At 37.0% G+C, this 72089-nt stretch overlaps 3 protein-coding genes and 1 long non-coding RNA gene across 4 annotated transcripts in view; 3 read left to right on the top strand and 1 right to left on the bottom strand.

Annotated features, from left to right (window-relative positions):
- The first annotated feature begins 16690 nt into the window (after positions 1-16690).
- On the top strand, positions 16691-23037 carry LOC127640937 (N-terminal Xaa-Pro-Lys N-methyltransferase 1). The gene is made up of 4 exons (XM_052123669.1): positions 16691-16821; positions 18763-18937; positions 20635-20887; positions 21662-23037. Exons 1-4 carry the CDS (start codon positions 16775-16777, stop codon positions 21916-21918), a joined length of 732 nt encoding a protein of 243 aa, XP_051979629.1. The 5' UTR covers positions 16691-16774; the 3' UTR covers positions 21919-23037.
- Positions 23038-23163: 126 nt separating this feature from the next.
- Positions 23164-28084, bottom strand: LOC127640943 (uncharacterized). Its single transcript, XR_007970140.1, has 6 exons — positions 27861-28084; positions 26518-26559; positions 26295-26409; positions 26052-26169; positions 25467-25761; positions 23164-24793 (listed from the first exon to the last, which is right to left on the bottom strand). It is a non-coding gene; the product is annotated as an uncharacterized LOC127640943 (long non-coding RNA).
- A 1135-nt stretch (positions 28085-29219) lies between these two features.
- LOC127643221 (protein GPR107-like) lies at positions 29220-51809 on the top strand. Its single transcript, XM_052125861.1, has 18 exons — positions 29220-29338; positions 29541-29663; positions 29823-29873; positions 30285-30373; positions 30509-30651; positions 31056-31084; positions 31196-31252; positions 34340-34462; positions 34967-35100; positions 35291-35366; positions 36847-36920; positions 37087-37204; positions 37419-37549; positions 37745-37788; positions 40441-40490; positions 41050-41133; positions 42018-42139; positions 49373-51809. Exons 1-18 carry the CDS (start codon positions 29240-29242, stop codon positions 49461-49463), a joined length of 1638 nt encoding a protein of 545 aa, XP_051981821.1. The 5' UTR covers positions 29220-29239; the 3' UTR covers positions 49464-51809.
- A 5198-nt stretch (positions 51810-57007) lies between these two features.
- LOC127643213 (neuronal calcium sensor 1-like) overlaps positions 57008-72089 on the top strand; it is a 26555-nt gene continuing 11473 nt past the window's right edge. Inside the window, exon 1 of the mRNA XM_052125847.1 lies at positions 57008-57596. Within this exon, the coding sequence (XP_051981807.1) occupies positions 57533-57596 (64 nt within the window). The 5' untranslated portion in view covers positions 57008-57532. The remainder of the gene's footprint in view (positions 57597-72089) is intronic.

Raw genomic sequence — 72089 nt, 5'->3', positions numbered from 1 at the left:
TATGTTGTTAAAATACTTAACTTATTTTAAGTCAGTGCACCATACACCTAAAACCAGTATTTACATCTTTTGGTGAATTTTCAGGACACTGGGATACATTTCTTATCCCGGGGATATCTCATCACTCTATACATATTTTGGCCTGTATTGATTGTACAGTTGAACAGTTATTTCATTGTTTCAGGTATTGTGAAACCTATGAAAATTTGTATTCATTTTCTAAAATATGTGAAAATTAGGGTGAAAACTAAGATTACACATTTCTTATGATTTGGAGTCTCTTCGATGTCGTTCGTTCTTTCTAAATACGTTTAGGCCCTACCACCACTAGATGGTGCTCCTCTACACCATGCTAACAAACAGTCATCCAATCCACTCCAAACTAGACCCAAATAAGTACAGATCAGAAGAGGGAAGAGAAGGCATGTGAATACATGAGTACATATTAATACATTCACTTCCCTTGCTCACAACACTCTCTTTTGCTATTTAACTCATTAAACGAACAACTACTATGACTACTATTGCTGCAATTCCTAGCTATTATGCAATACAATTAGACAAAGTCATTAGTCTGCTGTACTGTGGAACAAAACAGTTGTTGAAGCAAAAGCAACATAAATAAATAATGAAAAACAAACATGAAAAAAGAAAAAGAAAGAAAAAAGATCTTCATATCATATTATGATTACTTATTATACACACTTAATAATTGGGCATTTCACTTAATTCTAAATAGAACTGTGTAAATGGCAATTGTAATAAGGTTAAACTCGAAAACAGGATTCCATCCATTCATTCATTCATTCAGTGTTCATATCTTTTTATATATAATATTCAACTTACTGCTTTCCCTTTCTTTCTTACTCATATCTCTCCCTATCTCTCTCACTTTTTCTCTGTCACTCTCTCTCTCTGTAGAGCTTGTGTGGTTGCAGCAGCACTGGTGATAGGGAGCTTACTTGTGTGAAATATTAATAAGAAAATGGCTTATGCATTTTTAACTATGTGCCAGCCAGCTGTAGTCTCACAGTGTAATGAGAGTGTGGATTCTTCTCCAGACCAGGTGTGGGGCTGTTCACTGATAACCTTGTTGAATGACACATGAATTTAACCTGTATTTTTTACATTTCATTAATCATTCTGATTACTACATTTCTTATAATGCCTTTTACGCTTATACTTACAACGCTGAATGTTATCTTTTGTCTTAAATTCAGAACATTACATTCATGCAAAAACTCCATCTCATTTGTGTGTGAGTCTCGTTGACTCAATCAAACAGAATAATGACCTTTATGCCTATAGCTTACTAGATTTCACCTAAAAACATGTAGTGCTATGGCTAAATATGCATGGCTTCAAAAGCAGCTTTTTAGGTATTGCACAGGTGCTACTTTTAGTCAGCTGAATATACTGTATATTCAGCTTCTCAGTCAACATATTTATAGCCAAATAGCTGACAGACAACAAAATGCTGTGTCTAACGACTCCCACAGTCTTAAATGAGTAGCTTAAAAATTTGCGCAACAGTAAATTCACACATATACACACACACACATATGAAACGGACACTTCTATTCTCTCTGTAATCTTTAAGTCTTTCCCTCTCTCTGTTTCTAGGACAGGGATTAGACAGAGAGGCAATAGTAAGCATGTGCTCTACATTGCTGTCCACTTCAGTCTACCCAGCCAAGGCTGATCTCAGAAAAAAAATTTAAAATAAATAATAATATATATATATATAGAGAGAGAGAGAGAGAGAGAGAGAGAGAGAGAGAGAGAGAGAGAGAGAGAGAGAGAGAGAGAGAGAGAGAGATTGTGTGGATGGTGATGGGGTGTCAGAGAGAGAAACACTGAGGGGGGAGAGGCTCACATGGGTAAAAACAAAGAGATAAAAAAACAGTGGTAGGAAGATAGGAGAGGGAAGTTAGGCAAGCATTCCATGGGCTAAAGGTGGGGTAGCTAGGATTATGTAACATTCTACCCTGTTTTGTTCCACAAAAAGCATGCAACATTCCAGCACACACACACTCATGCATACACAGCCTCTGTTCTCAATACACAAGGCACTGCTGCACAGTGAAACCAGAAACCACATCAGACCTCGGATCTTCAAAGACGGAACTAATCCCACTTTCACTCAAACCTGATTGTAATTCAGTCATTAAGCATTCTGCTCGACACCCTGCAGTGCTCTGGCTTCGATTAAGAGCCTGGTGTTGACTGAAGCATCATACTGCTGCTCAGGTGCTCTATGTTACTACAAGAACTATAATGATACTAATATATATATATATATATATATATATATATATATATATATATATATATATATATATTATAGCAATATCACACGAGCAAGAGTGCGATATGGCGCTACATCAGCACTGCTGTGATTCGGCTGCAGGCACGAGGCCGCAGGCCGAGTGTCGTAGTTAATTGAAGAGAGAAATGGAGCGTGTTCGAACACGTGTTGCCATACGCAATCAGAGATGCTTACAGCTTTCTGAAGGTCAGTTTAGCAAGTGCGCAAATGTCATTCACTATAGAAACAGCTATGTCCGCCGCCATTTTAAACAGTATGTATCCAATGTGGAAACTCAAGGAGCGCTGTTCTATGTAAACAATGATTAACAGATTCACTTTAGGTCACCAACTGGCTCATATTACACACAAAAATTATATTTTGCCACCACCTGCTGGCTAACATATGTAATTTCAAAAATAAAGACAGTAACTTCTAACACACGGACTACGCTTACACTTTAGTTTAGAACAGCACGAACACAAGTGGAGTGATTAACACAGTGAAGCGTAGCGAAGCGGAGTTCTGATGCTGTCACACCATCAGTGCTCATGGAACGTCTTTCGACCAATCAGATTCAAGGACCGGAACTAACTGTGGTTGTGGCAGGGCGGAGGGGGGGCCGGGTTGTGATTATACACACCCGGTCCCTTATCAGGCTAATTAAGCCTCCGAGAGGGATAAAGGCTGATGGCAGACGGTGGTGCGACGAGAGAGAGATCGTTTACAGACATGTCCGTCATGTGTGTGTTTGTCTTTTGCTTCAGTTTTATATTAAACTATTATTTACATTATCAAGTCGGTTCTCGCTTCCTCCTTCCCATTGAACTACATTACAGGTATCTATATATATATATATATATACACACAGGGTTTGGAAGGTTCGTTTTGATGTGTATTCCAATGTAGTATTCCACTACAGATTACAGATTACAGAATACATGCTGTAAAATGTAAAAAACATTTTTGTTTTTACTCAAGGTCTGTAACATAATAAATACTTTGAATTACTTCCTCAGCACTGGTAGATTTTTTCACTTGTTTTGATTATAAAAACTCTGCCAGTACAGTAAGACAAAATACACATGTTAAAATACATTCTCTGAAAAACCTAAATATCTTATGCAGTGTTATTTCTAAAATAAGATAAATCTCATTTATTTGTTTTAAGGTTTTTTCAATATTTTTACAGGAAAACAATATAAAAAATATTATCAAGAATATGATTTTTGCCCTAATATCAAATGTCTTACTAGAAAAAAGAAATTATGATCTAACGTGTATTTCTTTTTAAAAATATGACCGTGCCTGGTAACATGTGCATGTAAAATGGCTAGAAATATCATTTTAGCTTATTGTAAAGCTGACAATTTACACAAGGTTTATTTCTATTTCTTGTGCCATAAACTTACTTCAAACTTACTTCTCTGTCTACTCGTATGAATCTAACACATCATAAGAAAGTGTTTCACAGCTGTTCAAATACACTTTGGATCGCATCGTTTATATGTATAGATGTTTTCCATCTGAAAGGACTAAATATTAAATTAATCAAATGACAATAAAATGCAAAGTAATCTCTTCAGTAATCAAAATACTTTTTGAATGTAACTGTATTCAAATTACCAATTATTTAAATTGTGACTGTAGTGGAATACAGTTACTCATATGTGCCCCTCTGTCAAAATGTTGTATTTGAAACCATTTTTATTAAACTCTTTTAAATGTGTTTTACTTCTTTTTTTTTTTGACAGCCTAAATATTCAACTCAGTTGTAAAACAAATTAATTTAACTAAAGCAAATTAATCCTTAAACTATTTGTGGTGAGTAATTTAATGTTTCAGGTGAAAGGTGGGGGGACAGGAGTTATGCTGTCTGGCCAATTGACTGCTCTCTTTTTAATTAGAAAAATGTTGTCTGCCATATAATTCAGTCAGAGGTCAGAGACTCAAAGGCAAAGGAGTAACAAAAAAATTGCAAGCATGGAGAGATGCGGTCCTCAAGACAAGAAGTTTAACACCAGCACTCGGCGTGTTCAGTTGTTCTAGTTGTGAGTACAGTGGCTTACTACCTTTTGCTGTGTTTTGTTTATGACTATAAGTGAAGTTGTCTTAAACATTATTTAGTTTGATAAATAGATAGAATTTTATGACTCGTGCTGCCTTTCAGATGACAACAAAGATAGACTATTAATGGGGGGCAAAATAATTTTCAGCAGCGTCACATGGGTAAAGTGACCAATCTGTTTTTGAAAAACTTTCAGACTGTGGTTTTAGGGCAACAAAATAAACAGTCCCATACCTGAGAATGAGAGCTTTCATATGATATATGACTTGTTTATTTAAGTGACATGTGAAAAACTTTTAAATTGAAATGAATCATTCTACCCCATCACATCTAGGGGCACTAATTTGCGTCTAATTTGGTGTTGAGAGGTTTCAAGACCACAAAATTATGACTTTAACTCAGGCTGCAAATTGAAACTACAGTGAGTATCGTAACATCACAAATTCACAAAATGTTCCTAATGGTTACCTCTATACATCACAAAACATACATCCTACAGGGACATTCAGGACAATCATTTTTAAACATGTGCAAACATACACACACACCTATACTCACACGCAGTCTTGCACAACGTTACACACTTGAGGGGAAATGTTAAAACAAGTGTGTCTTATTATTTTCTTTTGCTTCCAGGAGAGGACTCAGTCCAGCTACTCTTTTCATCTGAGTATTTAAAAAAAAAAAATTATCTATCACAAGTCAGGTGCTCCCATCCACACTACCGTGATGAAATTCAACTGAAATCCCAAACATCAAAGAACACAGAGCTGTCATGTGTCACAAACACATACACACACACCCTTCAAAGAATTCTGCATTGTGATATGTCAAAACAGCATAGTTAAAAGTTGTCCCTGAGTAATTTTTGAGAAAAAAAATCTTTTAAGCACTAGAATTGATTTTAAAACATGTGCTTGTTTGTTTTTGCCTTTTGGTTCTGTGACACAAACATTCTGGCCATATGGTTCAGCTTCAACAATGCATGGCCTCATTGTGACCTTTCCAAGTATAGCTACATTTGCATACACAAAACACAATCATATGATTGCATACTTTAATAAATAATGGACACAAGAAACTCCTGTAATTAAACAAACAGACACGCATGCACTCACAAATGGCGTACGTTTCTTTTTCCATTAGATTAAGTGCAAATGGCAGACAAGCTGATCCGAAGTGTGATGACAATTCAAACACGTGGCCTGGTAAATTGGGAATTGGATTTTGTTTACAATATACTTGTATCTTTCACAATTAAGACGTATAATTATTGTATTTAAAAAAAGTGTTTTAATAAATGTTGTGGCAGAAATCACCCAGAAGACGTACCTTCCACAGATCATTTGATGTAAACTGAAAATTCGAATCATCTTCCCACTCTCATGTTGCTCGAAACAATGAAACACAAAATGACTTAATAACAAAATGTCAAAGCTGCTCTGCTAAGAGAATGCATGGCGATTACTGACTGTGAATGTTTGTTGCAATTTTACTATTGCAATTAAAGGTAGAGTATATAAAAATTATCTAATTTATTTATTTATTTTGGCCATGTCTTTCAGTGATAGCGTGACGAATCCTCACAGTTGTGTGATGTGTATTGGCCAATAATTTTTGGTAGCATGTTTTTGTTCAATTAACATGTTTTAGTTACATACTTTTTGTAGTCTTATATAAAACAATCTTCCAAGTATGAATGCAGAATACAGGTAATAGAGGAAGCTGGACTATTAGTATCCAAAACTCTCCATTGTTAGTCATTGCCATCCACTGTGCTTTGCAACTCTGACCACTGTGTGGCATTGTGTTTATAATTAGTGTTGGTTGGCAGCATGTGCTTGAGAGTACTGCAGAACATCTGTTGCCTTGAAAAGCTTTATTCTGCAGAAATAAATTACTGAATGAATGAATTAATGAATGAATGAATTAATATTAATTAATTAATTAATTAATGATCTTACTGTAACGCCTAGCTGTCCGACATAATGATCGCACAGTACAGCAGTGCCATCATGTGGCCACTTTAATTAATTCATCCTTGTACTCCGTTCGTGTTCCACTCCGTCTTTCACACGGGTCACAGTGGATTGTTATAAATATTGAAGCGATGGTGAACAACAGACACTGTTCATGTCAAAAGGAGATGGACATTCAAATACTTTTGAAAACATTTGGGCAACTTACAGAAGTCAATCTGTGCAAAACAAATTTAGCACAAGAAGGTTCAAATAAAATAAAATAATCAAATCACTTTATTGTCACTCAACCATATACACAAGTGCAACAGTGGGTGAAAGTCTTGGATGCAGTTCCAAGCAACATAGCAGTCATGACAGTGATGAGACATATGCCAATTTACAATAAACATCAGATTTACACAACACAATTTACATATCTAATATGCACACAATTACACATAACACAATATAAAAATAATAATATACAATGTACAGTATACAATACACACAATATAGAATACACATACACACAATGTACAGCCGTGGCCAAAAGTATTGGCAGTGACATATTTTGTTTTGCATAGTTTTCTGCTTCAGTTGTTGTGGTGGTGATTCACATTCTTTCTAGATTATTGTGCAAAGTGATAAGATGCATTTTAAATAATTGCAAAAAGCGTAATTGGCCAAAAAAATGAACTTTATCATAAAAACCCAAATTTCACTGTTTTTTTGGCCCTGTCACACAATAACCATCTAACATCATTTCACTAATCATATCAGCAGCACCTGGGAAAGTGTGAACAATTACTAGTCAGGTGAAATCACTCTATCATTCTGATTGGATTATAAGAGCAGACTGATTGCTATATAAGGAGGGAAAAAGTGCTTCCAATCATTGTGTTCTTGTTAGAAATGGTTACCTCTAAAGAAAGATGTGCTGCCATCATTGCTTTGCATCAAAATGCTTCACATGCAAGGAAATTGCTGCAAAGAATATTGTACCTGAAAGAACCATTTACCTGATCATCAAGAACTTCAAGGAGAGAGGTTCAACTGCAGTGAAATAGGCTTCAGGACATCCCAGATTGTCCAGCAAGCGCCAGGACCGTCTCCTCATAAGGAGTCGTGAGACGGAAACGTGTCACCACCAATGCAGAGCTTGCTCAATATTGGCAGCAGGTTGGTGTGAGTGTATCTGCATGCACAGTGAGGCGAAGAATTTTGGACAATGGCCTGGTGTCAAGAAGGGCAGCAAAGAAGCAACTTCTCTCCAAGAAAAAACATCAAGGACAGACTGAAATTCTGCTGGAAGTACAAGGATTGGACAGCAGAATACTGGTGCAAAGCTATTTTCTCTGATGAAGCCCCCTTCCGATTGTTTGGGACATCTGGAAAATCGATAGTCTGAAGAAGAAAAGGTGAACGCTACCATGAGTCCTGTGTCGTGCCAACAGTGAAGAATCCTGAGACCATCTATGTGTGGGGGTTGCTTTTCATCCAAGGGAGTGGTTCTCTCACAATTCTGCCCAAAAACACTACTATGAATAAAGAAGAATGGTATCAAAATGTCCTGCAAGAGCAACTTCTCCCAACGATCCAGGAGCAATTTGGTGATGATCCGTGCATTTTCCAGCATGATGGAGCAACATGTCACAAGACAAGAGTGATAATGAAGTGGCTCGGAGATCATTACATTGAAATTTTGGATCAGTGGCAAGGAAACTCCCCGGATCTTAATCCCATAGGGAACCTGTGGTCAATCCTCAAAAGGTGAGTGGACAAGCAGAAGCCCACAAATTGTGATCAACTCACTAATAAGGCAAGAATGGATCACCATCAGTCAGGATTTGGCCCAGTAGCTGATATCCAGCAGGTCAGAGTGAATTGCAGAGGTTATGAAGAACAAGGGACAACACTGTAAATATTGACTCTTTGCATATATTAAATGTTTTTGATAGTAAAACCCTTTAAAACTCATTAAATGCATATCATTGTTTTCCAGTATACCATAGAAACGTGAAAAATTAATCTACAAATACTGAAGCGGCAAACTTTGCGAAACACAAAATGTATGTCACTGCAAATACTTTTGTCCACAGCTGTAGAATACACAGTACACAATAAAAATAGTGTGTATGTGTATATATATACACATATATATAATTACACAGTAAGTAAGGGTATTATGCTGTATTGACATTCAGGCTGACAGATGATAGTCAGTTGCCAGTGTGTTGTTTGAGAGAAAATTATTTATGATAGTTCGGTGTGAGATAATAAGATTAATAAAGAGCAGTGCTGATGTATATTGATCGTGAGAGTTCAAGAGCTCAAAAGTCTGATTGCTTGCGTGAAGAAGCTGTCATGAAGTCGGCTGGTGCGGGTCCTGATGCTGCGATACCGCCTGCCTGATGTCTCTTTTTAAACTATATTTCAACTAGAAATAATGTTAACAATCACTTTTGAATAAATTGCATTTTATAGCTATTCCAACATCTCAAGAAATGAGTCTAGTGCAAATTATAATTTAGAATAAGGTGTGTGTGTGTGTGTGTGTGTGTGTGTGTGTGTGTGTGTGTGTGTGTGTGTGTGTGTGTGTGTGTGTGTGTGTGTGTGTGTGTGTGTGTGTGTGTGTGTGCGCGCGTGCATGTGTTTATACTGCATTGTAGGGACCAAATGCCCCCACAAGAATAGTAAAACCTGAGATCACCTACCTTGTGGGGCCCAGACAGCGGTCCCCACGAGGAAAATGGCTTATTAAACAAACTAAACAATGTTGTTGTTTTTTTTTTTTTTAAATGTAAAAATAGAAATAGGTTTCTGTTAGGTTTAGGGGATATAATCTTTACAGTATAAAAATCATTATGTCTATGGAGAGTCCTCATTAGTATAGCCACACCAAAACATAAATCTATAGCTTGAATACAAAATATGGATAAAAGTGTCTGCTAAATGCATACATGTAAATCTACAGGTTGTTAAATGATAATCAATATCAAAGAAGTTACATTCTCTGTCCTTAGTCATTTGCTTCAAAATCATCTATGCATTTAAAAAACATAACTCATGGAAGAGCAATGATCTAGGATGAGTCTAAGCTGAGAATATGCTGTTGAACATATTCAATAAAGGACAAGGGGGAAAAGGGGTTAATCCAAATGGAGGAAGGCAGAGAGGACACAGAGAAAGAGAGAGAGGACCACATAGGCGGAGACAGGTGCTGAGAAGAGTCGGCTAGTTCTGCTGACTCAGAACGATTCAAATGTGTTGATTTCCGCTCCATTTCTCCAGCCTCTTTGTAATTCTAATGAGAGTGTAAAAGGTGTCAGGAGGGAGAGAGGGAGTAAGACAGAAGAAGATATGGTGAAAGAGAGCAGATCAGATTAAATATCGACTGACTTCAGGCTGTCGGATGCAGACACGCAGTGTGCTGAGTCATCATCTGTGTACCCTGCAAGCTAGGCTGGGAAGAGAGCTAGAAATAGGGTGAGCAGACAGAGAAGAGATGAGCTACCTAGGGGATTGTGAAGAGAACAGTGAATACTGGGGTTGTGGGTGTAGAGAGACATGCATAAACGGGAGCAACAGAAAGCAATGAGAATATTTTATATTTTAGATAATAAAAGGCTGGCAAATTTAAAAGTTGAAAAAGCAGTCAATGAAAATATTGCATTACTCAGATACAGGGTTTGGAGGGTTCGTTTTGATGTGTATTCCACTACAGATTACAGAATACATGCTGTAAAATGAAATTTGTAACATATTTCGTTAGATTACTCAAGGTCAGTAAAATATTCTAAATACTTGGATTATTTCTTCAGTACTGGTAGATTTTTTTTCACTTGTTTTGATTATAAAAACTCATGTTAAAAATGCGTTCTCTGAAAAAACTAAATATCTTATGCAGTGTTGTTTCTAAAACAAGTTCAATCAAATGTATCTTGTTTTAAGGATTTTTAGATATTTTTACAGGAAAACAATACAAAAAAATTATCAAGAATATGATTTTTGCCCTAATATCAAAAGGTCTTATTAGAAAAAAAGAAATTATGATCCAGCGTGAATTTTCTTGATAAAATATATGATCATGCCTGGTAAAATGTGCATGTAAAATGGCTAGAAATAGCATTTTAGTTTAGCGTAAAGCTGACAAATTTCTATTTGTTTTGCTCCAAACTTACTTCAAACTTAATTCTCTGTCTGCACGTATGAATGTACGTGCGTGTACGTGTACACATCATAAGAAAGTGTTTCACCGCTGTTCAAATGCACTTTAGATCACATCATTTATATGTATAGATGTTTTCCATCTGAATGTAATAAATATTAAATTAAACAAATTACAATAAAATGCAACAATCTCTTCAGTACTCAAAATACTTTTTGAATGTAACTGTATTCTAAATAACAATTATTTAAATTGTAACTAAATGTGGAATACAGTTACTCATATTTTGTATTTAAATATATAATCCCATAACATGTATTCCGTTAATATATATATTAAATAAAAAGAAACATGTTTTTATTGAATATTTATTTAATTTTATTTAATTTCATGCATTTATTGTCTATTATAATTATCATTTCTATTACTGGCAACTTATTTTAATTTATTGTCACCTTTGCTTTTGTGTAGTTATTGATGCTTTGGCAATATTGTGTGTATACACTAATAAAGTACTTCCAATACATAAAAATTCTAACAGAAAACATACAGTATTTGGGTAATTTAAGAGCATTTCAGGAAAATCAAAACATGTGACAAAGTTACAGCAGTTTCTTCACTATTTTGGAATTCTTGATATGACCACATTAATTGAAAAGTTGTAAGGAATATCACCCTAAAGTATTGTATTACCAACAAAGAAAAGGAATTTTCCTTTTAAAATTATTCATTTTATTTATCCTATAAACCAGGTGATACAAAAAATATATATACAATATATCTTAAATATTGAGATATTGCTTATATACAACAGTTCAATGAACAAGTACATTTTAAAATATTAGGAAAAACTGTGTACGATCATAAAAAATGCATTTGTGCATGGAATTTTCTTGCGCCACAAATCAGAATCTGCTAGTTCAAAACAAGGCTTGGATGCATCCAAGTCTCTCAAAAACATCACTTTAGAGCTACTAGTATCATGGCTTGGGCTGTTTACATGTTATAGGAGAAACAAGTGTGTTTGTATGTGTGAGAGAGAGAGAGTACGTACTGAAAAGTACGTAATTTGGGTGAAATTCATCCTTCTCAGTGGAAAAATATCTGTCAGAGCAGGGGTATTCCTCATCCCTATTTCCCGGTAGCTGGTGCACAAGAGACTTTCTCTATAGAAACTGTGATCTCCTCCACCAAATTGTCCTCTCCAATGTGGAAATTCCGGTAAGAGGTAAGCACCTTGAGTTTGTGTAATTAATCGGTCTGTTGTGTCTCGCTGTGATGAGCCTTAATGCTGAAGTTGTTATTTAAAAGCCATTCAAAGCTATTTGCAAGTCTTAGAATGAAGTAGTAATACGAGCGATCACAGAGTGCTGATGAATGAAAACACTGACAAATGCTGACTCACTTCATAACACCAACTGGCTCATATTACACACAAAAATTTTATTTTGCCTCCACCTGCTGGCTAAAATATGTAATATTACTATATTAAATGTAAAGAGACATATAGTTTTAACACATCTGCACTGCTCTTACACTTTAGTTTAAAACTGCACAAACACAAGTGGAGTGATTCACACAGTGAAGCGTCCAAGTGCTGATGGTGTGATACCATCCGTACTCATGGAAGGTCTCTCTTCCAATCAGATTCGAGGACCAGAACTAACTGTTTTCACAATTCCTGACATTTAATCATAGAAAACATTCCCTGTCTTAGGTCAGTTAGGATCACTACTTAATTTTAAGAATGTGAAATGTCATAATAATAGTAGAGAGATGGTTTATTTCAGCTTTGATTTCTTTCATTACATTTCCAGAAGTTTACATAAACTTTGTTAGTATTTGGTAGCATTGCCTTTATATTGTTTAACTTGGGTCAAACATTTTGGGTAGCCTTCCACAACCTTTTCACAATAAGTTGCTGGAATTTTGGCCCATTCCTCCAGACAGAACTGGTGTAATGGAGTCAGGATTGTAATCTTCCTTGCTCACACATGCTTTTTCAGTTCTGCCTACAAATTTTCTATTGTATTGAGATCAGGGCTTTGTGATAGCCACACCAATACCTTGACTTTGTTGTACTTAAGCCATTTTGCCACACGTTTGAAGGTATACTTGGGGTCATTGTCCATTTAGAAGACCCATTTGCGACCAAGCTCTAACTTCCTGGCTGATGTCTTGAGATTATGCTTCAATATATCCACATAAATTTCCTTCCTCATGATGCCAACTATTTTGTGAAGTGCACCAGTCCCTCCACTCCATGATGCTGCCACCCCCACCGTTTCACAGTTTGGATTGTGTTCTTCAGCTTGCAAGCCTCACATTTTTCCTACAAACATAATGATGGTCATTATGGCCAAACAGTTAAATTTTTGTTCCGTTAGAACAGAGGACATCTTTGTCCCCGTGTACACTTGCACACTGTAGTCTGGCTTTTCATAGTGGTTTTGGAGATGAGGGATCTTCCTTGCTGAGCAGCCTTTCAGGTTATGTCGACATAGGGCTTGTTTTACTGTGGCTATAGATATTTGTCTTCCTGTTTTCTCCAACATTTTCACAAGGTCCTTTGCTGTTGTTCTGGGATTGATTTGCACTTTTTGCACCAAACTACATTCATCTCTAGGAGACAGAATGCATCTCCTTGCTGAGTGGTATGATCGTTGCGTGGTCCCATGGTGTTCATACTTGCGTACTATTGTTTGTACAGATGAACGTGGTACCTTCAGGCATTTGGAAATTGCTCCTAAGGATGAACCAGTGTTGTGGAGGTCCATAATTTTTTTTCTGAGGCCTTGGCAGATTTCTTTTAATTTTCCCATGATGTCACAAAGATGCACTGAGTTTGAAGGTAGGTCTTAAAATACATCCGCAGGTACACCTCCAATCAGAAGCTAATTGGCTAATTGCCTAAAGGCTTGACATAATTTTCTGGAATTTTCCAAGCTGCTTAAAGGCACAGTTAATGTAATGTATGTAAAATTTGACCCACTGGAATTGTGATATTGTCAATAAAATATTAACAAATCTGTCTGTAAACAACTGCTGGAAAAATTACTCATGTCATGCACAAAGTAGATGTCCTAAACGACTTGCTAAAAACTAAAGTTTGCTAATATTAAATCTGTGGAGTGGTTAAAAATTTGTTTTAATTATTTCAAACTAAGTGTATGTAAACTTCTGAAATCAACTGTAATGGGCACTGAGTATGAAGGTAGCATACATCCACAGGTGCACCTCCAATTCAGTACACCTCCTATCAGAAGCTAATTGGCTAATTCCCTTCAGGCTTGACAACTTCTGTGTAGAAAGTAGGCAGGAGTTGGGTGGAGAAAACCTATAATTCTTAAATAAGCATGATGAGGCAGAAGTACCTTTTTCTTTTCTGTAACAAAACTAACTCATAACACTACTCCTACTCTGTTCTTCTCTCTATCCATTTTCTCTCCTCCTTAGTACCCAGGAGTGCCCTGTACTGTTTAACACAGGACACAACATCACCCCCTTAGTCCATTCTTTCCGACAGGAATTCAGCAAAGCCAGATGAACAAAATTGAGGTTTATTGTCTGTAACAATAAACAAGGGGTTACATTCACAAGCAAAAATAGAATGCTGAAAGGAAATGACCACGTCTGTGGTGACTTGAGAGCAAGTGCCACTTCCGGCCACTTGCTATAGTAGTCCACTTAGAAGATAGCAAAGCAACATCAAGGTGCGGCATTCTGAATAAGTCTGACAATGTCAAGTCCAAGTTTCTGCCAAGGACCATCTGGTAAGTCTATAGGTTGCAAAGGGTCAGGTGCAGTTTTGTCATTTAACTGGCATGGCAAGCAATTAGCAATAACAGTATGCACTAAAGTGTCCATTTTTGGCCACCAGTACAATTCGCGAAGTCTTTGTTTAGTTCTGACTAGACCTTGATGAGTTTCATGCGGTAGGCTGACAAGAGGGGCATGCAGGGAAGCAGGTACAAGGAACCGATGCTCACCTCTCCTAATCAGTCCATCCTGTAAGGACAATTCATCCCTAACTAAGAAGTATGGGGTTAAGGCTGGGTTAATATCCTTCTTATCATGAGGTCATCCGGCCTGCATTTGTGTCTTAAGCAAGTTAAGTTCAGGACAGGCTTCTGAAGCCAATTTAAATTCTTCCATGGATAAGAATGCAGGCCAGAGAAGACTGCAGAAACCATTTCAGGTTCTTCTTCCTGTTCAGCAGTAACTGGTAAAGGCATTCTTGATAAACAATACACACCCTAATTTTGAAACACAGTAGCCGAGCTGACCACCGTACCACTCTCATTCCAGTACGACCAAGTCCTTTGGAGCAGAGTAGCCTTATGATCAGTGTGTATTGTAAAATGGTATTCCCATAAGTATGGTCTCCATTTTTCTACAGCAAACACACATGCTAAGGCCTCTTTCTCTACTGTAAAATATTTCAGTTTCACAGCCGTGAGGGTGTTTGTAGCAAAAGCAACAGTGCGTTCAATGCTGTCCTCCTGAAACTGTGACAGCACTCCACCAAGTCCGTAGTCTGACACAGCTGTCGACACGATAACTGGGAGAGAAGGATCAAAAAGAGACAGAATTGGGCTGTCCACAAGCACTGTTTTCAGGTTGCTAAAACATTTGTCTGCTTCAGTGGTCCATTCGAAGTGTGAGTCCGTCGAATTTCCCAGTAAAGCTCTCTTCGGCTCCACGACCGTGGCAAAGTTCTAAATGAATTTACTGTACCAGGAAACTATGAATTCAGTTTCAGCAGACTGGCCTGTATCTGTAGCGATGGTGCACTGAGCAAATAATTCTGTCAACGGCATGGTAAGAGTTCTTCGTATGGCATATTTGTACTTCAGGAAGAACTTCACTCACTAGTGTAGGTGAACGGCAAACTTTCGCAAAGTGACCTGTTTTTCCACATGTATTACATTTCGCCTTAGCTGCTGGGCAATCTGAAGCATTCACTAAGTGCTGAGTGGAACCGCATCTGAAGCAAGTACGTTGCACTTTCGCAGATGCGCTCAGCATGTGTTATCTACCACGTATTTAGGTTTACCCTGCTTATGATGACGTGTCTTTGAACTCACCACGTGAATTGGAGCTGAATCACAAAGTACAGTAGCATTGTGTAAAGCCTGTTCAATCTGGCAAGCAATAGTCACAGCTGCATCCAGAGAGGCAGGCTGTTCCAGTAACAGTTTTTCTCATACTGCTGTAGCATAGGGCTTTTCAATGAGCTGATCCCTGATCGTTTCATCCGCAACAGTCCCAAAAGCACAATTAACTGCTAATTCCCGCTATGCTGTAAGATATTGTGAGATAGTAATAATTTTGTGCTCTCTGTCTGAACTGATGACGGGCAACAACCACATTCACTTTTAGGGGTAAAATGGCATTCCAGAGCAGCAATGCCATTGTCGCATGTCGTACCTGTATCTCGGAGTGTATAGAAAATATGTTGTCCTTCTGACCCCAAGTAGTGAAGAAGGACTGCACGTCTGCGAGCATCTGTCCAGGAGCCCCCAATGTGTCAATAGCCAGCATAAGGTTCTCAAAACAATTTCTCCACGTGCAGAATGGAATCGGTAGAGTATCGCCGCATGGTAGAAATGGAGCCGGTGTGGGAAGGCTCGCCATAGTCGCCAATTGTTGTGTAGGCCTAGGACTAAAGGATTTATTTATATAAATAATTGCTGTTATAAAGAAAATATAACAGTGTGTGTGTGATTAAACAACTATAGATAAACCAGATCAAAAAAAGCAAACTCTGGGTCGGTTTTAAATCCTTTCAGATCTCGGAGTTGTCGCCACCTCTGAAAAGCCAAGCCGATGTTGAATCAGGTTTTATTACGGACTTTGTTGCTTTCTCTTTTTGTTTGTAGACTCTGTTCTGTTCGGGTTTCTTTGTTTTTATAAAGTGGTTTCCTGGAGGTTTGCCGTTTTGAAATTTTCTGACAGAATATAAACAAAACATTGTATGAACTAGATATCTGGATATACAACAAGGCAAAGAAAGAAAGAAAGAAAAGAAAACGTAAGAAAAGAAAAGAAAACGTAAGAAAAGAAAAGAAAAGAAAACGTATCACCCATCTAGTGAAGCAGCCACAAGATGGAGACAAATGAAAAACATCTCGCCAAAAGGAACCATGATGTTACTCAAATAAGGAAATGACGTGCGGTGGGCAGTATTTATGCCCTGGTCAAGCAGGAGGTGTAAGAAATGCTTTCATGCGGCAGTTGTGGTACAGTAACAGTTGTTCAGTCGTAACATGAGCGATATTAAGGCACGACATTCAGCGAGGGCAAGAAAGCAAAGGTAAGTCGATGTTAATTTTCCGAATAACTGCGAAACAAACTGTGGAGGCAACAGACTCAGTAAAAGCATGTGATTTACATCTGGCCGTGTGTGTGTCAACACGTGTAATTTTTCGTCACCACCAAATATAGGTAAACGACAAGACACCTTTAACGGCAGCACGAAGACTGGATGACCTTTTTAAGTGCAGTAAATCCAGTAATGAGTGCGAGTTAAGGTTAAAATAGACGCAGTTGTTACACAGATCCCGTTCATTAATTGTTGAAAATATACAGTTTGTTATATGGTGTGGATCTTGGTAGATTCTGAATGTCTTCCATCATGTTTAAATTGTTCGTTTGAACATTTGTAAACTATATCTTCGATTTGAAAACCGATTTTGGTTCTTTAACCTTTCACTAAATAAATTGTATTGTTGTAATAGCAGTGGAGTTTATAGTATTGGGGTTTTAAAACTGATTGATGCATGCATTTAGATATTAATTAATGAACAACATTTCCATGTAGTAACTGGGCAATTGACACGACACGTCAAGCATTGTGACATGCAATACCTAATCTAAAATATATTTTTCAAATTCTTGCATGATTAGCTTTATGACATTACTTTAGAGAATATTTTACATTTATACTTGAATGTAAAAAAACAAACAAAAAAACAACCAAATGTTATTAATGAGAATGCAGCAAAAATCCAACTTCCAAAGCATGTCTTTACCCAAATACACTTTGATAAACCTATACTAATGATTTCGATTTTAGACCTGTCATTAGGGATTTCACAGGAAATTGCATACATGCGTCATTCACCCGTGCGTGTTCACGTAATATTTGTACACAGAGAAAATAAGATTTGGCTACAGAAGCACGTCTGTGGCATGGGAGTACCAAACGTGAAAGTTTGTCACAACGAACGAGAAAAATTGACCATGGATCATTTCAAAACGGCAAACCTCCAGGAAACCACTTTATAAAAACAAAGAAACCTGAACAGAACAGAGTCTACAAACAAAGAGAAAGCGACAAAGTCCGTAATAAAACCTGATTCAACATCGGCTTGGCTTTTCAGAGGTGGCGACAACTCCGAGATCTGAAAGGATTTAAAACTGACCCAGAGTTTGCTTTTTTTGATCTGGTTTATCTATAGTTGTTTAATCACACACACACTGTTATATTTTCTTTATAACAGCAATTATTTATATAAATAAATCCTTTAGTCCTAGGCTTGCCAAGGACATGTGAGTCTTGAAATTATGTTGGCCACTGGTTGGTAACAATGACAATATATAAGTTAGTACTACCATGGTCTATTTGGCGAGAATATCCTGCAGTTATAAAAACTTTACACCTTTGACCTTATCAGACTAGCAATTGTTATGTCTATTTTTAACAAATGTTGCAACATCATTTATTTCAAAACCCAAATGTTTCCAATAAGTCATAACAACAGCATAAGATATGGCACTTACCTGCTCAGATGTTTTCGGATATCCATCTTTTCCTTTCTTTCATTATTTATTTGTCCATTAGTTCTGATAAGATGTCCTGTATCCACGTATATACCAGTGCCTCGAACCACATTCCTCCGTGCAGAGCTGAAGCACAACCAAAACAAGACGCATGCATTTTAGTTTTTTAACCACTGTAGGGCCAAAAGTTACATAGTGTAGCTTTAAGTGAAGTGCAACTAAGCTTGTTGAAAATAGTGACATTTTAGAAATGCAACCAGTCACAGTATCTAAATATACACTGTTAATGTCCTTGTAATGTAAACTACCCAACTGCTTCTAGGAATGACTCCTTTTTTTAGAATTGCATACAAGCCAAAAACCCAGAATGGGCTTTCCATTATTGGTAACGGTCAACTTATCTCAGATGTGTGGTATAATAATAATAATAAGAAGAAGAATAAAACAACCTCCTCTTTTTGTCTGTGGTCAGGGGTTGCACAAAGATGGAAGACCATTTAATAGAGGACGAGACAGTATTTTACTCGAAGGCAGAACACTACTGGAGGGAAGTCCCGCCCACTGTGGATGGAATGCTGGGAGGTTATGGCACCATTTCCAGCATTGACATTAATGGCTCCAAAAAGTTCCTCCAAGAATTCCTTGGGGTGAGATTATTCCTACAATAATCAGGGCTCAACATATTTCGATTTTTAATTGTCCTGCCAACATTTTCACAGGCCCCACCACAAAAATAAATGTATTTTCTTTTAAAAAAAAAAAAATTTGTTGATTTTTATAAACCAGTGATGTTGGCAAGTAAGATAATGTCACCTTGGTGATTTAGTTTAAATCAGCAGAGTTTACAACAAAAAAGTTCAATACATCACAGAAATTTTGAATCCTCATGCACGTACATTATATTTTGATTTCTCAACACATAATTTAATTTAGACTGACTGATCTTAGTTCAAGACACTCTGCACCAAGTAGATGTCCTAAACGACTTGCCAAAGCTATAGTTTGCTAACATTAAATCTGTGGAGTGTTTACATTTATTTTAATGACTTCAACCTAAGTGCATGTAAACTTCTGATTTCAACTGTATATGTATGTATATATGTATATTTATTAGGGCTGTCAATTGATTACAATTTTTTATCGAATTAATTACATGGTGTCCCGATTAATCGCTTATACAAATATTTGCTGAGAAAGCCCCTCATATAAATATAATTCAATATATAAAGATTATACATATTTATATCAATATATAACTATACATAGTTATCTTTAAATATTTAATTTTATATATATATATATATATATATATATATATATATATATATATATATATATATATTCAGATAATTAAAATGCATTCCATTCTTAATCATTGATAAGACAATTCAAAAAGCAGCTTTAGAATACAATGTATTGTTTACTACCATATTATTGAACATAAGACATTGGCATACAGTTCACAGCAATTCATTTCACAAGTGAATTTGTCAATCAATTTATTGTGAGGGCTTGTTTAAGAGCCCGTCAATCTACACTTGCGTCAGACATGCTTGTGTAGCTTCTTGGGTGTGTTGCATCATAAACATAAAATGTTTAGTTCACGGTTTCAAGTTAAATATAGTTTAATACTCAATCTTTAAACACATCTTGAGATCCCTTAGTTCGCATTTGCGCTCCTTCAAGTGTTTTGAACGCAAGAACGTGTTGTGGGTTGTTTTCTTCACTGTATAAACTGTGCGTTGCTCATACAGCTGAAATTTCACTTACTGCCATCTGGAGTAAACGGGTGCCATTACAAGCTTGCATTTCTCAGGAATCTTCCTTATTATGCTGCGATTAATTGCGTACATTTTTTTTTTTTTATGTTATTTTTTGTCAAATGAATCGCACTGAATTAACATGTCAAATCAACAGCCCTAATATTTATGCATGTTTATTTGGTGCTAATAGTTAGAAATCAATCAGGGTAATGGAAAATGAACACAGCAGTCATGCTCCGGTCTCAGGAGGTTAAGTTTCAAGACATAAAAACACATTCACAAGATGTAACATTTAGTGACAACACAGCACATTGGGGCAAGTGATAGTTCTGCCAACTAGTCCTAAACTCCCTTACACTGGCCTTGCTCTGCAAGCCATACTTCTTGTTGAGCCCTGATAGTATATATTATGGCATTCTATTATTTGTCTAGTTCACTAATTATTTGAGAGGTATTTTGAAAAAAAGAGTAAGTAGTGTGTAAGTTTAGGTCGAGTGAAATTAGGTCAGTAAGCTTTTCAAAACCTAAAGTGAAAACACATGAAATAGATTTTTGGGGTCAGCTTTGTTCTATTTCTTAAGGAAGGCCAGGGTAAAACTGGGACAAGCTGTGCTCTGGACTGTGGGGCTGGAATTGGCCGTATCACCAAGCAACTGCTCCTGCCACTCTTCCGGACGGTGGACCTAGTGGACGTCACTCAGGAGTTCCTAGATAAAGCTCGTACATATCTGGCTGATGAGGGCAAGAGGGTGGAGAACTATTTCTGCTGTGGTCTGCAGGACTTTCAGCCCCAGCCAGAACGCTATGATGTCATTTGGATTCAGTGGGTGATTGGTAAGAAATTTAATTTGTCATTTTTGTCTTTGTTGGACAACACAATCAGAATTTTCCGATACCAAGCTGGAAACTATTATTAATATAGAGAGAGAAATTTATTTTTTACGCACTGTGATGATCCGCTCACATCCGGTGTGAATACGAAGAAGGTTGGTTACTGCTGCCAAGCAACATCACTGCTTGGTGGATTCATATAGAATTAAATTAATATCTGTTCACAGGACTGTCTATATTGCTATTTTACAATGCCTTCAAACATGGTTCATCCAGTCATATTTATAATGCATTACAGTTTTGGTTTTGTCTTTAACTACATTCACATTATGTGAATCTGATGTTATTGCACTGATGCAAGACTATTTTTTGTTATGTTTTCTTTCCATAAAGATTTGAATGAAAATAATCTCTACGTATTTGTTAAGGATTTAATTGACTGGATTTTAAAAATAAATCACGTGGCTATTTTTAAACTTATTTATGAAATACTGCGGATTAAATTTTCAGCTAAAATAACTATATTGTGATGTATACCATAACTGTGATATAAAATTATCTTTTTATCTTTTTTTTTTTTTTTATTGTTATGCCCATCCGTAATGTCATGTTAAGCATTTATTAATACTGTTTTACGTTAACCATCTACCTGTAGATCTGATGTGACAGAATTATTTATTAACTATTACCCATGGAAAAATAACTATGACCAGATGAAACTTCTATCATGTTTTGCAAACACAAATAAGTGTGTAAAGTCCCTCCATGTATCTCTAGGCCACTTGACTGATGACCATCTGGTGGAATTTTTAAGGCGTTGCCGGAGCGGTCTGCGTCCAGATGGCCTCATTGTAGTGAAGGATAATGTTGCGTATGAAGGTGTAATACCTGATGATGTGGACAGCAGCGTGTGTCGGGACCTGAATGTACTACACAACATAGTGGCCAGGGCAGGACTCAACATCATCTTTGAGGAGCAGCAGCGGAACTTCCCTGAGGAGATCTATCAGGTCCACACTCTCGCTCTCAGATAGCTGCGAGCATCGAGTGTGTGCCTGTATGTTTAAAAGCCAATGAATGTGAGATTAAATCGTGTAGAATCTATGTTAGCTACACAAGGCTACTTATTACTGCCAATGTGAATGCTGTATTTAAATAGCACAAGATTGAAACATGACTGTGGGAGCTTGAGTTTGTAAGGAGAGTAAGTTGGAAGGTTCAAGTTGACCTCTAAACCATATATAAAACATAGATAATGTTACAGCTCTGATTCATAGCCATCATGAGTAAATACAAAAGTGGCTAAAAGTTTTACACTCCAATTGATATTCAGTGCAAAGTCTGGGTATGTAGGGTTTTATTACAGACAGAAAAAAAAAACATGTAAGGCAGAAACAATCATGAAAAAATATAATCAATGCACATCACACCTCTTGTGTTAAAAAGTGGATATCCTGAAGACTTGAAGGAATTCAAATTCTCTCAATTTACTCATCCTCATGCCATCCCAGATGTGTATGACTGTCTTCAGCAGAACACAAATTAAGTTTTTTTTAGAACAATATTTCCAATCTGTAGGCCCATACAATGCAAGTGATTGGTGTCCAAAACTTCAAAGCACTAAAAAAGCCCATAAAGGCAGCATAAAAGAAATGAAATGACTCCAGTGGTTTATTCCATGTTTTTTGAAGTGATCCAATTGATTTTGGGCGAGAACAAACCAAAATGTAACTCCTCTTTCATTGTAAATCTTGCCTTTACAGTCTCTTGACACAATCATTATTTCAAACTATACACTTCCTGATGCTTGATGCATGTGTTCATTGTAATCAAGCTTCAAATCATTATTGCAAAAGAAACTACTCGTGTTAAGACTTATTGTGAAAAAGTCATACACATCTGGGATGTCATGAGGGTGAGTAAATGAGAGAATTTTCATTTTTGGGTGAACCGTTCCTTTAAGAAGTTAAACCGTGTTAAAACAGTGTGTAGCATGTATCTTTGGGTTTGAACATTGTGAAGGAAAACCTTTTAATAAATTATGAGAAGTTGAGTATACAAGTTAATGTTACATTTTAGAATGGGTCTTATATTTTATAGCTGTTGACTCAACTCTCAAATGAACACATTTTGTTTTGCCTTGAATAAAATAATATTTTGGAACGGTCTTTGAATGAAAATGTAGTTATTGTATAGAGTAGATTCATTATATACTAGTCAATTTGGACTAAATGTGTATTTGCCCTCAAAATAACATACCGGTAATACAAAGAATCAGTTCCTCTATTTCAGTTAAGATTTATTTAAACAAGATTTAAAGGGAACATTACAAATGAATACCATTTATTACCATTATCACTTTGTCATTCAATTAAATAAAATGTTGAGTCAGAGGCCAATAATGCATAATATTCTGGTCAGTTATGGTACCAGGATCCACAATTACATTTCCAAAGCAAAGGTATATTTGCTTGGAAGGAGAGTGGTCGGATTGACCAAACCTGGTGGAAGAGTCAAGAGTTACCAGTATAAAACACTATTCAAGCTCTCTTTTACACTGGGTTATTAAGGCTATAAGAGGAATGTAAGGGAGAGATCAGGACCAGGTTTCACTCTGAAAGCACTTGGCTTTCTCCATGGAATCCAATATTTTCTGTGTCTGATTTTCAAACATGCCCCCCTCATTTTCAAAAATCCCTTTCAGTGCATCACATACACCTGTGGGCATGTGCTTTGCATTCCTAGATGAAAATGTAAATATAGCTCATTTCTGCACTTTACATATGCAATGCTCATTTATATATAGTCTAATACAAACATAAATGCTGTAGCACAACCATACATATGTTAGTATATACATGAAATGAGAAAAGAAAATATGTTGAAAAGTAGTCATGAGCACAACTGTTCTTACAGTTGAAGTCAGAAGATTACATACACATAGGTTGAAGTAATTAAAACTCAGTTTTTAACCACTTCACAGATTTCATATTAGCAAACTATAGTTTTTAGCAAGTCATTTAGCACATCTACTTTGTGCTTGATACAAGTAATTTTTCCAACAATTGTTTACAGACAGTTTGTTTACTATTTAATTGACGATATCAAAATTCCAGTGGGTCAGACGTTTACATAAATGTTAGCTGTGCCTATAAGTGCTATCAGTTCCAGAAAATTATGTCAAGCCTTTAGAAAATTAGCCAATTCGTTTCTGATAGGCTAATTCGAGGTGTACCTGTGGATGTATTTTAAGGCCTAACTTCAAACTCAGTGTCACTTTGCTTGACATCATGTGAAAATCAAAAGAAATCAGCAAAAACCTCAGAATTGTGGATCACAACACTGGTTCATCCTTGGCAGCAATTTCCAAATGCTTGAAGGCAGGGCTGGCCCAAGCCTTTATGGGGCCCTAAGCCCCATAAATGATTGTGCCGCCAATATGATTGAATATTGTCAATGCTTGATTATTCGCACACTATAAATCTAACACACCCCTTATCAATTGTATTAGTTGTAGCTGTGTTGCTTACAACATACCAATGTCTGCCTGGCATGATTTTACCCTTCTACGGTTTTAAATGTAACAGTAGCACACCTATATTTAGACAATCCTGTTGATCCTCTGTTACCAGTTTTGTGTACTTCCTAGAGAACAATTTGCAGCAGAAGCTGTAGACAGTATAATTTATTTTTGAATAAGTGAGCAGCTCCACTTTTTTCCCCATTAATTAACTTTCTGTAGGTGTAGTGGAAGCTTCGGCCATCAGGTTTTTCAGGGAATGTGAAGTTTTCCTTTATAGGCAGTGGCCCTCTGCTTACCAGATCAGTCCTTTCTGAGTCAGACAGGATAGATGACCACATCAGTGGATGCACGTGTTGGGAAGTGCTCCACGCATGCAGAAGATGGACCTGATGAAAGATGAAAATAATAATAAAAGCTAGCTATGTTAGATGTCATATTAGAAGGTAATGCAACTGTCTGTCAAAAACAAAGGCATGGTTTATCCATATAAATATAATGATCTGATATTGTTGAAAAATCATCATCAGCTGTAGCACTGGAACTTGGGGCAGGTGGTGTTGGTTGTGCCCCACGTCCAAAATATTTCAACAGTGCACCTAGGGAAGTTTCATAAGAGTACATATTTGACAAAATATGTTATTTTCTCAACACAAATTATTATACACAGCAGCAAGCCATCTGTACACCTAAACAACAACTCTTAATCTATAACTAGCTAATTGAGGCATAATGATATTGGAATATAATAGCAAAGACCCCAAAATGGTAGACTAATGTAAATAATGTTAAGTTGTCAGTTATCAGTACCAAGTTTATGGAACAGAAGCTTATTTGTATTACAAAAATATTTACCCAGGAAAGTTATTTTTACACAGAAGACAAAAACATTAATCTAAAACTTGCTAAGTAATATGTTGTACTAATAATATATTAAGATGTCAAGGCTATTTACGGATGTTTAATCAAACTTTCCTAAAAAAGAAGATATGCTACATAGGCTATGTTAACTAACTAGCCAGCTAATGTTAGCTCGTAACTTAGCCTAGCTACTTAACATACCTTTATCATGCTGTTTTTTCTCTTCCTCTGTTTTCTTCTTTTCTTTGCACCAGAGGATATGTCCTTTTTTGTGACATTGCTGTTTTGCTGTCTGAATGTGCTTGCATCCTGCAGTCCGTTAACATAATATTGTGTTTTTGTATAATTACCATTGTCCATTGACAGTATAATCACAAAAAAAAAGAAAAAAAAAATCATGTGCTCTTTGGGGCCCCCTGGTGGCCACCGGGGCCCTAAGCAGCTGCTTAGTTCGCTTATGCCTTGGGCCGGCTCTGCTTGAAGGTACCGCGTTCACCTGTACAAGCAATATAACGTAAGTATAAACTTAATGGGACCACACAGCCATCATACTACTAGAGATGAACATAGTTTGGTGTTAAAAAAAGATAAACAGCAAAGGACCTTGTGAAGATGCTGGAGGTAACAGGTAGACAAGTATCTATATCCACAGTAAAACAAGTCATATATTGACATAACCTGAAAGGCTGCTCAGCAAGGAACCTGTTATACAATTGTATCCCTTTATTAAACCTTTTTAATAAAATACATGTTTGCCCATCTCTTTTCAAAAACAATTTTCCTCACCCGTCTTCCCTTGAGTAGCTCTCTCCTCCTGTATAGCAGATCTGAAGGGAGCCACACCTGTCCCTGGCCCAGCCATTATCACAGGGGTGTCTGGGTCATCAGGGAAACTCAAGCTCCCCTTTGTCACCCACAGGGACACAAAAGCCAAAAAGCTAAAATTATTTAGAACACCCACAAAAACAGTTGGATAACCCACAACTAGAGTTTTTGAATTTGTAATTCCTCTAGGTACATCAGACCCACCTTTAGAGGGATCCAGAGATGCCAGCCAGGAAGAACACAGACACTTGCGTGGCTTATGAAGCTTGGTTTTATATTTCACTACTGCGAGCAAGATCTGGATGCGGTTAGGGTGATTCTGTGGGGCATAGAGGGTGGAAGCCAAGCATAAAAAGTAGGAGTTAATACAGTATTAGCAGCAATGATTGGCACTGACACAACACTGTACAGAATTACAGGAGCTTACATCAAAGACCCTACAGAGCACATTCTCCAGGCTCCAGAAATTCTGAAACAAATAAGAGTGTACAAACTATTTCCACAACAGTAAAAATATATTGCAACTATATAAGCACATGTGGTCAACATTTGCCATTTGTAAAACTTAGAAATATAACAAATAGGGGTGTGACGAGACGCTTACTCCAGGAGACGAGACACGACACGAGATTGGGTTCACGAGAACGAGACAAGACGAGATTTTTAAACAATTTTTAAGAAATCCTCAATGATGAAATATATGAATGGAAAATAGTCTTTTATTCAACTGAAAATCACATTTACATTACATTTATTCATTTGGCAGAAGCTTTTATCCAAAGCGACTTACAAAAGAGGAAAACATAAGCGAATCATCTTAAGGAGACAGTGGTACAAAAAGTGCCATATTACAAAGTTTCACTATCATCAGAATAGTATACAAAACAGATTTAAGTGCAACAAGAAATGTAAATAATATATATATATTTATTTTTTTGTGACCAGTTAAATGCAAAACAATATAGGTGCATTTTGAAATCAACTTGTAATGAATGTTATTTTACTTCTATTTTAATGAATTCTATGCAGTAAAGGACATGCAAACACTGCAAAATGTTTTGCTATAAACTCTACCGACTGGCTTCTCCCCTGTACGATTTCACATGAGAAATCTAACTCCTTTCCACAAATCGAACATAAAAAAAAAAATAACAGTATAAATAAAATAAATATATAAATAACAGAAATAACACTTTAAATGCAAACAGTAAGTGTATCCATAATCAAAGTACTGCTCTCTCAAAACTACAATTTTTGTAAAAACAAACAATTGTACAGAAACAATTTTTTTCTTCAAGCATGAAAAAGAGATAAATTAACTACACAGAACAGCCTAAGATATGGTCAGCTAGTTTTAGTAGAGAGCTGTGGTGGTTCTGTATGTGTTTGTGCATAGTGCTCGTGTTAGCCGCGGTGTACGGCATTATTTTCTTACAATGTTTACATATTGTGTTCGTCTTGTCTGTCACTCTTTCGCCGTTTCTTATTTCCGCAGGAAAACTAAAATGTTGCCACACAAATGATTTAAAAGTGGCAGGGGCATCTTCAATACTAAGTTCACCCTCACGCTCCATCACGCTGACATCACAACAACTCTCAAGACAACTTTTCACCTCGACGAGAAATCTCGTTACGTTTTAATCTCGTCACACCCTTAATAACAAAGATACATATCTAATTGGTTGCAGCATGTTTGTAGCAGTAACATAAAACAATTGTTGCAGATTACATGGATTACAATGTATAAAAGTAGCAATAGTTGGTATTTACCAAGAGTGAAGGGGCGATAGAGAAGCGAGGTTGGATTTCAGGGAAAGATCTAACAGGTAGTCAACACTCAGCTGTGGTGTGAGGAAAGTCTGCCAGAACCTGTAAAACAAACGTTTTAAGTGTAAATGGAATGGAAATGCATTGAATGGTGGTCTACAGTCCACAGAAGTCTTGAAGTTTATCCATAGGGTAGGCTAAGTGAAAGGGATCAGTCTGAAGCTCACTGGTAATTTTATAAGGAGTTTTATTTCCTGTGGGTTATTATTGGAAATATTGATTACACTAGAGGTTTGTTCACCGACAATCATTTACAAACTCATAGAAACTGTGGAATTGAAGGATACCATGAAAAATCTGAACAAATACCCAGCCTACATTTACTGTATATCTTAAAAGAGCACAATGTATGAAATGTCCCAACAGACAAAAAAAAAACATATTGATCCATATTTCAACAGTCCAAGTGATTTTTCACTTCCAAGGCAGTTCGATGAGATTGGTTGCAGTAGGCAAGAAGAGCGTCCTGGCCCTGAGCAGAGCTGAACTCCAGCAGTTTTTCACTCTCCAGATCATTAGCTCATTAGCAAGTCAGTCCACTGTCGGCCATCTTTGGAATCCTTTCGAGAGTTTATTTCCAGTCATGACAGTGCTGCTCCGATCTACTTGAATTGGGAAATACCGAAACCTCAACTATTTTTGGTCAAGATTGTGATCAAAGAACATATTTCAAATCAGCAATAACATTTGACTGTATTGGAATCACAAATTGTGCTTCTTTACCTCATATTATACTACAAAACACAATTTTCCTGGCTTGTATAGCTAATGCAAATTCAAAAGTTGATTGACCGGATATGTCTGTATCTAAAGGCGGGACATCCATTCTACATCCATTGACTGTTGGGCATTTAGAGCTCCTTGTTTGGGCATTCCAATTCCTCCCATCCATTTTAATATAAGTGGCCCGTCATAAGACTTTGAAAACGGCTACTGTTATTGTACACTACAGCTACTATGGTCCTCTTACAGGTTGCTACGTCACCTCAGTCTGTAATGACAACTGTTTTCATAGATATTTACCTTTTTGTTTTATTTAGTTCGTATCTTCTCTTTTTCTCAATGCATATTTTGTGAGAGAGATTAAAAACTATCCTACTGTCCTAGTGGTTAAATTAAATCCATGTCTTCATTAGAAAGAAAATCACACACATCTGGGATGGCATGAGGGTGAGTAAATTATGAGATCATTTACATTTTTGGGTGAAACTTTTGAAGGTACGATTACCCAACTTTGCCATTAGAGGGCGCCGTTTTTTATCCCAGTGAGCCGGAAATAATAATTCGATTGACCTGCTTTTATTTGTATAGCGGCTTTAAACATGGCGTCCGGGAAGAGGTGTATGTTTACATTTATTAAAGCAATTATTATGGCTCTTATCATAGAAAGTCAGTGTCGACTCCATCACCTCATTCTTAAGGTATGTTTGAAAAATACTTAAAATGTACTCGGAAATATAGAAACAGAAAGAGTTACTGCTGTGCTATCATCACTGATCCTGAATAGCAACAGATGCTGCTGTCTTATGATCATAGTCTTGATCGTTTTGTTTTGATAGTGAAAGCCACATTAAGCGAATGATTCAGACTCCTTCGCCGCTAAATACATTTGTTTTGTCTTAGGATGACATCCGTCAACGGGTCCACCTGAACACATTCGGCTTTTATAAAGATGGTTACATGAGCATGAGTATGAACAGCCTAAGCTTCTCTCATGGAAATACGGATAACATTGACAGCTCCACGGTGAGAGTCTCTTCCCTGTCAGCCACATTGTCGGCTTTGAGATTCATTCAATGCATTGTAATAATGCCATGTCTTTCTCGCTCTATGCAAAACATTATTCCTCAGAATGAATCCGAAAACGAGTTCTCCTCACAGTTTCTGATGTGATTGTTTTTACAGATTGGTTTCAGTTTAGATCGCGCGAGCAATTATGGCTTCTCCACATATCTGGTGAGCATCCGTCTTCTTATGTCCATATGAATATATTGTACTTAATATGTTATTTTTCTATATTTATATCGTATACATTTAACTTCTGTGGCAAACTAAATGCTTAATGAAACTGAATGTATTACTGTTAGTTGCTTTATAGTTTGGGTGTCACATTTGATAACTGTGCTTGTAGATTCTTTAATTGCATAGATGAACAGGGTATGATTTGAATGTTGTTGTTGTTTTTAGTTTTTTTGGTTTTTTAGTTTTTTTTTTGTTTTTGCTATGCAAATTAAGGCTCTCTCAGAAGTATGACATGAGTCAAACAGTATAATATAAAATTAAAGCTAATGTTAAATTTGACATTTTTTGGATGATCTTTCAGTAAAGTTAAAGGATTTTTTAATTTGTCTTTTTATAAACATGCAGGATGAAGGTCTTGAATATTGTCCTCTGAAAAAAGATCCAAGCAGTAATTTTGCAGGAGTTCTTCTCTTGCTGGACTTCAAAAATAAACTGTGAGTGGGCTTTTAAAAAAGAGAGGGAAAAAAAAAGTATAGCTGTTACTTAAACCTTCTCTCATTAAAATCTAAATCAGTCTGGAAATATTATGCAGTTTCTGAATGCCCTGCTTTTATTTGCAATACCCACAGAGTGAGGAAGAAGACTTCAGCAGAGGCAGGTGTGATTCCCAACATTATATCTGTCTTGCTTAAAAACACAGAGGAAAAACTGCAGGCTGAGAATGGGAAAGAGGTCCCAGACAAGACACCAGATGATGGATCTCAGCCTGAGGGTAAGTCTCTCTTTACTGAATTGTCAATCACATCATGGGGTATTTCCTTAGACCAAATTTATTGCTGTCCAAAACACTTAAATGAGCATTACCTCAAAAACTGCCCTAAATAAAGACAAGTGATAAGTTAATGCTAGGCAGAATTGTGGAAGTCTATTGAGATTATGTGTAATTCTACTGTTTGTGTCCGGATGTTTTCCAGGACATTCTCCAATTTTTTGTGCTCATTTATGTCAAGACAAAGTCATATTTTTTGTTGCATTCTTTCATTATGAGCTGCTCCCTTTTATATTGTACAAGAAAGCCTGTCATGTAAAGAAATTGTATCTTTGGTTCACATTCATATTTGGTGTCAGTCTAGTTTCAGTGAAGTTTTTCTGTTCACTTCTCCATTTAATTTGCAGGGGTTGCTAAATCCAAGCGAGATGTTGGGGTAAGACCTGCCTAAAAAAACATAGCTCAATATGGATCACAGGACTTTACATAGTCTTAAAATGTTCTTAATTGTGAATTAACTGATTTTAATTTTATAACTCCGTTCCAGAACAAGGCATTAGATACCTATCCTCTTCAGAACAAGGACCAAGTCTACTCTTTTCAGGTAGGTCATACATCTTGTACTTTAGCCTAGATAAAAAAAAAAAAACATTAAAAAAAATATATATAATATATATATAATATATATATATTAGCATGGTAGTGTTACAGGACAATAATCTCATAGTTTCCTTCTGGAAGAACTAGGGTTGGATATCCTTAAACATTTTTACCGGTTCCTAAACGCTACTTTTTTAAATACTTTTGTCAAGAAACAAAAACTCCGCAGGAAAACGACGAACACCGGTATTACCGATGGTTGGACGCTAGGTGGTACTATGGGATCAATTTCATTAAGCATGGTTAGGGTTAATCTTACACAATAAAGCAAGACAATTTGATTTCAAACTTTGAACTTTATATTTTATTTATTTTAACTCTAAATTCAAATGAATCTGGAAAAAAAATAAGTGCATTTAAAATGTGTTTTTCAACTTTTTGAAAGATGGCTTTATAACAGTTGTGAACATCTCTCTGGCAAAGAAGCTTCATCCGTGCATTCTCTACCTGTCAGGTATTTTGTTATCCAGGAAAATATTTCATGTGTGTGAATACATTCGTTTTGTTCCCTCTTTCATGATATATATATATATATATATATATATATATATATATATATATATATATATATATATATATATATCCAATTACATCGGAAACCTCCAGGCTGAGGGATTAGTGAATATTCTTGCTATATTGATTTTGCATTGAAAATTAAAAAATGTATTTATAAAATGTATATATAAAAAACAAATACATTTTATAATTCATATTGCACTCCAAACGAAAAAGCAAATAAATAATAAAGTGATAAATATATATATATATATATATATACGTAACCACCTTTCCATTTACCGTCAGCAAGAATCCATCTAAACATGCTGGAGGGAAATTACTTACACAAATGAAGACAAAAACAATTATAAATGTAAAAATTATAATTATAATGATGATAATAATAACGGAAATATAAATCATTGTTGGAGGTGAACGTATTTTTGTATTTTTTTACATTTTGTATTATTTTACAGGCTGCAGAGTTGCGTTCAAAATAAACTGCTCTGTGGAAATAAAGTGAACTAAACTCAAATCACTTCCTGAACTGAGATGTCTGAGGTCATGTGCAGCACTCATAAAAAATAAAAATCGGAAGGCAGAAACAAAGTGTGAGATCCTTAGATGCACGTGTTCCACGAGACTGCACGCCTCAATATCAGCGCGTCATACATAATAATAATACGTTTTAATAATAATAAGTTTTATTTATATAGCGCCTTTCCAGAGCTCAAGGACGCTTTCAATAGACAAGCAACAATAAAGGCAGAGGACAAAGACAGCAGACAAAACAACAGCAGGTAGATAACAGTGAAGGTACAGAAAATGAGAAGGTTAGGTAGATGGGACAGCACCCAGCGGAAAAAAAAAAAAAACAGTACAACTTAAGAGTTATAACATTCAGCAAATAAGTGAGTTTTGAGCATGGATTTGAATTCAGAGATAGTGTTAACAGAACAGAGTGATCGGGGTAGAGAGTTCCATATTTTGGGTGCTACAACACTGAATGATCTGCCCCCCATCGAAACAAGGCGATGCCGAGGGACGACGAGAAGGCTAGAGTCGGAGGATCGTAGAGAGCGAGTCGGTGCGTAGGGGTGAAGCAGATTACAGAGATAGGAGGGAGCCAAGCTGTGCAGAGATTTAAAAGTGAGAAGGAGAATTTTGAATTTGATACGGTAAACCACAGGAAGCCAGTGAAGATCATGCAAAATTGGGGTGATATGTGCAGAACGCTTGGTGTGGGTGAGTATTCTAGCAGCAGAGTTTTGAATGAATTGCAATTTGGAAATGGAGCTAGCAGGAAGGCCAATAAAAAGTGCATTGCAATAATCGAGACGTGATGTGATAAATGCATGGATGACAGTTTCAGCGTCTGAGATACTGTTGAAGGGACGGAGCTGAGCGATGCGACGTAGATGAAAGAATGCTGATTTAGTGATAGAATTAATGTGAGAATGGAAAGATAGAGAGGAGTCAAAGATTACACCAAGACTTTTAACAGTACTAGATGGTTTGATGTGAGAGCCAGCAAACTCGCAGGTGAAGTTAGTAGGAATTATGTTAGTGAGTGATGGAGGTCCGGTAAAAATAATCTCAGTTTTGTCCATGTTAAGTTTTAAAAAATTTGAATGAAGCCAATCTTTTATTTCATGCACACAAGCAGAGATTTTGTCAGTTGTGATAGATAGAGTCGATGTACAGGTAGTATATAATTGAATGTCACACACATATACATGCACATATACATCTTTTCTGTCATCTGTACTTAATAATATAATAAAGAGTGTTTCTTCAAACGTGTGTCTTTGTGTCCATGGACAAATTATTTGTAATATTAATTTGATAATAAATAGTCTAATAATAATAATTTAATAGATTCATGGGAAAACGAGTCAAATATCGTCATGACATGGGCAAATGCATTGTCGATCACTCTGACCATCATTGATCCCGAGATCATCGTCTGTTTACTCAACCCGAATGTGCATTTCTCTCTATAAATGTTATATAGAGAAACAAAATGTTCAGACAGTCTCTTGCTGTTTTTTCCGACACATTCAGGATCATTACCGCTTTTCCCGGTGTCGCTGTGGCTCGCTTCATGTTACTTATAACATTCTCAGCCCTGGAACTCAAACCATTTTCTGATACTAGTGTTTTCCCTTGATGCCTAAACACAGAATATCACCAGCACTTTTAGTTTTGGGCACATCTAGCATGCTATATCCTTATCACTGACGTTGACGATATTAACCACTTGTTTCTCTATATAACATTTATAGAAATCGAAATTTGGTACCGAACGACAAGACATTTTTCGATACTCTATTGTTTTGAGGCAATTCGGTCGGTGCCTAAAATGTATCGAACTTGATACCCAGCCCTAGGAAGAACTGATATACCTGTTGCTTAGAGCTCACGGGGCTCTTTAAGCCTCTGATTTCAAGATTTTCCAAGGTTTCTAAGTTTACTTCTTTTAACCTTTACCTAATTGTGAACTCTGAACTGACTGTCTTGTTTTTCTTTTTAGTTTCACTTCAATGTCACAAGAGACGAACAGCAAGGCCTTTATAACTTGTATTTCTATAACTGCTACTCCTTGCCAATAAACCAGGACAACTCTATGTCAGGTGTGCTGACTTTCAGCATTGATGTGAGTCTCAATTACCATAAATGTCATGAAATGTCATCAATGAACCCCCTTCAGCTGTGTCTATACTCACAATGTTGCAAATGGATACTGGATAATATAATAAGGACAGAATTTTTAATTAACATTATTTTATAAAGGAAATTCATTAAGTGCCATCTTTCCTCTACAAAACAATCCCTGACATGTAAAAACAATAACATAATATTGTTCACTGGGTACTGCGCAGTGATATACACAATAGCTGCAGTATGTCAACAGGTGTTTCACATAACTGTTAAAATATTGTATATTTTTGTACAATTGGGATGCTGTATTGCATCGAGAACCAAATCAATCCATAATTTATAATATGCAATTTGCATGAATTCTAAACATATTTGAAATTGTATAATAATTGGCGACTCCCACTGAAAAGCCACCAAGGTAGTTTAAATGCCTTTTAACATACAATTGTATGATTATAATGTGGAACTGTTGCAAGATAAAACTGTGATATGATTTCAGATCAACATAGAGGAGAAGAATCCAGACAGCTACCTCTCTGCTGGACAGATTCCTTTGCCTAAACTTTACATCTGCATGTCCATGTTCTTCTTCCTCATTGGCAGCCTGTGGGTTCATGTTTTGCGCACTAATAGGTAAGTGCTAATTTAGAAGGTTTGTCTTATTTATTTTTCAGTTACATTTTCTGTTTGACTGTTTTGTACCTCTTACATAAAATGACCAGTAGAGAGCAGCAAAAACATTTCTGTGTACATTAAAAAATAAGTTAAACAGATTATTGATTTTATTTGATTGATTGTACTTTTCTTGCTTTGTGTCTTAAAGTGCTGATGTTTACAAGATACATTGGCTGATGGCTGCTCTTCCATTCACAAAATCACTTTCCCTTATTTTCCATGCGGTGAGTTTTTGCCCCATATATATCTGTGCATATACTGTATATTACAGGACATTTTTTTTTTTCTTTTTCTTTTTTAGTTATACCCTTTACCATCAATCAAGGGATGGGTTAAAGGGGTCATGACATGAGGAATCAAATCCTTGATCTTTTAATATATAAGAGGTCATTTAACTATAAAAACATACTGTAAGTTTGAGAACTCAAAATTGCCAAAAAAAGAAATGCATTTGTTGAAACCAAGGTGGTTTCCACATTTGGCACTTTTTCACTGCACGTTATGGTTCGACTCACCCCAACTCTACTCGATTTACGTTTCTGAGCTCATTTTGCTGCATAAAGCAGTTTTTGCATGGTGATTTTACACAAGTGTAACAGTTAAATTGACCTGGTTGTTTTAGAAGCAAGCTTCCGCTGGTCAACTAAATAAAGTGAAGCTTTCAAGCAGAGTATAGAGTTAACGTAACAAAATGTACCATCCTCCATCATGAGAGTCCAGTGCACTCTCCATTGCTCGCCGGTTTAGATAGCGTCCATTTGGTCGAACCACTTCCACATTTCCTTGATGCTTCTGTAGTCACTTTTATGTTTTTTTTTACTTTTCCCTACACTGTTGGTAGGTAGCCGTGACCTCCCACATTTCCTCAGAGACTTTCATTTCGCTCATCGCTAATGAATGGACCGTCTGCATCTTGTTTATTGAATATGGCGTGGTTTTGCGCTCAGCCATTTCTTTTTTCACAATTCGAAAGTCGCGTGAACAAACGATTCTGTTATTGCTGTTGCTAACTTTAAAAACTAGCGGGTTGATATCATATTTTAGTTGGGTCTCTTTGTTCAATCAGTGATCTGCAGGATTTTGACATCACATTTAGCATCGGCTCTGCTCGCTTGGAACCTCAACCAAGGGGGTACTAAAAAAAGTACCTGGTACTGTTGAAAAAGAGTTGTACCGTGCAGTGGAAAAGCCCCAATTGAGATGATGTGACACTGTGGTAGACATTTGCATCTGACTACCTCCACAACAACACATCAACGACTACTTCACCTGATCAATTCCATAGCCCTGCCCAGTAGCGGTGAGCAGTGAGATGCAAGGTGCAAGCAGGTCAGTCAAGAGTCAATCATAAGAGTGGGCGTTTAGTGTCAAGTCTTAAAGGAGAAGCTGTACCAAATCCAAATATTTAACCTCAAGGAACAGATTAAAATAAAAAAAAGACTTGTCATTACCCTTTTAAAGCATCATTTGTGAACCATTCAATTGTATTGACCATGATTTTTAGTAACCGGTTTAAAGGCAGAGGGATTGGGATGACATTCTACATGCTTTGATCTATAAAAACAGTATACTGTTCTTGCAAAACCTTTATAATTTGTTCAGATAAGGTCTTCAACAATGCTGGAGCTAGGTACATGAAGCAAAAAGCAGGCTGATATTATGCATTACATTGTTTTTTTAAAACATGATATTCTTATGTTACAGATTGACTACTACTACATTTCCAATCAGGGCTTTCCTATCGAAGGCTGGGCTGTGGTCTATTACATTACTCACCTGTAAGTTCAAGCCGGGAATACGGTACTGTCAAATAAGAAAAATCCTGAATCATCATGACAGCACAGATATGTTTTTGCTCTAAGAAAAAGTATTTAAGTTGTTATTTGAGTTTTGGTAAAAGTCTCCTGTACCATCATTTACTAGCAAACTTTTTGTTTTGTGCAGACTAAAGGGGGCGCTGTTGTTCATTACTATAGCTTTAATAGGAACCGGCTGGGCCTTTGTCAAGCATATCCTCTCAGATAAGGACAAGAAGATCTTCATGATTGTCATTCCCCTGCAGGTATTGGTCTTTTTGTTTACTTGTAAACACCCGCTCATTGTAGTGTTTCTGCAAAGTGTTGTGTAGTGACTAAATATGCACTAAAATGTGTGATGAAACATTGAAATATGTTTTTAAGACATTAGCAGATATTTACACTATATGGTACTTCTAGCCTCTGAGGATAACAAGAAGTAATGATTGTAATGTTACAGTTTTGGCCTTGTGATATCAGGTTCTGGCCAATGTGGCATACATCATTATTGAGTCCACAGAGGAGGGCTCCAGCGAGTATGGTCTGTGGATGGAGATCCTGTTTCTGGTAGATCTGCTGTGCTGCGGGGCAATTCTCTTCCCAGTCGTCTGGTAAGTTGTCTTCTTGCCTGTCCTTTTGATGTGGCCCAGATGACCTTTTTTTAATTATAATTTCTAGACTAATAGACCCAATGTTTGTATCATAGGAATATATGGTTAGCTCTTATTGCTTTTTTTATCTTTTAGTAGTTGACTTTGGCCATTCCTTTTGTTTGATGTTGTCTAATATTTGTTTTGGATTGATAGGTCCATAAGACATTTACAAGAGGCATCAGCAACAGATGGGAAAGGTATGTTGAAATAACAGAGGAATTTTCAGTCAGAATTACAGAAATAACATTGATGATACCATCTCATACAAAATTCATATCTACCATTTTTAAGGGGCTTCGTACAATCATCCATGAATGTTGTTGCTCATTTTTTCAACATTTAAGTCATTTTAAATGACTTTCCTAATGCTTTCTTTGGTAGTTTTGAGCTGTCACTGTTGGCTGTTCTCTACATAACTTATTATAACATAACTGCATTATATTCATAAGTCTTTACACCATGAATTTCAATTGTGCACATGAATGCACAGTTCAAGACATGCAGCTGAAACACAAGTTTAACAGTGGCGATTGCTTTAAGACTACTCGGGAAGTATTGTTCCCTTAAAATTTCATTAAAATTTTGCAATGACGTGCTTATCAAATTGCATATAATCTCTCAATAATTCAGATAATTATGGTCCCAGTTCAATATTTTAGGTGATAAAAGTGTGCAATAGCATGCAACACTTTTGCGATGTTCATTCTATTCTGTCCGTCGGGGTTAGTGAATGCACAACTCATAGAACCCCATTGGAGCCGTGTTTCAATGGGAGTCTAAGGCAGATACACGTCCCATTGAGTTCACTGGAGCGAAAGATCGATTATCATTGGACAAGAGACTCTAAACATGAAATTTTGGGTCCCACCCGGATGCCGTGCATCTCTGGGTGTCTGAGCTTCATGAGCACCAGAGAGCTCAACTGTATGGTTCCAGAAATAAAAATCCCAATAATGTATCCCATATGAATTGACTTTCAAAAATAACTATTAAACCTTTAGAGGCAGACATACCTTGAGCTACGAGGTTGTTCATCAATGGTATATGCTTCAACTGAAGCAATCGTCTGCGTTATTTCAACTTCATTGTTTAAAAATTGGGTTTGATATCGTAATTAATGGCAAAAAAAAATACATTACCCATGGTCCAGCAGAGAAAGCTTCACCAATCAGAGAACCGTGGACAACAAAGCCACGAAAGGTGCCTTAAAGTGATGGCACACTCCCATGATGCATTGTGAAGGACTAGTTATTAAATTTTGACTGTAACTCACTTTAAAGGACTAGAGGTTGAACGAGGTGGTGGAAAAGGCAGATAACCGATTAATTGACCGATCGTTTTTCAAATTCATTTGTAGAATTTATAGAATGACGGGCACAGACATTGAGGCTACATGAGTCCAAAATAAATAAAATCCCAGCAGTATATTGTGCCAACAAAAATCCCAGAAAGAAAAAAAAGAAAACTGTCACAGTGTTTAATTGGTAAAACCAATATATCAGTCTACATCTAGTTAGGACTGTGCTAGTAAAAGTATTTACTGATAAATTTCTCTTTTATTGCTTGATGGTTTTGGGGTGGAAAAACTGATCCTGCCAGTGATGCTGTTTGTGGCATGTGCTCTGCCACCTTGCACTGTTGCCTGTAGTGACAGCAGATGCCAGGAAGCTTGTAAATGTCATAGCTCAGAGAAACCAGCCTGGGCTATGATTTATCCTACCCCCAAATCCAGGGAATAGAAATACAGATTTAACCCTGCAGCAAGGGATCTGTGCAAATTCCATCATCTGGGAAGAAGATGCCAAACCCCCTCCCGTCCCGACAAGTCTGATTTTAGTGAGGCAGTTTTTACATGAATGTACATGCTTACATCACTTGTATCCCAGCTTAATAATTGTTTTTAAAGCACCTAATTAGCATGACTGTTTTGTATACTTTTACCAAAGCATCAATTTAAATAACAAATACGCAGTGAGAGAAAAAGTAACTATAATTAAACAGAAATAATATTCTGTCTTATTTTGACAGTCTACTTGCTTCAAGTTAAACTTATAACATATAGCCGGAAAATGACCGAACAATTATCCCAGACCAGTAGTTTAATCCTATAATATGTAAAAAATAAATTAAACCCCCTGCTAAGAAAAAACACTATATGGAAAGAGTTTTACAGGTTTTGATGACAACTTCCTGCTGTGCTTTGTCTCAGACTTTTGCAGTAGCTAGAAAAAAAGGTGATTTCAGGTCATGCTGTCTTTATGTTAAAGTCTTTGTGATCCCTATTATGTCTGTTTACAAAATGCTTACAATGACTTTTTCCAACCAATAATGTTGGGTTTATGCGTGCGAGCAGTGTGTGATCAAAACTCTGTATCAAGCAGGTTATTCCCATAGCCCCAGTGTTTGTGTCCTAATTTTTGCCACTGTGGAAAAATTATGCTGTCTCTCAAAAATCACAAAATTGGTCATATTTAGCCACAATATTTCATACCAAATACTCTTATAATACAAAAGCAAAGCATGGTTGTGCAACAATATACAGTACATAACTTCTACTATACATATAATTATAATGCTTTATTGAAAAGATACCTAAAAAAGTTCTCTCCAGATGGTCACCACTCTCTTTTTTTCCCCTCAAATAGTAATTGTTTCAGTGCTGCCAAGAACTTTCATCTTCTGCCTCTCCTTCACACTCGACAAAAATGTGACTTTGATTGCCTACTGATATTAACCGTTTTCACAGCAGGAGTGAGAACCACAGTAATTGAAGCATGTAAGGTTACAGGACAACATGTCCACTCTCTGCTTTATTCTTAATAGTTTGTTTTTTGTCTTTCTCGTTGTAGCTGCCATCAATCTGGCTCAACTGAAACTTTTTAGGCACTACTATGTGATGGTATGTATTCACTACACCGTCTCTCACTATCTGTCATTCTCACTCTTATCTAGACATTCAGACACACAGCTTTCAAATGGAAACGTGCCTGGTGCTTGCTTCTGTGTGGGGTTGACTCTTTGTCATGGCATATTTATTAGACTTATTTCTCCTAGACTTATTAAATAGTGACAGTGGTCTCATTTGAAATGCATTCATTCATCAGAGGCTGTGTATAAATACAGGACTTTTATGGGATTTTATTGCACTTAAGAAATTATAGGCTGCCTTGATGTGAATTTCACTCAACTGCATCACCCCAAAGAGTTTAATTATCATGGATATTAACAAATGCCAACATATTCATTGCACCATTTGGGCGATGACCCTGAGTGACATCTGTCTATTATAGTATTGGTAATGTTCCTTTATGAAAATCTACTTTTGTCAATGTATGGCCTCTTTGCATTTCAATGTCTTGTCTTACATAATTTAAACATTTATCTAATCCTTTAGATAAATGTATCACTCCTCTGTCTCTATCTTCTTTTCTTACCCGCTCTTTCTTTCTCTTTCACAGATTGTATGCTATATTTATTTCACCCGCATCATTGCCAGTCTCATCAAGGTCATTGTCCCCTTCCAGTGGCAGTGGCTCTACCAGGTGAGTGATAGCAGTTTTCGTCAAACTTTACGAATTTAACAGAAAACATTTCCGGAACATTTATAAAAGTGCATTAAAGACTCAATTCACAACAAGCATAGACTTTAAAGATGTTAAAACAAAACAATGCATCCCTATGGACCACTTTCACACTGAATGCATGTAAGTTCAAAACAATATACTAGGATCATTTTAGCAATAGGTAGTATATATATTTTCATTAAAGGTAGTTAATGGAGACTGGAGTCTGTTTCACCTTCATTTATGCAAATCTTTCTTAGAGGCTTACAACATTTTGTGCAATAAGTCCTTGTGACAAGCCAAATTCTAAGGTAAATCTGCAGGAAGTTCTTCCAAATGCATGTCAACAGTCTATGACAGGATTCATTAAGGGAATATAAAGCATGGTTCTTGCTTTGTTCTTCTGTCTTAATTACCTGTTTGATTCTTCTGTAGTAAGTGTTTGAACAAAAGTGTTTTTACAAAACCATAGTATATTATTTTTGCGGTTGTTGCTACATCATATATTTACAATACCCGTGTTACCATATGAATGTATGCATACTACTCACCTGCATACCTAAAGAATGTACTTTCTTACTGGCTGAGAAATATGTTAATAATCAAATGCAGCACTCTGACTGTATACAAATTTGGACGCAGCCAAGGTGTCATCAATTAGCACCATTAAGTTATGCTTTCAGGTTAGTGTCAGCAATTAAATAAATGAAATGATAAATAAAACTGTTAATAAAATCCATTCATGGATTTTTACAAACCCTTATAATTTTCAACATTCAAAGAAAAACACAAATTTCACAAATAAACACATGTACAATCATTCAACATTAATTAATACATTTACTATTTCCTCCTTTTCTTAGCTGTTGGATGAGCTGGCCACTCTGACCTTCTTCTTCTTAACTGGACACAAATTCCAGCCAGCATCCTACAACCCCTATCTACTGCTGTCTGTGGAAGAAGACGACATTGAGATGGACAATGTGTAAGAAATGATAAATGCCATTAAACATGTCCAATCCTTCATAAATAAACAGCTGCCTGTGCATCTACAGTCACCGAGCACTTTATTAAGTACACCTGTACACCTACATATTTATGCGATTATCTAATCAGCCAATCGTGTGGCAGCAGAATCATAAAGATTTGAGCTGATCAGAATGGTGCCAAAAACAAAAAACATCCAGTGAGCAGCAGTTCAGCAGACAGAAACACCTTGTTGATTAGAGAGATCAATGGAGAATGGCCAGACTGGTTTGAGCTGACAGAAATGCTACTGTAATTCAGATAACCCCTTTGTACAGTTGTAATGAGCAGAATAGAACCTCAGAATGCACATGTCAAACTTTGAGGCAGATGGTCTACAACAGCAGAAGACCATGTCAGGTTCTACTTATGTCAGCCAGGAGCAGAAAGCTTAGGCTACAGAGGGTACAGGCTCACCAAAACTGGACAGTTAAAAACTGAAAAAACATAGCCTGGTCTGATAAATCTTGATTCCTGCTGAGTTACACAGATGGTAGGCCCACTGCAGCCTCAGTTGCATGATTATATGCATTGAACTGCTGCCACATGATTGACTGATCAGATAATCGCATAAATAAGTAGGTGTAGAAGTGTTCCTAGTAAAGTGATCGGTTAGTGTATATGATAGAAATCAGCAAATTAATGAACACACTGTGTGATGGAGTGATATATGTGTGGATACTATAGTTTTGGATTACAGTAATTGGATTTTCAGGGTTGGATTTTTCACATTAAAACATTTTTTACAATAGCTGTGACGTAGCACACATGCTCTTAATATGACGGAGATGTGATGCTTCCAGGGGAACGCAGGTTCGATGCCTGCGTTGTGTCCCCCTCTCTCTCTTTCTCTTTCTCTCTCTCTTTCTCTCTCCTCTTACCTTTTCTATTGCTTTCAACTGTTTTGTCTATTTAAAGGTGTAAAAAGCAATAAGCGTTTTAAAGCACAGAGAACCAGTGATTTCAGGTGCCATTTTTGCACACAACAGATGGAGAAGAGCTGATAGTAGACTGTTACTTGAGTAATTTTAGTCTTTGTGTATGTGTGAGTGTGCGCTAGGGCTGGGTATTGATACAGATTTTAAATTAGCGCATGTTAACTAAAGAGGACTCTAATGGCTTTAACTCATCTGTGCGATGCATGATTAAAATGAAAAAAAACAATATTGTTGTTGTTTTGATCAACAAATGACTTGAACAGAAAAGGTATTAATAGAGACAGTATTCAATGACAAATGCATTGTGTGGATCTCATATTGGACATGCTTTATTAACTTTTACTCTCAACATGCTGTGAAAGGATCTCGCTGCTTATCACTTCACGACTAAACTACACAATTACTGGTGAGTGAAATGTAATCATTTACCCGCCAGTTGCCAAATATATTCACTTTAGTCACATGGCACGATATTTGGTTTCAAATGCAAGGGATTTCCTCTCATTGTAGTAGAGGGTTGCGCATTGAGTGAAAGATCGATCTTGGGATTTAAGAACCGGTATCCAGATCAAATGAAGATTGCGATTGATCGGAAAAACTATATTTTTACCCACTCCTAGTGCGCGCAGCTCTATTACATACCATAGCCCTGTTGCACTCCATTACCAGCTGCGATCTGCTCACACACACACACACACAGGCTTGCAATGATCCTGACACCTGTCATGGCTCAAGGAGAAGCCCAGAGGATCGGAGGATCTGGTAGCATCCTCATTACATGCCCTAGCTGAGAGCACCTGTCATGCCCCAAGTTTATTTACATGCACACATGCTCCTGTCCTCGCTTCCATGCAGGTCATGTTCTCCTTATACTAAAGCTTTGCCACTGGCTTAATCTGTGCTGCCTTACCAAATTTAGTGTGTTTTAATAGCCGTGTCTTCCTTCTCTCCTTTAATCTCTATGGTCCCTTTTCCCATCCTTCTTATTTTCTTTCTAGGGTCTCTCCACTCCCTGATGTCCAAGTCATTTTCTGTTCCTTGACAACCTCCCCCATTCCCCCAAGTTCCATCTCCCATTCACCCAGCATTCAGCGTCCCCTCAGGCGGTTTGTGCTCTATCCATCCTTACCCCCTTATCCCAGCACTTCCCAAAATAGCACTGTGAATTCATATGTCCTTGTTCCTTGCATGCACTATCCCCCACTTCTCCTTCCCCTCATCTCACTTATCTCTCCCACCTACCTTACAGGACTACATGCTTTACTCTCACAACCCCTCCTCACAAACTGAATGGGCAGAATACTGCCTTGTGGCCTATTTTCCTGAAACTTTTTTGGATAACTTGGGTGCGGCCTGATTCAGCTGTCCTCATTGAGTCTTACGAAGAACACAGATAAGATGGATGAGGGTAACCACGGAAATGAAGAGCAATGCTCTCATGAGCTTTCAGAGTTTGGGTTCAAACTGCCTGTTGTTGCTTTTATTTCATGACAAATATTTGCCTTCCAATTTTCTTTCATTTGCAAAATGTTATCTAATATTAGCTTAACTGCTAAGGCCCTTTCATACCAAATGCAAATATTTGAGGTAAACAAGATTTTTTATTAAAACATTGCATTTCTATGGAACTATCAATGCTAATGTGTGTACATTTTAGGTGTTAGATGCTTTATACTATCCCAGCTTAATTTGCTGGGACAACTATAAGAAAACCATTCATAGGTCAATTTCCTCAAAACTTTTAAACATTGTGGTGCTATCAAAACATTGCTCTGTATGTTTGAGCATCCTGACCACCTGATACAGCAGCATTGACTCAACCAGTGTAGTGGGACTATCTGTTAGTTTGACTAATGATAGATGGAAATAATATTTGGGGAAAGCTGTTTGAAACAATTTTCTTTTTGGTAACATTAGTGGCAGAGAAATTACTTTAAATTTAAATTATTAATTCAGCTTTAACACTGGGCATGAATATTTGCCTGATGAACTAACTGGAGTTTTTGTTGAGAGCAAAATTATTTGCCTGGTAATGAAAATACACCTACCAGATTTTTAAAGAATTTTAACATTTTATAAATGTACATTAGACCTTTTTTGAATCAGGGGTGATTTTATTTGTGTGATGCTTGTTCCATAAAATAAAACCAAGATCTCACCACATCTGAGAGTGTGAGGTACTCTCTGTAATTAAGACAGAAACGAACTTTAAATTAAGGGGCAATATTTGCCACCTGGATTTGATTTTCAGGGGCATTTTATTTAACTTAATGAGGGTATATGTTTTCATGTTTTCTTATCATATAAAAAGTAATCTCATATACTTAAACACTTTAATCAATGTATTAGCATACGTTTTCTTATATACAGTTGAAGTCAGAAGTTTACATACACTTAGGTTGAAGTTATTAAAACTAATTTGTTTAATCACTCCACAGATTTAATATTAGCAAACTATTGGTTTGGCAAGTTGTTTATGACATCTACTTTGTGTATGACACAAGTAAGTTTTCCAGAATTGTTTACAGAGCAGTTTACTGTGCCACTGCCTATGGCCATGGAGGTGGTTCCCTTGTCACAGCTCATGAACAAAGGGGCCATTTCCCAGTCTCTGCTAGTGTTCACGGCCACAGAGGCAGTTCCCCTGAAGCGGCCAGTGCCTGAGCCTTCTTGGCTCCGCCCCCTGAGTTTCTGCCTCAGCCTTCACCTAGTACACTGTCCCCTCTGCCCTGAGACCACCTTCCAGGCCATAGACCCTGCCTCTGCTCTGATGACTCCTCCCAGGTCACTAGACCCTGCCCCTTTCCTTAAGTTCCCTCTTTTTGGTTTCCCTCCCTTTCTGTTGTGTGTGTTCTGTTTTATGTTAGTGCTTGTTTGTCTGTCTTATATATTGTTTGACGTTCCCATGTTGGAACGCCGGGGGAAGTGCACTGTCGCGGTCGTGTCACTGTCAGACTGTGTTTTTGACTGTGGTATTATCATCCCATGTCTGTCTTGTGTTTCGTGTCTGTCTTTGTGTGAGCGGCGGTTTCGATTGTGTTCCCTGCCATGTGCTCTTCAGTCCATCTTGTTTCACATCGGGAGCACGGTGTCTGGATCCTGACTTCCTGTCTGGTTTGGTTTCAGGATCCAGACACTCATGCTCCTTGTCTGTCTGTTATTGATGTGGGTGCATCGCGCTAATATCATCTTGGCAGCATGCACTCACTGCAATAGTTTGTCTGTCTCTCGCGAACACTGGTGCGCCTTGCATCGCACTCACGTTGTGTTGCGCACCCGGGTTGCGAGCTGTCTTCACGTAGTGCTGAGGTTCGTTTTTTTCAGTCTACGGTGTCGAGTGTGTGTGTGTGTGTGTGTGTGTGTGTGTGTGTGTGGCCGAACTCTCGCACGGGACACATACACACTGTCTTGTTTTTGTCACCTGTTGCGTGCATCGTGAGGCATTTGCCATGTGTCTCTCTGTCTTGCATTCTCTCCCTTTTTTTTGTCTCCTCGTGTTTGCTGTCCAATGCCAGTTCGTCTTGTTTCCAGTCTTGTGTGATCCAGTCGGTCTTGTGTAATCAGTCCTGTTTGTTCCTCATTGGCCTTGTCTGGTCTGGTTGGTCCTGTTTCCCTCTGCTCCAGCCCTGGATTGTTTGTTTTCCCCTACGTGGTAGTTTGTTTTATTTTTCCCCCTTGTGGGAGTTTGTTGGCTTTTGTTTTTTTATAAATACATCCCCTTTTACTCTGCAATTGGGTCTAGCCACTGCATTCCATGACATAAAACACATAAGAATTTCGGGGGAGTTTTTGTCACTTTTAGTGGCATTTTTAACAGGTTCCTGGCATTTTATGCTTTGTTTCAGTGGAGACCTGTTATGGCACTGTAGTCTCTGGCCATGTGGTGATTGTTTTCACAGTCTCCTTGAAGTTGATCCCTGCTGAGATCATATTCTGTTGCATGAGTTTTGGATTACTCGAGAACCATTGAATTTACAGCATCATTGCATCCTAAAATTTAAGTAATTTATCCATTATCCTAAGTGTATCAGTGTCCTATATTTGAACTCTCTTTGACATATTTGCATCCAGTTTGACTCATGTCTTTCTGAAATCTTCAGTGTCCTCTTATGGGGCTTTTCCACTGCACAGTTCAACTCGACTCAACTCGACTTTGCTCGCTTTTTTTAAAAAAAATTTTTGGGGGGGTCTGTGGATAGTACCTGATACTTTTTTTCCAAGTGAGCTGAGCCGATACTACATGTGACATCAAAATCCTGCAGATCACTGATTGGTCAGGGAGAATCGTCACTACCAGCAACACTGGATTTCCGACACGCGGCATCAACCCGCTAGTTTTAAAGTTAGTAACCGCAATAGCAGTATAATTTGTTCACGCGACTTTCGAATTGTGAAAAAAAAATTGCTGTGCGCAAAACCACGCCATGGTCAATAAACGAGGTGCAGATGGTCCACTCATTAACGATGAGCGAAACGAAAAAGTCTCTGAGGAAGTGTCTCAGCTGTTGGCCGCACACGGCTACCACCGGACCTACCAACAGTGTAGGAAAAAGTAAAAAAAAATACAATAAAATAAAAAAACTTAAAAGTGACTACAGAACCATCAAAGAAAAGATGAAGTGGTTCGACCAAATGGACGCTATCTAAACCCGGTGAGCAATGGGAGTTAGAGTGCCCTGGACTCATGATGGAGGATGGTACATTTTGTTACGTTAACTCTATACTCTGCTTGAAAGCTTCACTTTATTTAGTTGACCAGCTACTGGAAGCTTGCTTCTAAAACAACCAGGCCAATTTAACTGTTACACTTGTATAAAATCACCATGCAAAAACTGCTTTATGCAGCACAATGAGCTAGTAGCTAACAGCTAGCGGTTGTGTTATTGTTTTGGTCAGTTTGTGTTGCATTTAAGATGATGTCACTGCAGTAGAGGCGGCACAACTATGACGATCAGCCTATAATCCCACCCACGCTGAGGAGGCACTAAACTGCAGTGGAAATGCAAGGTCAGAAAAGTAAAGCGAGTAGAGTTGAGGCGAGTCAAACTATAAATTGCAGTGGAATAGTGACATTAATGGTGTCCTTGAGGCTCCGCCTCTTGGCATGTCTATAATATGGACATATTGTATATTTATATATGGGGCTTATTCATGAGAAGTTGTTTGTTTAACCGTGACATTATCAACAATGCTTTTCTCCTCTATTAAACAATACACAGTACATTTTAAATGACCTTAATTAAAATGCATATTAAAAGATGAACCCTGTGTTGGTTCAACAACAGTAGGTCCTCTGATGTGTTTTCCATCTAATCAGTGAACAGTTTGTTGTTACCAGTATGGCCATATGCAGTCCAATCTGTGTTCATATAATTATTAGGAACAGAAGGGCATTGAGTGGGAAAGAAATGAAATGCAAAGAGGTGCAGTTAAAAATTATAAATGGCAAATCATATATCCAACTAATGATGAGTGTAAGATTTAATACAGTTAGCTCAAGCATATGCTAATTGTGTAATACTGATGTAGAGACATATAGTGTGCGTGCGCGTGTGTGTGTGTGTGTCTCTCTGTCTCTCACTTGGTCTCAGAACATTCTGTCCACATTTGCCTCTGATAAAGAATGTTTACCCAGTGAACTCATGGTCAATTTTTTTTTGTAATGTAGAATTTATTATTTTAATCACGCATGGAACTTAAAAGGGGAGATAAACCCACCAAAAAAAAAAAGAAAATGAAAATGTGAATATTATGGTGGTTTAGATGTTTCAGTCTGTGACTCAGAAGGTCTAGAAATCATTCAGAAAGTGAATTACATGTATGAAAAATATATGTACATTTTCAATGTTCAAACCTTATTAGAAATGATAACGATTATTAAGACTTTGGTTTATTCTGAAAGAAACATTCTGTCTTTTATTAATAAAACATAAGTTATGAGTAGCTGAAGGGCTTTCCTCAAAAATTAGGACAGTCGGAATTTTTCCAGGACCTGTTTTCAGTTAGTTTTTTTCAGAAAAACAGTACTGATCCAGGATCAGCTTCCTTCATGTCCACACAAGTAAGCAAATCTGGTCTAAAAACGCAGCTTTAGCTCTAGAGCCCCTGTTTTGTTGGTCATTCAAAAGTGTTCGCCTTATGGTGCTGCAAGTGAGAAATTGGGTGAGAGTTTTTAGTCTCTGAAAACACAGTGCTACTTAATGGAGAGCTTGGATTGTTTTTGTTGTTAATGTCTCTTCTCTCTTTCATGGCAGGTTATTTACCTCAACAGTAATGGGAGAGGGCATTAAGAAAGTGAATAAGTTATCAAACGGGCCACCAGAGGAGAGGGAGAGCATGGCATGATGTGAGAAAGTTATCTGTCGGTCCTGTGTGCCTCTGGACTTTGTGACCAGCTACGGAAATATTGGACATTCTTGAAGAAGAGCTTAACGGCTTCATGTGTAAAATTCCTAATGGACCTTCTCTCATGATCACATGTGAAGACATTGCATTTCAGATCTATATATATATATATATATATATATATATATATATATAATATGTGTGTATACACTCACCTAAAGGATTATTAGGAACACCTGTTCAATTTCTCATTAATGCAATTATCTAATCAACCAATCACATGGCTGTTGCTTCAATGCATTTAGGGGTGTGGTCCTGGTCAAGACAATCTTCTGAACTCCAAACTGAATGTCAGAATGGGAAAGAAAGGTGATTTAAGCAATTTTGAGCGTGGCATGGTTGTTGGTGCCAGACGGGCCGGTCTGAGTATTTCACAATCTGCTCAGTTACTGGGATTTTCACGCACAACCATTTCTAGGGTTTACAAAGAATGGTGTGAAAAGGGAAAAACTTCCAGTATGCGGCAGTCCTGTGGGCGAAAATGCCTTGTTGATGTTAGAGGTCAGAGGAGAATGGGCCGACTGATTCAAGCTGATAGAAGAGCACCTTTGCCTGAAATAACCACTCGTTACAACCGAGGTATGCAGCAAAGCATTTGTGAAGCCACAACACGCTCAACCTAGAAGCGGATGGGCTACAACAGCAGAAGACCCCACTGGGTACCACTCATCTCCACTACAAATAGGAAAAAGAGGCTACAATTTGCAAGAGCTCACCAAAATTGGACAGTTGAAGACTGGAAAAATGTTGCCTGGTCTGATGAGTCTCAATTTCTGTTGAGACATTCAGATGGTAGAGTCAGAATTTGGTGTAAACAGAATGAGAACATGGATCCATCATGCCTTGTTACCACTGTGCAGGCTGGTGGTGGTGGTGTAATGGTGTGGGGGATGTTTTCTTGGCACACTTTAGGCCCCTTAGTGCCAATTGGGCATCGTTGAAATGCCACGGCCTACCTGAGCATTTTTCTGACCATGTCCATCCCTTTATGGCCACCATGTACCCATCCTCTGATGGCTACTTCCAGCAGGATAATGCACCATGTCACAAAGCTCGAATCATTTAAAATTGGTTTGAAAACTCATGACAATGAGTTCACTGTACTAAAATGGCCCCCACAGTCACCAGATCTTAACCCAATAGAGCATCTTTGGGATGTGGTGGAACGGGAGCTTCGTGCCCTGGATGTGCATCCCACAAATCTCCATCAACTGCAAGATGCTAGCCTATCAATATGGGCCAACATTTATAAAGAATGCTTTCAGCACCTTTTTGAATCAATGCCACGTAGAATTAAGGCAGTTCTGAAGGTGAAAGGGGGTCAAACACAGTATTAGTATGGTGTTCCTAATAATCCTTTAGGTGAGTGTATATATAATATGTGTGTATATATCGATCTCTATAAATGTTGCACAGACAGTATGGAGATTTCACACCACATTTCTCTCTTATTCCTTTTGCCACTGTAGTTTTAATTGAAATGCTTGGTGTTGTGCTTTTTCATTTTATCTTAAAAGTGTGTGTAGGATTTTAACATTTGGTTGTTCATTTTTATTTATTTATGACTTTCCTATGCATTGCTTGATCTTAGACACTCTGTGGCACTTTAACACTCCAGTCAAGTGAAAGCCTCTGGAGTCACTGGGATGTGTAGAAAACTGCAGTCTTTGTGACTTCTCTTTCAGCTATTAAATTATAATGACCTTTCAGAATTAATACTTTTTTATGTTATTGTGCAGGCCCCAGAAAATGAACATGCATGCATAACCCAGATTAATGCATCACAGAGAATAAATTGTACCGTTCTTAAGCTTAATCAGGATTTGATGACAGATGCTTTATATTTCCTCAGTATTTTTTTTTTATTATGAATATGAATGACAATGGACATTAATGAAATTTAACCTGCATGATACTGGGTGCCTGGAACCATGTATTTCAAATGTACCAAATATTTGGATTCAAAAGATTTCAGGGATCTTGTAATTTATGGTTGTTGGTAATGTAATATAGGATTTTATTTTGATGTTTAATATTTTGCTTATTATCGGATATCTTTGAGCAAGCTTTATCAAATTGTTTTTCAGTATTAAATTGTGCAATGTTTTCTTTTGAGTTTGTCTACATTTTATTCAAATTGTGTATATACAGTATTATGTGAAATCAAATAGATGTTCTTTATAGGAAAGAACTAACTGTAAACAGAAGTCCAATCAGACAACAACCTCCTGATCCTTGATTTAAAAAAAAATTGTTATTATCTACCTTAAACACCGATATGGAATCCACTGAAAAGGTAATTAAATAACTTTTGCAATTATTGCATTTGAATGTCGTAAATACTTTTTATCTTGATTTTTGTTTATGACAAAATGTTTGTTTACCATAAGTGATCATAACAAAGAATATTATTCCGAGCTAGTATCTTATAAGGCTTGGACACAATAAACATTTGACAGCTCTCAATCAAACAGAGCGCTTATAGTTAATTTCACTGCTTTTGAAACTAATACAAATTTTTCATTTTACGTGAATGTTCCCTTAATACAAATAAGGGAATCAGGAGCAAGCTTCAATAATACATTTTGTAAGAGTTGCAGTGAAGCACAAAGACATGTGTTGGATGGTCAGTCTTACAGAGGAGACAGCGGAATAGATGTGCCAAATTTAATTCCTTGTATGGAATCAGTCATTAAATTACCAAAATCCAAGATCCTTGATTATGTGCTACTCAATTACACTCATTTACCTCATATCCATACAATTCCTTTGTTGCTCTCGTGATTGGAGAACCTAAGGTCACATGGATGGTCTGTTTCCAACATGGCAGTTTGGTGTGAAGTAAACTTCAGATATTACATTTACTAAAATGGATTTTGGTTTTAAATAAAACAAAATCACTTGTTATTAACTTAACTTGTATTATCTGTTTATACTGTGATGTATAAAATCAAGGCTTTCTTTAATTTGCTGTTTATTTCAGTTGATCCCTGCAGCCAATATTATGTACATTAGCTAAATTGCTATTTTAGGGTTGTGACAGGGTGGCGGGCGGGGCCAGGTCGTGATCATACACACCCGGTCCCTTATCAGGCTAATTAAGCCTCCCGAGAGGGATAAAGGCCGACTGCGGAGGATTGTGCGTTAGAGAGAGATAGTTTACGGACATGTCCGTCATGTGTGTTTGTTTGTTTCAGTTTATTATTCAAATATTATTTATATTGACAAGCCGGTTCTCGCCTCCTTTCCACTGACTGCTTTACACTCCCTCTCGGAGGCTTGATTAGCCTGATAAGGGACCAGGTGTGTATGATCACAACCCGGCCCTGCCCTCCGCCCTGCCACATGGGTCAAGCTACATTTCTCTTGCTATTTAAAACTAGATTACCCTAGATTACTAGCTATTTAAAATTAGAAAGTTGTCCTTTTTCAAGGTTTGTTAATCATCCTAACAATATAATTTCACAGTGTTTAACTATACCACCATGATGAGAGGTCATGGATTATCCAGCTTTGAGTGAGTAAAAGATATACTAGATAGCTTTTGACCCAAATTGACAGTATTAACCAGCTCCCAGGGTGAATGGGACCTGTTAAAGTTGGCTAAAAGCACAATGGGGAATGGTTTGATAGTTATGAATCTGATAGTTATGAGTTTGATAGTTGAATGTTTATATAAACACTGTAGGGACATTATTTTGTATAAACTAAGTAAAAAGCAACATAATTTAGCTTCTTTTAATGTACAAGATTATATTTACTGTATGTGTACATCCATGCAGAGCTAATACATTTTCTATTTGTGCCACAAATTGTAAACATAATCTACTGCATCCCTGTTTGACTCTCTGGCAAGCTAACTATATTTATCTGTGAGGAATCGGTTTGCTTAGATTGCATCCACATCTATACGATAACATATTATACTACACAAGCTCATTCTTTTGATGTGACAATCCTAAATAACATTGATTAACATAAGTCATGCAGGCAAAGTCAAAGGGCATGGCCATGAAGTTTTGATATATCCCTGCAAGCATGCGAGAAGTCTAGGCATAAGTGAGTTTGGCGAAATCGTGTGCTCAAACTCTAATGGGCTGAGTCAAGTGCAATTGAATTCTAAGGTTCTTCTCCAGTTATTGCACCATCTGTGTCCTATTATATAATCCATTCCCTGTCAAGCACCAGCTATATAACAAAGACCGCACATTCATAAGAAGTTGGTAGTGTAAATGGACTGTATGCAATGAATTAGAAGAACAGAAATATGGACTTATTTTGTGCATTAACTGCATCCAACAATTAACTGTTGATTGTCAGGCATATTTCTAAGACAGTGACACACTCCTGTCATACACATGGAAAATGCGTACTCGTCAGGATTTGGATGTACATTCCATTAAAACATAGAGAATATAAGTATTATTAATAATTTTCATCTACTGACACCCAGTATATTCCCAGCTAGTATTTCTCGTCAACCCATCGATTTTTATTTAAAAAAATGTATTGTATTTATTGAAACTTTTAAACTATTGAATTTTAAATTCAACCAAAATATTATATGAAACAAAAATAAAATAACAATTATGAAGTGGTAAAAAAAAAAATCATATAAAATCCAAACAATTTACCCTAAACTTCTACAACAACCTCTTTTGCAGTGACTTAAAAATCACTGTGACAACAATAACAATACAAATTAGACCATAAATACAATTGTAAATATAAACATAATAATAATAATAATTGAATATTAAACATGACCTTCAGATAGTTTAACACAAACCAAATAAAAAATCACAACTGATTGTCAGGGACATAATTTGATTATTCACAATTTTTTCTTACCACCTGCATGTAGAATCTCCAAACTGCAGATGCAGGAACTGAGTTTAAACTTTGTGCTAAGACATGGTTTTCAAACATCTTAGCGCAATGACCTATTTCTCAGGAAAATAGAAAATTGTGCTTTGCGCCACTTCATTAACATACAATACACTCACAGTTTGCACACATACACCCACAATAGCGCAAACTTGCGCTTTGCGCAGGCATGAAAATTGCACTTAAAATTATCTCTCTCACTAAAATTGGTTAAGACATAGCGTATGGTCGTTGCGTGTAGTGCAGCCCTTTGTGTGCTGACGAAAATAGAGCCTATATACTCCCTGTGGTTTAGCTCATTGGGTATATAGTGGTTCCATTTGGGAGAGATAAAAATGTGGAGACTGAGATTGAATACTCCAGAACTGGCTGGGCTAGGAAAGCTTCACTAGAAAAATGGATCTTATCTTCCTGAAGTAACCTTTAGTTAAAAGGAAAATGTCATACATAAAAGTCTCTTTTGAGATACTACAGTATTTAGCTTGTATAAATGTTACTGAATATAGCATACATCATTTTTGAAAGTACTGCTTGCCAGACCAAATGCTTGGCACAACATGTCATTTTTTGATCTTCAGATAAAAATGTTCCCGTTTCTTCCTGAAGTTCACTAAATCTTCAAAAGTGCCTCTCAACTCCTGGCTACTTTCCAGTATGTTCTCCTGCTGTGCAATGAGCCAGTCCGTAAATTGATTCCTTTTCTCCCCTATGCCAATGCTATTTATAATCTTCGTCCACCTTCCAAATTATTTTTGTCTGCATTGTATAATTTTTATCCAGAATGAACCTGAATGAAGGAGCTTGCTGTCGTGCATGCCTGCTTGTTTTAGAACTTTGTTATTCATACACTCATGAACCCAAACTCATCAAAATGTGTCATTGAGGCCACTTCTTTGCTATACAGTCTGAATGTAATTTAGCTGGAGGAAGAAATGGAGTGGAGGAACCAGTGGAGTATATCGCCTGGTACACAGAGGTTACATTCGAGGAAGAGACAACTTAAACAAAAGTTTTTATTCTAGAATTATTTGCCTCAAATAGAGCACTAAGTATTGTTCTATATGTTTCTATGGATACCCTATACAAAAAGGACTTTGGCTGTTCCATTGTCAGATGGAACTTGAATAAACTGTATATACTATGGTGTGATTACCATATCCACAATTACCATGATTATATCACATTATTCACATGGTAAACCAAGATACTTCGAAGAACACTCTGGAATTACCATGGTGTGTGTCCAAAGCAACCATAGTAAAACCATTGTAAATGTCCATCCATACCATAGTAGTAGTAGTACCGTTGAACATTTATGTTGAATGTATTTCTACAGACATGGTTTTGGGTTTTTCTCAAATCCATAAACCAAGACCAAAATTATCAACCTGAACTCCTAGAGCTTTCAAACTTCATACAACAAACTTGGCACAAAACTTCAGAGTGTGCTACAGTATGTCTTTTCAAACTCCTTGGAATTACTGTTTTAGCACAGCAGACAATCAATAATCCCTTCTATATCCATTGACAGAATGTTCAAACCTATTATTTTATGTATTTACTTATTTAGTTTGTTAGTGTAATGTTTTCTGCTAAATGACAAAGTAACAATGACTCGTGGCAAGCTTCTAGACCAACTCTAGACCAACTCTAGACCATAGAGTTCTAGTCGGAAGGTTACAAGGGAAATACAGTGTTCAATGGCTAGAACCTAGATTTAAAACTGGTCCACAAGATGGATATTCTAATAAAAGGTACCATGTGTCCACACTGTTATTTTATTCAGCTCCTTGTAGATGGTTCAGAAAGTGTTCTAGCGGGTGATGCTGTTGGCAAAGGCCGCAGGGTTTTTATGGGGCAGCATGGAGCTAACTCGGCATCCTCTCTCTCTCTCTCTCTATATATCTATTTCTCTCTCTGAATCTTGAACATGGTGCACAAACTAAACGTCCCCCGAGGAGTGAACTGGCCTTGACATAAACTGGGCCAGCAGATTATAGGCATGGTTTCATCAGTATATGACAGAGTATGAGCCCTTATGCTATAATCTGAACTATAGCCTAATCCTATTTCAGGATTATGCTTGTGAATGTTCATGAACATACATTTGAAAATATGAAGCCCAAACCATTGTCATGGTACAATCATTTCAATGCTTTCCTTTTTACTTAAATGCAGCCCAGACATACTTTCATGTGTTTTTTTAGGATTACTATTTGTTGTACTTTTTATATGTCCCTATTTACCTTTGTACAGTTCTTATTATCTTAGTATATTTCGGCACCTTTTCACTCACTTAATTTAGAATTTTAAAAATTATTTGACTTTTTGGATTATTAAATTTGTTTATGATAAAATTAGATTACATTTTAGTGAAGGCTTTTTCAGTGAAACTAGCTAATGACAAAATACTCAAGCAATCATCTTTACTCAAACTAGATATGAACAAGAGAAGCTTAATTTTTCAAGAAAAATGCCTACTCTCCTGCATTAGAAGGAAGCAAGATCACAGGAGGAGTGGCTTCTGTTGTCAAGGATGACAGCATCAACACACAGCATGGTGACAACACACACAGACACACTCTCACAGAGTGAGCCAATGAATGCGTCCGCATGTCTCACTCATTCAGTGAATCGAATTCTCTTCTAACAGATCGGGCTTGACAGCAGTGAGCACCCAAATCAAGAGTGCCTCTCCAGGGCTGGAGCACTGATCAGAGTCCCTGATTCCCTGAGGAAGCTGCAGCAACTGAGGACTGAAGGATGTGGAGGAAAGGGGAGGAGGAACACCAGTTAACAGATTAAAACTCTCTCTCTCTCTCTCTCATTCCCTTCGACTGAGGAGAGACAACTCTAGGCACTGCATGCAGTAATATCATTGTTTCTGTGTAATTCGCTCCTCTCAATTACTTTTTCTTCCTCCCCTTTTTTAAACTGCTGCTCTGGAGGAAAAAAACAAGCAAGATATAGGAGGATTTGTGCATCTCTTTCGTGCTTCTCTCTGTCTTTCTTTATTTCTCTCTCTCTCTGTCTGCCCCTATTTCTTTAAATGTAAAGTGGAAGGTGAGATTAGGGGGGAGTGATTTAGGGAGCAAGGATAAACGTTGTGGGCAGCTGGAGAGATGGGCAAATCCAACAGCAAACTAAAGCCTGAGGTTGTGGAAGAGCTATGCAGAAAGACCTACTGTGAGTACTGTTATCTAGTCATCTCTTTCTTTCTTTCAATTCAATTATCATGTTGTGCTGGTTTATTGGATGTTGTTATTATTAGTTTCTCTTTTTATTCTCTAAATTTAATTGGAAACAGTTATTTTAATGAATGTATTCTATTTACTGTAACACCATCTTTTCTGAAATATAAATATTCAGAAATGTTAAAGTCAGTATTCAAAAGTGTCATTGGACTAGTAAGCTAGTACCAGCTCAATGATACTATTATTGTATTGTGATACTCTTTCAATTGTGTATGTGTTTATACAATATGTGTGTGTGTGTAGGTATCAAGAGCAATATCTTTCATGCCTGAGAAAGAGTGATTATGTTTGTGTGAGGTTTTTAGATTCTAAACATGCAACATGAACTCCTGGTTCACATCCCTTTAAATCGACTAAGTATCATTTAATTTCTGGTTTTACTGATTTGCCTGCATGTTCAATCTTACTCATTTAGCTTGTTTTTACTGGCTTGCATCTCTGTTGTTAGAGGATAAGGTGCCTACTTGAACAGCTGCCAGCAAGTCTCACATTGAGTAAATAAGGTGTGGGGCTAACTGCTAACTGTGTTGCAACAATCCTTCCCTGAGGTGGAGAAAACATATTAGTGTTATCACATCAGCTGGCTTGAACTAAATTAGATTGCTGAAATGTGATGAGGTTTGGAGACCTTGCTAATGCTGCTTATTAATCACAGTGTAATATAGGTGAAATAGCATTTTACAGAGAAGAAGGTAGAATGCATGAGCACAGGCAATTACACAATTAAGTCTAATATAAGTATAAGCTTTTTGATACATTTTCCTTTTAACAGAAATACTGGGAATAGAAATACAAGAAGCAAGTTAACTAGGATCGAAGTTGATGGATAATTCATGTCAGTAGAGTGAGCAATATCTGCACCACTAGTGTCACCAAAAGGAAAAGAAAAAATAATGATTGTTGCCAAATACATTTCTCAGACACTCCCCTTGTCTTCCATTGGTTCACAAACAGATGGTACCATCCCAAACTCATGCCATTGGTTGAGCCAATGTTGCTGTGTCATGCTGGTTTTGGATGCTTAAACAAACAGTGCAATGTTTAGAAAGTGCCACAGTGTTTACACTTAACTTTTCAGGGAAATCAACTTTCCAATGGCTAACTTATACTTCTCTCTGTATATTAAGCTGTGATAGGACTATAGGCCAAAATATACATTGGTTGTCCATGTTTCTCAACAGCCGAACACAGTCTATGTCTGTGTGCATCATCAGTGCATGCACCCATTGACTATACTAAAAGTGTATCATAAAAGAGTTGTATTGGGCATGCGTCGAATGCGCTCCTATTCTCTCGCAGTCAGAAGAGTATGCTTTTTAAAGGCAACACGGTCGACCAGGTGTGGTCTGATCCTGAATGCAGAAAAACAAAGTGCCTTATGCCTTAATCATTAGCAAAATTACACATAGCTTTAAATTTTGGGATGTGAATAATTGCTTCATTTATACCAGTTTTGTATGGAGATAGAACTGTTTCTAATTCAGAGACAAAAGGAAAGTTGGTTAACAAATAAATTAAATGAGATCCAAAAAAAATTCTCAAAAATGAAATTAATTCACAAATAAAAATAATGAGATTTACAAATAAAAAAAATATTGATATATTTATTTCATTATTTATTTTTTAACTCACAAACACAACTCTGTCCAGCATTCATTTATGAATCGCGCACATTTATTTGTGGATCGCTTGCTGTGTATTTGTGGATGGCAGAATTAAAAAAAAAAAATGTCTTGTGCGGGAGCTAAATATTAATCCACAAATAGGTGAACTCCACCCATTGTCAACTCAAGCCAGTCAGATAATGGCCACATTACTCTGACCAGTTGTAGCACATTCTATCTTCAACCAATCATACTTCGTTTAAATATCAGGGCAGGACCAGAGTCACAGCGCTCTCATGAGCATGGAACATACAGATATGCTCTTAAGGCTGCAAAAAAAGAAACGGGCGCCATCAGAGAAATAGTATGACTTAAGGTTTGTATAATTTTCTCTCCGTTATAAACATGTGTATTGTCTTGTTAAATGTCAACAGCTGAAAATTGACCATTTGTAGAGTGTCCTATCATTTGCTTTATAGTTAACCTGGCTAAATGTATGAGTCTGTTGATTAAAATTTTAACCAAGTTTCTAGACAGAAACTCCTAGCTACATAATGAAAATGTGTGTCGTCAAAACCTTTACTCTTAATTAGAGCTGTCAATTGATTAACATTTTAATCAAATTAATTACATGGCGTCCCGATTAATTAGTCGCGATTAATTGCTTATACAAATATTTGCTGAGAAAGCCCCTCATATAACAGTAATTCAGTATATAATGATAAAATTATACATGGTTATCTTTAAATATTTAAAAATGAATATATATAAATAAAACATATTCAGATAATTAAAATGCATTACATTCTTGTGGCTGAAGAATTAATCATTGATAAGATGATAGAAAAAGCAGCTTTAGAATACAATGTATTGTTTACTACCATATTATTGAACATAAGTCAATCATTGGCATACAGTTCGCAGCAATCCATTTCACAAGTGAATTTGTCAGTTAGTTCGAGATTTATTATGAGGGCTTGTTTAAGGACCCGTCAATTTACACCTGCGTCAGACATTCTTGTGTAGCGTCTCGGGTGCGTTGTGTCACAAACGTAAAAATTTTAGGTCACTGTGGCAAGTTAAATGTAGTTTAATACTTAGAACACATCTTGAGATTCCTTAAAGTTCGAATTTGCGCTCCAAGTGTTTTGAATGCAAGAATGTAACACATTGTATTGTGCTGTCTGCTGGATGGTTGTTTTCTTCACTGTATAAACTGCACGTTGCCCATACTGAAATTTCAATTACTGTCCTCTGAAGTAAACAGGTGGTACTATAAGCATGCATTTCTAAGGAATCTTCCTTTTTACGGTCCAGTGGTATTGCGATTCATTTCGTAATTGTTTTTTTTAAAGCATTATTTTTAATCAAATGAATTGCGCTGAATTAACGCTTTAAATCGACAGCCCTACTCTTAATGTTACATGGCAGATGCAAACTACACACTACTAGACACGACAAAAGATCAGTAGTACATACAAACAAAACATTAATCATATTAGATGATCTTAGGAGCACAAACCATATATTAATACCCTATATTGCACTGTGTACAAGATCTACTATGCCAATAATTTGGTTTTACATTATTTTAATATATTTAATAATGGCAGTATTTATTAGAATTGTGTATTTTGGCACTTTTGTGTGCATGTTTTAGGAGTTTCTATTATGGGGTCCCTTCATAAAATACAGCATCATGTTCTGACAGTGTTAATTAACTCATTGGTTATTGTCAACTTTTTAAAATGTTTCCCCTGTGTACTGCCCATCAACTTTGAGCACTTAACTAACCTGCTCCAAAACTCGTGGTTCCAGCTCTAATACAGGACACCTTTTAAAATGTGTAATATGAGATTCTTTATATTTCTGTTATGTCACATTTCTTTGAAGTTACAATGTCATGTCTTGAAATGAAAGTGGCAGTGCAATACAACATTTTAATAAACTGTAACATTGTCTTTGGGTTGAGTTAAAAATTCTCTCATTTACTCACCCTCATGTTTTTTTGTTTTGTTTGTTTGTTTGTTTTTTACCTGTACTATTTAGTTTCTTCTTTGGAATATGAGAAATACATTGTAAAATGTAGATGCTGGTAATGAGACTGAAATGAAAACAAGTCTGTCAATCATAATTCCTGATATCTCCTTTTGAGTTCCTCCCACAGAAGAAAGTCAGTCATTTGGGAACAACATGACTCATCTCATTTGACAAAATATTTTTTGTAATTTAGTTGAAAAATCTTTTATTGAGTTCTATCAAGGCATTTTAAGATAAATAGGTTTTAAAAGTCTGTTTTGTATCACTTTAAGGCAGGTCTGTTGGCTATGATTTCTTGGTTACAAATGACAGATTGTCATGCATGTTTCTACAAAACACAATATATTTGAGTACATGTATTTACTCATACAAACACTGGAATTGGCATTTTGCTCGAGTTTGTTGTACATAAACATCCTTATTACCACGTCATGGTGTTGTATCAGTTATCTGTGATGGATACTGCTAGGTAAGAGTATTCTGTACAAATGATTGGAAAAAACAACAGTTAAATGTTAAAAACAAGTCCATTACTGTATAGAAAATAACTTTTTTGCACAAACAAGATTGGGCCATGGAGCTTTGTGATGTCTTACCAAAAGTAGCACAAAAGTCCTACAACTCTTTCCATCTTTTTGTGATGTGGAGCAGAGAGCACCAGTTCAAACAATTATTATTATTGTCCTCCTTTACCACTCCACAGATTTCATGGCATGTCGTTTAGGACATCTACATTGTGCATGACATGAGTAATGTTTCCAACAATTGTTTACTGACAGATTGTTTCACTATAATTGACTATATCACAATTCTAGTGGGTCTGAATTTAACATATACAAAGTTAACGGTACCTTTAAGCAGAAAATTATGTCAAGCCTTTAGGTAATTAGCCAGTTAGCTTCTGATAGGCTAAGTGGCTAACTTGAGTCAATTGGGCTGTGGATGAAAAGGCCTACCTTCAGACTCAGTGCCTCTTTGCTTGACATCATGGGGACATCAAACGTAATCAGCCAAGATCTCAGAAAAACCATAGTGGACCTCCACAAGTCTGGTTCATCCTTGAGTGCAATTTCCAAAATACTGAAGGTACCACGTCCATTTGTACAAACAATAGTACGCAAGTATAACACCATGGAACCACACAGACATCATACTGCTCAGGAAGGAGATGCATTCTATCTTTTAGAGATGAACGTATTTTGGTGAGAAAAGTGCAAATCAATCACAGAACAACAGCTAAGGGCCTTGTGAAGATGCTGAAGGAAACAAGTAGACAATTATCTATATCCACAGTAAAATGAGTTCTATATCGAAAAAACCTGAAAGGCTGCTCAACAAGGATGAAGCCACTGCTCCAAAACTGCCACAAAAAAAAACCAGACTACAGTATGCAAGTGCACATGGGTACAAAGATATAACTTTTTGGAGAATGAAACCATGTTACTGTTTGGCCATAATAACCATCGTTATGTTTGGGGTAAAAATGGTGAGGCTTGCAAGCCAAAGAACACCATCCCAACCATGAAGCATGGGGTTGGCAGCATCATGTTTTGGGAGTGCTTTGCTGCAGGAGGGACTGGTGCACTTCACAAAATAGATGGCATCGTGAGGAAGGAAAATTATTTGGATATATTGATGCTATTGATCTAATTACAGGAAGTTAAAGCTCAGTCACAAATGGGTCTTTAAATGGACAATGACCCCAAGCATACCCCGAAATGTGTGGCCAAATGGCTTAAGGACAACAAAATCAAGGTATTGGAGTGGCCATCACAATACCCAGACCTCAATCTAATATAAAATTTGTGGACAGATCTGAAAAGGCATGTGTGAGCAAGAAGGCTTACAATCCTGACTCCGTTACACCAGTTCTGTCTGGAGGAATGGGCCAAATTTCCAGCAACTTATTGTGAGAAGCTTGTGGAAAGCTACCCAAAACGTTTGACCAAAGTTAAACAATTTAAAACAATGCTACCAAATACTAACAAAGTGTATTTAAAATTCTACCCACTGGGAATGTGATGAAAGAAATCATTCTCTCTACTATTATCCTGACATTTCACATTCTTAAAATAAAGTAGTGATCCTAACTGACAGACAGGCTGTGGCAACTGACAGGCTATATTTTATATGTCAGGACTTGTGGAAAATTGAGTTTAAATGTATTTGGCTAAGATGTATGTCAACTTCTGTCTTCAACTGTATCTTATGGTGTATATACACTCACCTAAAGGATTATTAGGAACACCATACTAATACTGTGTTTGACCCCCTTTCCCCTTCAGAACTGCCTTAATTCTACGTGGCATTGATTCAACAAGGTGCTGAAAGCATTCTTTAGAAATGTTGGCCCATATTGATAGGATAGCATCTTGCAGTTGATGGAGATTTGTGGGATGCACATCCAGGGCACGAAGCTCCCGTTCCACCACATCCCAAAGATGATCTATTGGGTTGAGATCTGGTGACTGTGGGGGCCATTTTAGTACAGTGAACTCACTGTCATGTTCAAGAAACCAATTTGAAATGATTCGAGCTTTGTGACATGGTGCATTATCCTGCTGGAAGTAGCCATCAGAGGACGGGTACATGGTGGCCATAAAGGGATGGACATGGTCAGAAACAATGCTCAGGTAGGCCGTGGCATTTAAACAATGCCCAATTGGCACTAAGGGGCCTAAAGTGTACCAAGAAAACATCCCCCACACCATTACACCACCACCACCAGCCTGCGCAGTGGTAACAAGGCATGATGGATCCATGTTCTCATTCTGTTTACGCCAAATTCTGACTCTACCATCTGAATGTCTCAACAGAAATTGAGACTCATCAGACCAGGCAACATTTTTCCAGTCTTCAACTGTCCAATTTTGGTGAGCTCTTGCAAATTGTAGCCTCTTTTTCCTATTTGTAGTGGAGATGAGTGGTACCCGGTGGGGTCTTCTGCTGTTGTAGCCCATCCGCCTCAAGGTTGTGCATGTTGTGGCTTCACAAATGCTTTGCTGCATACTTCGGTTGTAACGAGTGGTTATTTCAGGCAAAGGTGCTCTTCTATCAGCTTGAATCAGTCGGCCCATTCTCCTCTGACCTCTAGCATCAACAAGGCATTTTCGCCTACAGGTCTGCCGCATACTGGATGTTTTTCCCTTTTCACACCATTCTTTGTAAACCCTAGAAATGGTTGTGCGTGAAAATCCCAGTAACTGAGCAGACTGTGAAATACTCAGACTGGCCCGTCTGGCACCAACAACCATGCCACGCTCAAAATGGCTTAAATCACCTTTCTTTCCCATTCTGAAATTCAGTTTGGAGTTCAGGAGATTGTCTTGACCAGGACCACACCCCTAAATGCATTGAAGCAACTGCCATGTGATTGGTTGATTAGATAATTGCATTAATGAGAAATTGAACAGGTGTTCCTAATAATCCTTTAGGTGAGTGTGTGTGTATATATAGGCCTATATATATATATATATATATATATATATATATATATATATATATATATATATATATATATATATATATATATATATATATATATATATATATATATATATATATATATATTTATATTACATGCACTCTGGTGGCCAAAAGTTTGGAATAATGTACAGATTTTGCGCTTATGGAAAGAAATGGATACTTTTATTCATCAAATTGGCATTCAACTGATCACAATGTATAGTCAGAACATTAATAACGTGAAAAATTACGATTATAATTTGAAAATAATTTTTTTCAGAACTTCTTAAACTACTTCAAAGAGTTCTCATCAAAAAATCCTCCATGTGCAGCAATGACAGCTGAGAAGATCCTTGTCATTCTAGCTGTCAGTTTGTCCAGATACTCACGTGACATTTCACCCCACGCTTCCTGTAGCACTTGCCATAAATGTGGCTGTCTTGTCGTGAACTACTCATGCAGCTTACATTCTAGCTAATCCCACAAAAGTTCAATGGGGTTAAGATCCATAACAATCTTTTCCGATTATCTGTTGACCAATGTCTGTGTTTCTTTGCCCACTATAACCTTTTCTTTTTGTTTTTTTTTTCAAAAGTGAATTTTTCTTTGCAATGCTTCCCATAAGGCCTGCACCCTTGAGTCTTCTCTTTACTGTTGTACATGAAACTGGTGTTGAGAGGGTAGAATTCAATGAAGCTATAAGCTGAGGGTATGAGAGTCCTCTATTTCTCAAACTTGAGACTCTGATGTACTTCTAAACTCTTGTTTAGTTGTATCTGGGCCTACCACATCTCTTTCTGTCCTTGTTAGAGCCAGTTGTCATTTGTCTTTGAAGACTGTAGTGTACATCTTTGTATGAAATCTTAATTTTTTTTGCCAATTTCAAGCATTGTATAGCCATTCCTCAAAGCAATTTTTGTCTTGACTGATGAGTTTCTAGAGAAAGCTGTTTCTTTTTTGCCATTTTTACCTAATATTGACCTTATAACATACCAGTCTATTGCATACTGTGGCAACTGAAAAGCAAACACTTACAAAGTTAAGATTTGTGTGTGTGTGTGTATATATTAGCGTAAGGTGAAACCAAATTATTGGCATAGCAGATTTTGTACACGGTGTAATAAAGGGTATTAAATTATGGTTTGTGCTGCTAAGATCATCTAATATGATTCATGTTTTATAAAGGCAATATCTGTACTACTGATCTTTTGTAGTGTCTAGTTTTGTGTCTATTTGGATCTGCCATGTAACATTAAGAGTAAAGGTTTTGACTACACATACATTTCCATTATGTAGCTAGGAGTTTCAGTCTAGAAACTTGGTTAAAATTAAAATCGGTAGACTCGTTCAGTCAGCCAGGCTAGCTATAAATCTAATGATCAGGACACTCTACAAATGGTCAATATTCAGCTGTTGACATTCAGCAAGACACCACATATTTATAACTGAGAGAAAATTATACCAACCTTAAGTCACACTATTTCTCTGATGGTGCCCGTTTCTTAGAATTTAAGGCCTTGGAGCATATCTGTATGTGCTTGATTCCATGCTCATGAGAGCGCTGTGACTCTGGTCCTGCCCTAATAGTAAAACGAAGCATGATTGGTTGAAGGTAGAATGTGCAACGATTGGTCAGAGAAATGTGGCTATTATCTGACCGCAGCTCCTGCGCAAGAAATGTTTTAGAATTCTGCCATCCACAAATGCACAGCAAGCGATCCACAAATAAATGTGCGCGATTCACAAATGAATGCTGGACAGAGTTGTATTTGTAAGTTAAAAAATATATTTGTAAATATTTTCTTATTTGCAAATCTCAATTTATTTATTTGTGAGTTCACTTTATGTGAAACTCCTAACAAATACTTGTAAATCTCCTTCTTTTTATTTGTGAATTCATTTCATTTTTGTGAAACTCCTTTATTTTTGGATATCATTAAATGTATTTGTGAACCAACTTTCAATTTGTGAATCTCTTCCCATTTGTCTCTGAATTAGAAACAATTCTATCTCCATAGTTGTGCCAATATTCAACAGTTTGTATTAGTCTGTGGACAGAGAGAACTTATAAAGACATGACTAACTTTGAACATTTTCAAATACCAAGAATACTGTCAATGATCCCTATGCACCTGCAACAATTGGGAACCTTGGTTATTATTCCACCAAGTTCTCCATTAAACTTAAATGGAATTTAAGCACACTCCCAGTGGTAGTCAACCATTCCTGTTTAATGAGCATCTTCAGAGGTCATGTTTTGTGTGCAGCAGGGGGGTAAAGCTGGGCTGTGAGGAAATCATTTCTTGCTCCCCCGCTCCAGGGTTTGCTCAGCACGTGAGTAGTGCACAAATGTAACAGGCTTTCACTGAGACAATGCTCTCAATAGAAGGCAAACATCAAAGGCTTGTGTCAGTCACCATGCACAACAAGTCTTTTAATGCATGACGTAACATGAGTGACCTGAACAACAGGATGTTTTTCATGTTGATGGCTATTTCACAATATTTTTTATACTTAGAGGTATTGATTGAAAGCACTCTGGTGTAACTGAGGTCCATTCAATCCTTGTTTTTATTTCAATATTGCAGGCTATGTGATCAAGCATATTTCTTACCTAATAGCGATATGTTTATAGAAAATTCAGCATAAATGTTTAACACTTCAGAATTTTATGGTATCGATTTCATCCTAATATCACATCTTGCAATTTAATGTCTGCCATTGAAGAATTGGGTCTGAGTGATGTATCTATTTTGAGTTCTTGAGCAGTGATTCTCAGCTGGTGGATTGTGACCCAAAAAGGTGTTGCAGGTGTCTTCTGATAGGGTAGTTAGGATAGCAAAATCAATAATTTTTTTCCTAAATAAACTATTGCTTAAAGCTGGATTACACCACACGACTTTAACGTCAGATTTTAGCCTTGATTTTCAGTCTGGCTGATTTTGGTGCTAGTTGGGGCTTATCAGCTTCAGTCTGCAGTTTTTAAAGTCAGAGAAAATCCCTTAGTGTATGATGGGTGGTGACTCCCTTAAAAACAAACAAAACTATGTTAGTAAAATAAATGTTGATACATTTTTTTGTTTTAAGGACAGTAAGGAGATTTTATATGATAAAGAATTTTTGCACTAGGTTAGGTCACAACTTGGTGTTCACAGTAAAACCTGAAACAAAACCAGAACAGCTGGTCTAGAGAGTCTAATGTTTTCTAATGTTCATGGCCAATTCATAGTTATCCAGAAAAGGATGATCTATAGTTAATTTAAGGCAAAGAAAAGTACGTTCAGTCATTACAATAAACAGTGTACACTCATAAATGTAGTCATAAACATAAAGCAACTATTTAATTAAAAAGGGAATGCATATTACACATTTGGATAAACATACATTTACAAACACATACACTTGCTTTTATGAACATTTGCATTGCAGTAATAGATTTAAATACACACACACACACACACACACACACACACACACACACACACACACACACACACACACACATACACAACAACTAAGCTGTTATCGACCCTTTAGTAACAGCCCTTGTATCATCTCTTCCCTCTCCTCCTGGTCTCTCATCCTTTCTCTCTCTCTCTCTCTCTCTCTCTCTCTCTCTCTCTCTTCTCTCTCTCTCATCTCTCCTCTCTTTCAGTCTGGGTGCAGCTTGTCTCTTCTTGTTCTCTTTGCCTATCTACACAGTCTGTTCCATCATTGTGTCACTACCACTGGTTCCATCCACATCAGCTATAATCATCCTCTCTCCCTTTCGCTCCTCCTGAAATTAAATTTGGACTTCTCACAATCGATTCACTTATCTGGTGGACAGACAGATGTCTTCACCTTGGAGACATGTCTGTTGTATGTGGACATCCATTCTTATTTTTTACAGTTTGACTATAACTTGGCCCACAAGTTCCCTGTAATATACTTTTTCATGTATTCGCATACAATCACGTTTGTTATATTGAGCTAATGATATCATCTATTCCCTAACCCTGCCCATAAACTAAACCACCATACAAACCATTCTGTATTTTTACATTATATTAAGACATAATTTAGTGGTTATTTCAGGTTTTATTTAATTTCTTTTTCCCAATATAGGCAAACCAGACCCACACACACACCCTCACACTCACATTTCTTCCTGCCTTTCTATTTCATATTCTTCGGTCACCATGACAATGAGCTGTATCCATTGTTCAACATAATCAGTCCTAGTTCATCTTCCTATGCTCAGTGAGTAGAAATAGGATGTTACATTTTCCCTCATTATCTAGACTGCAGATTGATGGAAAGAATTTTCACCTACTTTGCAAACATTTCATTTCTAGTCTTTGGACTCCAATCATTAACATCTATGAGAGAGACTGATTCAGGCTTTGGAGGCCAGTGCTTTTGCCTGTGGGCATTTTAACATGTTATTTTGTAGAAACAGTAGTGCTGTGCACCCTTCCTTGAAGACAAATTACTAACAAAGGAAAACTCAACATGTTTTTCTAAACCGATCTGGCAAGCATCATCTATAGGTTCAAAACATATATGATCCCTTCGTTGCCCCTGCTGTGCACTCTGTACTTTCTGTACTACATAGGTGTGTGTAACTTTGTTAATCAAGAGAAAGTGTCTGTTGTATAGCAAACTTCCTGTTGCTTAACTGGTAGAACATGGCGGAAGTAATGACAAGGTATTGGGTTCAGTTCCAATGAAACACACAAACACACACACACAAACACACTGATAAAATTTATATAGACCATGGACTGTAAGATGCTTTGAATAAAAGTGTCTGTCAAGTGCTTAAAAATGGAAAGAAATAGAGAGGGTCACCCCACTGGTGGTGATGGCCAGCAGGTAATTCTGTATTTTCTTGTATAGACCTGTTTCCACCCACCTGTGTCCATACCTTCTCCTCCCCTACATTCATATTGACTTTGTCCACAAATACGCTTAATCAAATTGTCCAGCATGCATCCATGAGTGTGGGGCAATACAACAGGCAGGCTGTTGAGGGATATTGAGCAAGAGTCTGCTTCACAAAATGTGGCCCACTCAGGCTGCCTGGCAGGGGATGTCCATGTATTCAGGCAATCAGCGATGCATGTGTGTGAGTGTGTGTACAAAGAATTAAAGAGTAGCTTAGTTTGATGAGGTGTTTCTATTGATGGATGGTCTGATTTTGTATTCTTTTTTGTAAGCATTCAATAAGATGGGCTTCAGAGTGGCCACAGAAATACTTTTTTGTTAACTTTGTGCATGTTACTCTATGGCTGCGTCTGAAACCAGGAAAATGCGGCCTCTGGAGGCTGTATACAAAGGTAGGAAGAGATGAAGGCACCCATCAACAAACCCCTACATGCCAGCTGAATAAAATAAGGCAAAAATAAAAATTTCATGCAGTGTTTAGTGAGAGATATGATTGATTAAACACTAAAATTGGTTGTCCTGTTTACAGTGTGTATTATTGCATTACAGTTGTAATAATAAAGTCTTAATTAACATTATGGTTATTTAACATATTATGGATATTATTATTAAATTAATTGTAGCATTTGTTTACATTTATGTTTTGTGATTTCTCATACCTTCTTTATATAACATCCATCCCTTACTTGTAAAAAGGATATTTTAAAGGCTCATTATTATGGTTTAGTATTTCTCTGTAATGTGGAACAGTGTTAGCAATATTACTGATAACATTCTTTCTCAGCCCTGGAACTCAAACCATTTTCTGATACTAGTGTTTTACCTTGATGCCTAAACACAGCCACTTTTAGTTTTGGGCACATCTAGCATGCTACATGCTTATCACTGACGTTGACGAGATCAGTCCCTTAGGTATCGAAATTTGGTACCGAACGTCAAGGCATTTTTCGATACTCTATTGTTTCGAGGCAATTCGGTCGGTGCCTAAAATGTATCGAACTCGATACCCAGCCCTACCCCACATATGTTAAACTACATTGTGTTAATGTTTGACACTGTTAAAATATTGCCTACCTTAAAAACAAGTGAAGTTTGATCAGTGTACTGAACAGTGTACAGTGCACTGTATTTAGGTGTATCTCAAGCATTACTATCTCGACTTCAGGCTTTGTAAAATGCAGCTGCAAGGCTCCAGACTGGAACTAGGAAATATGACAGTGTCTCATAGAGGATTCAGTTTAAGGTTTTATTGTTGGTATATAAGGGCCTTCATTGGCTGGCACCACTTTATATTTAAGAACTTCTCTGTCAAAATCTGACTCAAGTCTTTAAGATCATCTCAGAGTCTACTGTTGCTATAGAAATAAACTTGACTGATTTATTGATTGATTGACTGATTGAGTGGTTAAACGTGTTCAGATGGTTCCCTCGTACTTGAATGAACAGCTCCTTTACAGAATAATATTAAATATGCAGAAAATCACAGTATTACAGTTCTTGTATAGTGACAGGGCAGAAAGTCTTGAAGGATCTAGAGAAGAGAGGACACCAGTGGCAGTTTATGCAAACTGCTGTGCTCACAATGCTGTGCCTTGTGGACTTCTGTCATGCTGCTCACAGCGCGTTTAGTTTATAAACAGATTTAGTGCTTATAACTTCTATAACTCTACCCCAAAAATTCAGAAATATTGTGTATTGTATAATTTTTTTAACTTTGTAATTGTGGTGAAAAATAACTGTAGTGAAGTTGAATACTTCATTTTTTATAAACTCAAGTAAAAGTCCTATTATTTATTTATACTTAAAAAAAAAAAAAGTTGAAAATTTTACAAATTTACTCACGTACTGTTATGAGAGTAGTTGTAATTTGTTACTTTCCACCTGTCTGTGTTTTAGAAAAAGGCCTTGGCTCAGATTGGGCTTTTTCAATATATTGACATGCGAGTGGGTTCATTTATGGTGTTCGTGTAAAATACATGTAAAACAAACTAGAAGAACCTTACACTGTGGTGGGTCTTGCTTCAGTCAATCATACTAGAAATCAAATATATAAAAGGCTCTTACAATTTGTTGTCTGATGCATTGTATAAAATGCAATCTCTCTTTTTTTTTTTTATTTTGCTGTCTTAATTTTGTGTCAGCAGCACTCCAGCTGAAAGTGAGGGGGAGTTACATTGCAGAATGAATGGAGAGTGTTCAACGGGGTGATGGTTAGATTAGATGTTTTGGGGTTTGTTATGTTTTGTGAGGTTGGAGGAAGGGTTGAGTATCTCAACGATTCTATATTTTGTGGAGGAGGGTGTTTTTCTGTGTTTTTATTTTTCGCTTCTGTTCTTTTTTGTAGCAGATGGAGAAGAATAGAGTGAATGGAGTCATGTTGGGTCATT

The sequence above is a fragment of the Xyrauchen texanus genome, chromosome 4 (assembly GCF_025860055.1).
Source record: "Xyrauchen texanus isolate HMW12.3.18 chromosome 4, RBS_HiC_50CHRs, whole genome shotgun sequence".
NCBI lineage: Eukaryota > Metazoa > Chordata > Actinopteri > Cypriniformes > Catostomidae > Xyrauchen > Xyrauchen texanus.
This window is presented reverse-complemented; position numbering and strand designations above follow the sequence as displayed.

Bases quoted from the DNA above. Each gene is read 5' to 3' on its own strand.
- LOC127643221 (XM_052125861.1), top strand. From the start codon at position 29,240: ATGGCGTCCGGGAAGAGGTGTATGTTTACATTTATTAAAGCAATTATT. The intron at 29,664-29,822 runs GTGAGAGTCTCT...TTGTTTTTACAG, and splicing joins ATAACATTGACAGCTCCACG to ATTGGTTTCAGTTTAGATCG. The intron at 31,253-34,339 runs GTAGGTCATACA...TTTTCTTTTTAG, and splicing joins ACCAAGTCTACTCTTTTCAG to TTTCACTTCAATGTCACAAG.
- LOC127640937 (XM_052123669.1), top strand. From the start codon at position 16,775: ATGAGCGATATTAAGGCACGACATTCAGCGAGGGCAAGAAAGCAAAG. The intron at 16,822-18,762 runs GTAAGTCGATGT...GTCTGTGGTCAG, and splicing joins GCGAGGGCAAGAAAGCAAAG to GGGTTGCACAAAGATGGAAG. The intron at 18,938-20,634 runs GTGAGATTATTC...CTATTTCTTAAG, and splicing joins TCCTCCAAGAATTCCTTGGG to GAAGGCCAGGGTAAAACTGG.